This window comes from Cryptomeria japonica, chromosome 4, assembly GCF_030272615.1.
Source record: "Cryptomeria japonica chromosome 4, Sugi_1.0, whole genome shotgun sequence".
NCBI lineage: Eukaryota > Viridiplantae > Streptophyta > Pinopsida > Cupressales > Cupressaceae > Cryptomeria > Cryptomeria japonica.
The window spans coordinates 138,596,293-138,668,381 of NC_081408.1; the positions used below are offsets into that span (position 1 = coordinate 138,596,293).

The following is a 72,089-nucleotide window of genomic DNA, read 5'->3' on the forward strand; positions in this document are numbered from 1 at the left end:
TTGTCTACAGATTTGTAGCTCTCTTGCCCTTAGAGGTCGAGTTGCCATCTCTTCGAATTTCACTGAAGGGCTTGATACTAGATGAGGATTATTGTGTTTCTAGGTTGCAAGAATTAGAGTTGTTGGATGAGCAGCGATAGAAGGCTTTCAATCATCTAAAGGCCTTATCAACAACGTATGTCTAAGAGCTATAATCACAAAGTCAAGCCTCGTGTTTTTCAAGTTGGTGATCTTGTGCTCAAGGAGAACTCTCGAAATTAACAAGATCGAGAAAAGAAGGGGAAATTTGAGCCCAACTGACTAGGTCCCTATGTCTATGTTATTGTGGTTGCTTATAGATCAGGGACCTATCAATTATCCAATCAACAATACGCATCTTCGTAAATTTTATACTTGAACTTTTCAAAATCCCTAATACAAAGAAGAAGGAAAAAAAAAAACAAGAAAAAGAAAAAGAAAGAACTAAAACAATTTAAAATATCAAAAAATAAAAAATAATAATAATAAATCATATAATCAGAAAAAATGTAATAAAAACAAGTAGTGAAAACTTGATGATGACAGACTACTTGTATTATTTAAATTTGATTTTTGAACAAACTGGGTGACATTCACAAACAATGAACTGTGATTGCTGGGTAAAGTTTAAGTAATCACCTTTGCATTGAACGGGAATGCTGCTTGATGTTTAAATTGGCACAAGAAGTCTCAAGCCCCACGCACGTTGAATTGAATTAATCACAAATATTTCCTCTGAAAATTTGCTTCAAGTCTGGGATACATAAGGAATATTTCTTATTTCTCGTTTCCCATGTTACTTTGCCCGGAACATCTGCGACCACATGAATATCATTTAGCTCTAAAAATGTTTTAGTTTATAATACCTGGGGTAAGACCTTAAGATCTTTGGTTTGAGAATGTCAGAACAAGTGCATTCTTTGAAGCAGAAAAAGAATCAAACCTGACAATTGGACATCTTCAAACATAAAGATGAAGTCAAAGCACCAAATCTGAAACAGACCAGGATCTGAAACAAAACCTCTAGAAATTTAAGCAGCTTATTGGAAAGATTTCAGTAAAATAAAGTTAATATTCTGTAAATTATTCTGAATTCATAAATATAATATAAATCATATTAAATTTGCTGTGCAGCTTTGCATGTTGTGTAATGACATAATTAGCAGTCAAGATTATAAGAGTCATTAATGAAGCACCGAGATTTTAATCATATGGCCCTACACCTTGAACACGTTTATTCTAGTTCCAAAACAACAATACGAATTGACTTATCCCCTGTTCACCCCTAATAACTTGTATAATTATTTTTTTTAATGGAAATTAGATATCATGTCCTCGTCAACAAAAGAAAGCCCCCCCACACAAACAAAAATAAATAAGTAATTGGGGATATCAGAAGATCGTTTCCAAAGTTAAACTGGGGTGACATTTTTACATGTTGACAGTTGAAAGGGTGTCATTCTACATGTTGGCTCGCTGCAAAAGTTATTAAGCTGGGACTACACCTTGAACACGTTGGCTCGCTGCAAAAGTTATTAAGATTTTAATCATATGGCCTTACACCTTGAACACGTTTATTCTAGCTCCAAAACAACAATACGAATTGACTTATCCCCTGTTCACCCCTAATAACTTGTATAATTATTTTTTTTAATGGAAATTAGATATCATGTCCTCGTCAACAAAAGAAAGCCCCCCCACACAAACAAAAATAAATAAGTAATTGGGGATATCAGAAGATCGTTTCCAAAGTTAAACTGGGGTGACATTTTTACATGTTGACAGTTGAAAGGGTGGCATTCTACATGTTGGCTCGCTGCAAAAGTTATTAAGCTGGGACTAATAAAGAGAATGTATTGATTACTTGCAAGGAATGTGAAGTCTCTTGAAGCTTCTGCTCTGAGAAATCAAGGGAATCCAAAATAAAATTTGTAATGATAGTGCCTAACAATCACTTGGGATTCACATGAGATGAATATCACCAAAGGTCAATTAAAAGATGTTCAGATTCTGTTGATGAAAAGTTCAGTATATGGTTCCTGAAATATAAGATCAATTAATAAACTCAATATACATAAATCCATTTCATATTATTAAGAAAAATAGCTCCAGCATAATTCAGTATGTAGTACTTGCAAGAGACAATATCACCAAAGGTCAATTAAAAGATGTTCAAATTCTGTTGACGAAAATTTTAGCATATGGTTTTTGAAATATAAGATTAATCAATAACTTCATCAGATTTTGTCAAAAGACATTTAGTGTAATGTCAAAGTTCATGATGTAGACAACACCAAAAAACTTCATCAGACTCAGTATGGACTCTGATATAGCAGCCTTAACAGTATTAAGATGATTTAAGTCCATCTGATTAAAATTCTACTTGCTCCAAAAAGTCCTGCGAAAGACTAGTACTGCATCTGATGGAATCCCCGGATCTTTTCACTCTGTAGGCTTGAAAATTGGTAGGGCTTGTGAGAAGCTAGGAGGCAGTGAGAAGCTAGGAGGCAGAGGATTGATCCCGTTGTATCAAGCCTCTTGGAATTGGGTCAATCGCAATTATTTCTACTGAAATTACGGTCTATAATTCTTTCAAACTGAAATAAACAAGGAACATTTCTTTCTAAAAGTATTAAATTATTCTACTTCCCATGTTACCGAATTCCGCCTGCTGGAAACAAAACCAATAAAAATTTAAGCTGTTTTTGAGAGAGATTGCAAGGAAATAAAGTTAAATAAAGTTAATAGTCTGTAAAAAAAAAAATTGATCAGTAAAGGCAGAGTCAGATTTATATTAATTATGCATAATTACAATAGTAGTCTGTAAATTATTGCTAAGTAATAGATAAAAGATGTAATTACATGAATTTTGCCATTAATGGGAGAATTAGCATTTGAGATCGGAACAGCCATTATTGCAGCTTCAAGTGTAGTGTAATGAAAGAGTTTGCATTTGAGATCGCAAAAGCCATTAAGATGCCAACCATATGTTGTTCCACCTTATTCCCGATTAACTGCTAAGAACTTACACAAAAAAATTTAAATATTTTTTTTTATGGGAATTCGATTTCACAAACAATAACAAGGTATGAAATAAAATCCTTCATGCAATTTCCCCCTCAACCAAAGAATGCCCCAAAAAATATTGGAAAATTAAAAAGCTATCTGTTTCCAAGTTAAAATTTGGACAGCATCTGTTTTTGAAGTTAAAACTTCGACATAAACATTAAACATACATTACAAACTATTTCATGTAGTTATCCCCCTCAACCAAAGAATGTCCCCAAATAAACTATGGGTACTGAAAGATTATTTTTAAAATAAAAATTACCACAACAATATATACCTAGATATCTTTCCTACAGTTCCCCTTCAACCAAATAATTTTATTCCCCTTCAACGAAAGAATGCCCCCACTATACTTTGACATAGACATTACAAGCTAAAACTTCGACATATTAAAAATTACAAGACCAAAATATACCTTACACTCTTACATACAGTTTCACCCTCAACCAAAGATGACCCAAATAAATTGCTGATACAGGGAGACTGTTTCTAAAGATATAACATTACAAATTTACATGGTTGATTTAGCATAAGTGAAAACTGCAGTATGCTATATATACAGGGACGGATAAAGAGACCATAGTGATTTACTTACAAGGTTGTGAACCTGCTTGGAACTTCTGCTTTGTGAAATTGATAAGCCAATCCAAAGTAAATTGCGGTTCCACGATTTCAACTCTAAGATAAGGAATAAATGATGCCTTAACTTGCAACCAAAGGTCAATCATCAAGCCAATCCAAAGTAAATTGCGGTTCCACGATTTCAACTCTAAGATCAGGGATAAAAGAGGCCTTAACTTGCAACCACAGGTGCCCAATCTTTTCATCACAGATGACAAGTTTCAGAGAGCTTAGTTCACAAACACTTCTAGGCAACCTCCTCAAGCGAGAACACTCTTTCATATCAAAAATTTTCAATTGCTTGAGTTGACCTATTTCCTCTGGAAGCTCTTTCAAGCCCTCACACAGTGAAATGTCTAGAAATTCCAGCTGCCCAAGTTTTCCAATTGATGCCGGAAGCTCTTTCACGCCTGGTAATGCTGATAGCCTTAGCATTCTTAGAGAGCTCAGGTTTCCGAGATCACATGGTAACTTTTCAACCAGATGGCAGTTAGTAATAGACCATACCTGAGCAGAGGGCATACAACAGATTTCTGCGGGCCATTCCTCCAAATCACTGCAGTGGTCGAGGTTAAATTCTTCTAGATTGGTGTTGCTGAATGTGGAAACATTTCCAAACCCTTGACAAAGGCATAGAGATAGTTTGTTTAGTTTTTGTATTGCTTTAATCTGCTCTAAAACAGTGGGTGCATCTAACTTCTCCAAGCGAACACTCCTGAGCTGAGTGAGTGAAGATAACGCATCTAAACCTTCTACTGTGGCCCTCTTCGAGTTCAAATTACACAACATTACAAATTTCAGTTTTTTCATTGTTTTGACAAATGGTGGTAGAAAGTACTTGCTCGCAGAGAAGTGTAACACCAGAACCTCTGCCTCTGGAAAATCCATCTTGTACCATTGGTTCTCCTCCATAGAGCCTGCATAAGATCAATCACACATACAATTGAATTAGAACATTTTTAGCGGCCAGGGATACTAGGCAGTTCCCTTAAAGAATGAATATCAAAGTTACTGCTGTTACAATAGTATCATTATTCATGATGAAGAAACAACAAAGGCTAAAACATTTTAATATTCAATATAGCCTGTACACTTTGCCACTAATAAGTGTGAATATTTTTGGTGGAATAACCTACCCGTGTGAATAGAAACAACTTGAGCATTAAATGGTCTATTATGAAGCATCTCCCCCCACTCCCCTGGCAAGCTCAGCTCTTTCCTGGGCATGAATAATCTCTTCCTATGGACTATACTGTCCTGGTTTCCCAAATATATGGCCAAATCTCGCATTACATCGTGCTGTGAAAAGAACAGCTCAGAGGCATTTCCATAAGAGATTGTTGCTTGGCTTCTGATAATAAACACACAACATCAGCTCAATGTTTTAGGAAAGAAAATGATAGGAAGAAATTTAATATATATAAGAAGGATAGACCAATACCCTGGGCTGCTGACTAAATTCAAGAGACTTTTCCTTGCAAATTCCACCAACATCATAAAGGCATCTTGCCACTCCAGCTTGCGAACATAAACCCAAATGTCCAGCAGTGCATTAGCACAGGTTTTCTTGTTCTCTGGAAATAAGGCCAAATCTAAGAAGCATTCCCTCCCAACATCATCCAAGAAATTAATACTGGTTTCCAAGCATCTAAAAAGCCCTTCTTCGTGATCACTGGATATGGATTCCCCTAGGGATAACTTATTCTTTGCATTCAACCAGGTCAAATAAGGTTCCCCATTCAAAGAGCTCCCAATCACCTTCAGAGCAAGGGGTAAGCCCTTACATTCAGCTTGCACCTGCCATTCAAAATATTGAAATTTTTATTAACGTCCAAAGAAAGCTCTGTGGAAAATAAAAATATTATACAATTTCAGCCATATCTTTGTGATTTAACTGCTTTCGACTGCAGAATCATTTAAATGACTTCTTTCGAATACTAGTCTACTAGAACATTCAATAACTGCAGGTTATTAAAGCAAAAAATACTAATAAGTATGTAATTCGTTTTACTTTTGTTGTTGGCATTATTTGATTCGATAAGAAACTTTGGGCTTATTCACTTTCTTTATTTTAGTTAAGAAAAGACTATACCTCCATGACTAGATTTGCATGTGCGTTACTTGGAATTGATGTCTGTCCAAAAGCCGAGAAGCAGAACAGCGACAGAGCATCCTCGTGGCCCAGCAATGGTAACTGATACAGTCGAGTAGAGGAGTTTTGTGGGACGATAGAACTGTCTCTGGTTGTGATAACAGTCTTGTACCCTGGCGCTTCAATTAGTAATTCCTCCAAATGAGCCCTGGACCAGACGTCATCCAATATCATCAGGATTCGCTTAGATTGACTAAAAAGCTGCTGATTCAGCTGGATGCGTGCATCTTCTACATTCTGAAACTCGGGCTTCTTCCTTCCAACAATCTTCTCCCACATCGTCTCTATAATTACCTTAAGATTTGGGGACTGCGAAACAGTGATGAAATGTACATTCTCAAAATAATCTGATGTCCACAGAAAAGACCAATTGTTGTTTACACTGTAAAAGAATTGTTCCATCCTAGAAAAGAGTATCAAGAAGAAAAATGTATGAATTTTAACACCAGAAATTGTAGGCTCAAATTTCTGATGGGATGGGAAATGGCTATGTAGGCTATAGAATGGTTCTGATTATAAAAAAAAATCCTCGTCTATTAAATAAATTAAAAATCACACAACAATTCAATTTACTTGATAAATAACAGAAAAATGTCTAATCAAAACCATTCTATTACTGCAAATATCAATGGTATGGACCTAAAGAAAATGTGGTTTCCCCATAAAAGATTAAAACATTAATTAAGAAATTTTACCTTTGATATGTGGATCATTACAAATAGCCAAGGCCAAAGTCGTTTTACCACCACCCCCCATACAATGCACCCCAACGACAGACACCTCGCTTTGTAATAGAAGCTCCTTCAAATCCCCAACAGGCTTCTCCAATCCCGCATAGAACCGAGATTTCACAGGAACATTACTAAGATAAGAGCATTTGTTAGCCTCTTCCATTTCAGTACTTTGACACAGATTACCTAAACTCATTTGCTGTTGAATCATGGTATTCACTGTACGACTTAAATCTGGAGGCTTTAATTCCTTGTATAGATCTTTCAAGACTGCCATAAGATTTCTAGCATCTGACTCAACGTGTGCTGGGATAGAATTCATGATCCCATCGATCTCCTCTTCTAGCTTGAGTATCTGTGAAGCATAGCTACACCTACGAAATACATTGAAAGCGCTAATGCTCTCACAAAATTTCACCAGCTCTGCGGCCCTAATAAGTGTGCTTACAAACTGGTGAATGGGAGGGTTTTGCTGATCCTTGGGCAGTTGCAGGTCAGATACACAAAGTTGTTGGATAGCTGGGATAAGGGATTTTATTAGCAGGGCATCGTCTCTGGTACACAGAACCTTGCTATTGAAACTCTCCATTCTCTGTATTGCTAATATAAAAACTCAGTTAAAAGATTTCACAAAATATATAAGAACTTGGTAACTCGAGGAATTTACACAAAAATATATAAGAACTCAGTAGAACTTGTAGATATGTATTGCTGTCTCTTGTTGAGAAGCTACGAGGCATACAGAGTGTCACTTAGTGCGAAGGTAACGGCAAATCGACAACGGTATTATCCTCGTTCAAAGGCTACCTGCCGCGGAAATAGCCGTTGGTTTTGTACTTAAATTGTGTCAATGAGAACTTGACTAGTGTTTGACTTATGTTAAGCGGATAAGAGAAGAAATAGTTTAATGTTTCTTTATGAGATATTGTGTGTCAAATTTGTATCGAGAAGTGAGCAGCACAACACCAGGATTCTTGCTAATGAAAAGACTATTTGTGGCTACATGTATGAAATGAAATGAAAGATTTTATTGATGTTCATAAGATTAAATAGTTCATTCCTTAATTTATCTTCAATGTTTTTTTCCATGTCAGATCTCTTACTAATAAGAATGTATATTTCTTAATATTTATTAATTAATTGATAATCAAAATACAGTCAAATGAACATTTGGAAGTTGCATAGACATTATCACGTTTTAATGTACTCAAAGATGGAGTAATTGCTTTGTGATGCCAAAAAGATCACATTGAATAATATCCACAAATTAATCGAACATTCTAAACAATGTAGGGGAATCGGGACAAACCTCATCCCATTATTTCTTAAAACATGGAATTTGCCTGAGAATTTTCTTGAAGACTTTGTAACTTCCAAAACTATCTTTTATGTTTGAAAACTGCATCTAGAAAATATCACATTGAATAATATTCACATATTACTCGAACATTTTGAGCAAAGTTGAGGAACTAGAACATGCTAAAAAAGAATTGAATAGTGACCCTCATGATAAAAGAATCCAAAATTATATTGTTGTTATAGAAAAGCACCTATGAAAAAATTGATCATTATAAAGGGCGAGGTGCTAAAATCAAAGCCAGACTTTAATAGATCAAGAAATGAAATAAGGGTTCTAAGTTTTTTTTAATTACCTCAATTACAAACACAAAAAAGAGCAAATTTATGCTATTTTGATTAAAATGGATATCACATAGATAATTCAAAAATCATCAATTTGTTTTATCTATTCTATGAAAAAATGTTTGACGACAATTTTTAGCCAGATATTTAGCAAGCTCTAGAAGATACTATCCAAGATTGTATTCCTAACAAGATTGATCCAGGTTATAGTGTTTTCATGGATCATCTTCTCTCCTTGGAAGAAATTGAGTGTGCTCTCTTCTTTATGAAACCAAATAAAATTATTGGTTTTGATGGTCTTCCAGTTGAATTTTATCAAATCATGTGGAACCATATAAAAGATTATTTTTATATGTTCTATTTAGAAGCTCTCCAAAAGGGTTCATTGGGTTCTAATTTCAATAAAGGCATCATTAAACTTCTACCTAAGGGGGGAAATGAGGATATTATTACTATTTGGAGACCAATTACCTTGTTAAACACATCATATAAAATAATTGCTAAGGCTTTAGCTATTAGAATCAAACCTATTGTTCAAGGTATTGTGAGAACCAAGCATATAGGTTTTATTAAAGGCAAATATATACTTGACAATTTAATGTTAGAAAAAAATGGAATGGCACAACAATCGGGCCAAGATGCCTTGGTAGTTAGGATAGATTTTGATAAGGCCTATGATAGAATTCATTGGAATTTCATCCTTAAAATATTGCAGTGGCTGGGGTTTGGGTCCTAAAATCAATAAAGTTATGTCTTTTGGCTTTGATTTGCAATGCTCTATAAGACAAGGATGTCCATTATCTCATTTTTTATGTGCTTACAATTGATGCATTGGGATATCTTTTCCAAAAAACATATCAGATGAAGTTGATCAAAGAAATTTCTATTCCTTAGAACAAGGTGGTAATTAATTCCCTCTAAGTTGATGACAATTGTTTTTGTAAAACTCTAAGGAAGAATTGAATTGATACTCTAGATATTTTAAATTTGTATTTCTCTATTTCTAGCTCTCAAGTTGCTCATAACAAACTTGAATTTCTTATGATTCAAAGTGGCACTATCCCATAATGGATTTCTAAAGAGTGGAGGCAAATTAAATATGGAGATATTACTAGATACCTTGGTATCCCTTTTGAGTTGGGAGTCTCACTATCTGATATGTGAGTTTGGTTTCTAAATTGACTTAAGGAGAAGCTATTTGATTTAAGCAATAAATTCTTATCCTTAGCTAGCAAGATTCAAGTTGTCAACATATCCTCATTGCTACTCATGTGTATTATTCATCATGTTGGATGCCTTCCAAACAAGGTTATGAGGAGTTGAACAAAGTAATTCATAAATTAATAATGATCTAAGTAGGATGGCAATGTTGGGCTCATTACTTCTTTGTGGTCATATTGCATTCAATCTAAACATTAAGGTAGCTTGGGGCTCATAGATCCTAAAACGCAAGGGATTTGTCTTGCTACAAAATGGATTGCGAGAGCTGCTAATAGAGATTAACCAGGGAAAATTTTAGTTCACCAATGAATCATGGAAGCTTCAGTCAAGAAAAATGGCAAGATGTTAATTGGTTTGACAAAATGCTCATGTTCCCCTTTTTTAAATTTAGAGCTTCATTCCCTCTTCAATCTATATGGAATGCATGACAAAAAGTTTGTAGATATTTTGAGTGGAATAGTTCTTCTCTACAACATGGTTTTAGTTTTTCGTCAGCATCAATGTGATGGAATAAACTTATCAATTATCATAATCAATCGTTGGTTGTATGCTTTCCAAGGCATTATTATTGCTTGTTCAAAAAAGGGCTTAGGCAATCACGAGGGTGTCATTGGTTGGGCAATATTATATCACATGCATTCATATTGGGGGGTTTAATATCCCACAAATGAAGGTACAATGTATTGCCTATCAGTGAAATTTGGGGGTTTTTAATTCGAGCTATGAAAAAATGTAATATTTGGTGAAAATAAGGGGGCTTTTAATTCAAGTTGTGTATTGGAAGGGGGTAGAACAAAAAGGATTCTAGGGCAATATTTTTTAAAAATAGGGGGATTCTTTAGTATGCCATGAATGCGTGTGATATAACCCAGGTTCACTAAGTGAAGCCCCCATGTAGGCAATTCAAAGATATTTGGGACTTTAATCTTTTTGACTAGGCTTCCTTGTCACATATCAAAGGTCATTATGGGTTGAGTAATAACTATAAATTGTTTTTAATTTTTATTCAATCTTTAATTTCTTTTGATCTTTCTATGAAGTTATGTACACCAAGGGATTGCTTTGTTTTTAAGGATTGGAAATGGCTTTCAGTTAGCCATTTCAATCATTTTCCTTTAAAAACAATTTATATCCATATTCTTCCTAGTTGGCCCCTTACTCCCCATCTAAACCAAAAATGGAAATGTAGATTTAATTCCAAGTTTGCACTAAATTGAGTTCTCAAATTTGGAATTTTAAAGCTGATTTTGATGATCAAATATTGGCTTGAAAAATATCACATTGCAAACTTACTATGGGGATAGATTCAAATGTATTATGGTGCAACCAACTAAATGTCTATTTCACCATCATGTTGAAAGTTTGAAACATATTTTTTGGGATGTTTTTCAAGTTAAAAAGTAATGGTTTTCTATCTTAAAAGACTTCTCTGCAATCTTCAATCATCATTTAGATTTGCAAGAAGATATTTTTGGATTTGGTCGATAAAATGATGGGGTTATTGATTCTATTGAGCAAGTAATAAAAAAAACTTTATAAAAACAAATGTACTGCTATGTTTTCTATTAATTATTATCATATAACTAGTTCTCTTAGGTTTTACTTTGACATATTTTTGCAGGTGACTTTTCTTTTCTCATAGATTCAATCCTTATGTAAGAGGAATGTAAAGACAATGGATCTGCTCCGGCGATTAAAGATCAAGTTATGAAATTTCAGCTAGAAAATCTAGACTCGATCGTTATAAATGTATTTTGCAGAACATTTAACTCTATCTCTTTCTTGGAGACTTGTGGCTGAGATTTTAGATATTCGATCATTCCTTTTAGCTACCATTGGTGGCTTTCTATTGTATTTTTTTTGCTTTGTTCAATAAAAAAAAAGTCAAGGAATCAAAGAAAACTTGATCCCATTATTTCTTCCAACATGGGAATTACCTAAGAATTTTTTTGGAAACTTTGCAACTCCAAAAAAAATTATGGTTGAAAACTACACCTATGCACTTTTCCCTCCTTTTCCATCCTTATTTTGATTTGATAATCATGGCTACAGTTGTATTAGTGTCAAAACCACACAAATCAGACACATTACAGTAAACCACAGTCATTAATTTATATAAAAAATCCTAATAACTAACTTTTAATAAAACTGCATATGTTGTTCACCTATAAGTAGAGTCAAAATTGGAGGAGAACGCAATTACTCAATCGGACAGGTCATTATATAAAGCACAATGTTTTCCGCTCACTAAAGCTACGGTCATATGGAGAGGGGATTCCTTAAAAATAAAGTTTAGGCTACTAAGCTTTTTAAGGATATTTTAATGTTAGTGGCCCTATGACTTTTGTAGTACAGATCAGCTTAAAAGTTGAATCTCCTAAATTTAAGGAAGTCAATGGTCCCATGAAGCATATAAAGAGATAAAAATAAGTAAATAAATTCTATTTTTTCTCTAAATTTTTTTTGGGTAGAATTTATTTCATTTTCATGGGAAATCAAACAAGCAAATGATTGACAAGTGGCATACGAGGTGTTGAAATGGTTAAAAGGACCGGAATACTGAGAGGGGGGGTGAATCAATGTTCTAACAACAATTAAAACTTTCCAATGATATTAACATTAGCAATTAATCTCGTCAACATGAATCAACAAAAGCAAAATACATGAACAACATAAGGTCACAAAATGAACACTCAATTTTTATACGTGGAAAACCCAAATGGGAAAAACCATGGAGAGGGTTAAGTCTCAAGATAATATAACTAGTTATATGATGTTTACAAAAGGGTGGCTCACTGTCGGATGGCTCATTGCCTGAATACAAAAATGGCTCACTGTCGACATACAAATGTGGCTAACTGTTAGAATGCTAGCTACAATAGAAATAAGTGAAATGAAGAAAATTACATCTCCAAATGCATGAGGTCGGTTCCAAGATATACTCAGATAACAAAATAATAACTTACAGCAAAACCGGTAAGGGATCTCTGCATCAGCTCTTTCAACCTGTATAGGAAACTACTTGTCACAAATATGGTAAAGGATTACTACAACATTATCTTCAATCTACCAATAAAATTGCCTGCAATAGATCCAGTAAAGGATTACTACAACACTGTAGCTGCACTATATCAATCCAACTTCTTACAGTAGATCCAATTAGGATTGTAGACACATAAATCTATCCACTTAATTAAATGAATACTTAGTATTTATTTGATTATTTAACCATCGATCAATAATTAATTAATATTTAATTAATTCATCTTAACCCTCTTCTCATATTAATTAAATAAATTATTCAATTTATTTGATTTAATTCACTTAACCAAATTCAGACCATTAATTAAATAAATAAATCATATATGTTTAATTAAATCATCTCTCACATTTAAATAAATTAATATTTATTTAAATCCCCCAAAATCCCATTTATTTAAAATCCTATTTATCCTCACCCACTTGAAACCTTTAATGGCTTCCCTTAAAGTCTTCAAACTAAATGGCTTCCTTTTAGAGTCTTCTCAAGCCTTTAATGGTTTCCCTTAAAGTCTTCAAACTTAATGGCTTCTTTCTAGAGACTTCTTAAGCCTTTAAAGGTTTCCCTTAAAGTCTTCAAGCATTTAATGCTTTATCTTCCTTTTTCTCATGTAAATAAATTAAGATTTATTTAAATAAAATCCAAAATTCACATTCACATTTAAATAAATTAATATTTATTTAAATATCTATCCAAATGCAAATTACACCATTTAATTGAAATAAATGATTTTATTTTAATTGAAAATCCCAAAATTCCTCCCACTTGCATTCTCTTACAAAATCCACCTGCATGCCTAAATCCCTTCTAGATTTTTTTAACTCCTTCTAATTAGCCTAATCCTATCATAATCATTGTCACATTCCTAAATAAAAGGAAGTCACTTCTCAAAAACCTCCAAAGTCTTCAATAACCATTAAAGGTTTTATGTCTTCAAATGGTTAACCTCTAAAGTCTTCCAAACCATTAGAGGCTCTTACATAACCATTTATGGTTAACTCACCTTTTACCTTTGGTTAGAGACTTTCCTCTAACTTAACTATCCTTTTGACTCATGGGTCTCTTCAAAGCATTTATTTCTTTGACTAAGGTAACCATTTAACATTTGCACATTCATTTATCCCTTGGATAAAAGGAATATCCATTAACCTAACCCTAACCCAACCCCCTAGGGTAACCATCATGTCCCCTCAAGCATTTAATGCTCCTTATCTCTCCTCTCAAGCCTCCTCATGGTTACACTTGTCAACATGGGATTGGGTTGAAAGTCTCACATAGATTGAATATCTTTCAATCCTAACCCTTGTTAAAATTGCTCAATCTTAACCCTTCATTTCCCCATTTCTTCTATAAATAGAACCCTTATCCTCAAGCAAAGAAGGAAGCATTAGAGTATTGTTTCTATACTGGTATTAGCATAGAGCTTTTTCATAGCATCACTACCTACACTTGCATAACATTTGTTTATCACATCCAACCATCTTGAATCTCCATATGGCATCCTTGGCTAGTACTAAAAGTTGAGAGCTACACTCATTTGGGACTTGGAGAGGGGAGAAACAAGGGAGAACCATCAAAAGGCATCATGGAAGCATCTTAAGGAGGCTCTTCTCCTTTCTTTTGTTTTGTTAAACTTCTTTCATGCTTTTTGAAATCTCTTTTGATATGTTTGGAATGGTTTTTAGTTCTTTATTTTGGTTTTATGGTTGAAACTAACTTATTAACATTGAACTTTTTTGTTGCCTTGTCCCCATTTCCATGACATCATTTGGTGAACCCGACGTGAATCCAACACTTTTGTAACTTCAAAGACATTTGTTTAGGCTTGTGAGCCCACCATGTGCACTAACTATTTTTGAATGTTTTAGTTGCAGTTTTTCTAATATTTGTTTTGTACAAGTTTTGGAAGGAGTTAGTTTAAAATATTCTAAATTCTTTGGTTTAAAACGTCATCTTTCTTGTTTTTCACAAAGGGATAAAAATAGCTTCACATTTTCTATTTGGTGCAACTAAAACAAACTCAACTTTTTCATTTGGTGCATAAAAAAAGAACTTCATCTTTCTTGTTTTTCACAAAGGGATAAAATGAACTTCACATTTTCTATTTGGTGCAACTAAAACAAACTCAACTTTTTCATTTGGTGCATAACAAAGAACTTCATCTTTCTTGTTTTCCACAAATGGATAAAAAGACCTTCACATTTTCTATTTGGTGCAACTAAAACAAACTCAAATTTTCATTTGGTGCATAAAAAGAACCTCACATTTACCTTTTTTGCTACAAAGGCTACACAACTTTATTTTTGTTGACCCTTTCCAAACATTTGTCAAGTGTCAAACATTTTGATATCTTGGTTAAAAATAACACCATGATTGTTGGAGCAACATCTCCAAATAGTTAGATCACATTGCAATGAAAATCAGTTAAAAAGAACAAGTGTTTTTTGTGATTGGCACACTTGTGCAAAGTTTGTCGAGTGGTCCTCCTTCTAACACACACTATCCTCTCCCTTGGCTTTCGTGGTCCTAGGTGCAAGAGAAAAGTGTTAGTAACACTCAAAATTTTATCTTTTTAAGAGAGGCCTACCAAGAGACACACCACTCTTGGGAACGACCTCGCACGGTAAATCCTTCGAGCCGCTATAGAAATCAAGTGTGAGTAAAAGTTGTCGCCTTGGGTATAGTTGTTCCTACAGTGTAACTTGCCGAAAGGACAAATGGGCCCCACCACAAGTTACAAGGCTCTTAAGTGAGTCACTGCAAAATGAACTTATGTCCAAAAACATCAAAAATTACTAGACACCTTTTTATGTAGAAACCCACCCGTTCTATTGATTGAGAATATTTGTGATAAATTCAATGCAAGAGCATAGATGGTTTTGCTCCCAAGATACTCACCATAGATATTTCCTTGAGTAGAAACATAGATTTTTGAAAGGCTACTTGTAGCTTGATAAAATTGGTGACTCCCCCATCATAGGGATCATCTATTTGTTATGCTCGTGCAAGACTTAGTATATCACATCCTTAACTGCCACGATGGGATTCATAAGGTATGTAGTACCAAAGTTGAAGAAATATCAAGATGTGGGCTGAAATTATTGCAACTGGCCATTTGACCTTAGGGATAAATTGTGTTTGAAGTGTCTTCGTTTTGTGTCAAGACCAGTGATAAACTGAGCCAACTTCAGGCTTTTTGGAAAAACATACTCAAAAACATTTCGAAAAGGGGTCAAAAAGTCCAAAGATTGGGTTGATTTAGACCCACACTTATTTGTGCCTTTTGAGGCAACATTCTTGTGTTTGTGTGCTTGCTTTATTTTCTTGTCAAAGAAAATCAAAACCAATTCAAAAACAAGTATTCATCCAACACAAAATTTTCAACACCAACATTTGGCAAAAATCAAAACAAAGTGCAGAAAACAAAGTATCAAACTATAGGACCATCCTTCACATTTTGAAAAGGAAGAATCTTCATCAACATATCAATTTGAAGAAAAGACCATTGAGCTCAAAGGCTTTCATCAAAAGAAGGAAATTTTTCTATCTCAATAGACAAATTTTTGTCTCACACAGAGCCTTCTTGCGTCATATGCGTCTATATCTTCAAGAAAAATCCAACGAGTTTGATCAAGAATCTTTGAACAACAAAGCTTTTACTCAATATAGAGCTTTGAGTTATCATATAAACAAGGGAGGCAAAATCAACCCTGCCTTCTTTCCAGACATTTGCATCACATATAACATAGCTCGGGAAGGACCACCAACCCCCGAAAGAGAAGAGGAAGAATTTGTCCCATTTGTAACACAAAGTTTTTATTGAAGTTAACATTTCATCCATTCTCACATTCATACATCACCAATCCATTCCAACTCTCAAAACATAAAGAGGTCTTTGTCCTAAAGTTCTTTTAGTAATTGCTTGAATCAAAACAACACATCACTTTTTAGAGTGTCTCTACATCTAGGATAAACTCATCCTAAGAGGCATTTCTATATAGGTTAAAACTAGTCTATGAGTGCATCGTCTCATTACTAGATAGCTTGGTCTATAACACATCTCAGATCTTGCTATACCTTATCATGTCAAAACATTGTCAACAAACACAACAAGCAATTCATAGAAGGACTTTGGTAACATCAAACCTTTAAGTGCTAGAGATCCATATGCAAAACACTTCACCAAACATTTATCTCTCATTTCATCATCAACTCATCATCATTTTCATCAAATTTCAACAAAAAAACTTTCAAACAAAATGGCTCAAACCAGATCAAGGACTAGGCAACAAGAATTCGAAGAGGAAGAAGAGGAAAATCTCATTGAATTCCAAGAAACCCTTGGAGGAAACGTCAATGATGAAAATCCTCATACTCCCACTCCTGAAGCAATCGAAAGAGCACAACACAACCCCCTTTTCAATTGAATTTTCAATGAGATCCTCAGGAACAATGCTGATGCTCACTATTTAAGACTTGCCCAAGAGGGAGTCAAACTACCCTCTTATTTTGATAAGGCACAATTACGGCAAGCATCAGAACACCAAAGTCGTAATGAGGATGGAAGAGGTCGAGATCACATCTGATACAACCTTCATCAATGACATCCTCCACCTCCTCCTCCTCCAAATGACATTGACATGTTGAGGCAACAAGTCGAGGATCTTTCCCAACAACTCCATAGTGGTGTGAAAACAACCCAATTTTCACTTAATGATATTTGTCCCTATCCCTTTGATAGGAATCTACATATGCCACCTTTTCCACAAGGGTTTGAAACACCTAAGTTCAAAAAATATCAGGGAAAAGGAGACCCTCGCAATCATGTTAGGGAATTTCATTCCGCTTGCCTAGAAGTGGCCTATGAAGACACATACCTAATGCGTCTCTTTCCTCAGAGTTTGGCAGGGACAACCACGCAATGGTTTTCCCGACTAACAGGCGGCATTAGGATGTTCGAAGAATTGGCCCAAAAATTCATTGCACATTATTCCCATAACATAGAGTGTGATGTCACCATGGCAGACCTGTGTAACACCAAGCAAAAACCAGGGGAGCTATTTTTAGCTTTCTTGCAATGATGACGACAAATGTCTAGCAGACGTTCCCTTCAACTACCTGAAAGAGAGCTAGTGGAAATATTTATTTCCAACTTGAACGAAGAAATGGAATTTCATTTAGACATGAAAGGAATAGAGTCATTTAATGACATGATCACACAGGGTTTAAAATGTGAATGGGCCCTCATCAAAAAGTGGCTTATCAAAATATACAATGAACCAAAAGATGCCCCTCGCCCGCTCTTCAATAGTGATAAACCTAACTTTTGGAATAAAAACAAAAACATCATCAATGACGGGGTTGTAGATGCAAGGACTATCAAGAGTGCACAACCTATGGTCTGATTTGTGGGGAAAAACCCCCCTTCTAAGAACATGGTTCCTCCCCCACCAAATCAAGGACACAATGTACCGCAAGAAGAACCAAGGCAAAGACAGCAGAATTATAAACCAAAATGTACATACACTCCCTTAGGGGAACCTATTGAAATAGTGTTACATCAATTGGTCTCCTCAAATCTAGTGACCTTACCAAAGACATCTAATTACGAACCTCAGGTCAAACCTCCATGGTGGAGAGATAATGAACATTGTGAATTCCATCAAGGGAAAGGGCATAAAACAAGTAATTGTCATAGATTGAAAGATATTGTTCAGGATCTTATTGACCGAGGAGAGATTGAAATTGAAGGACACGACTCAAAAACCTTAAACAATGATCATCTCATGTTCAAGAATTCGCTTCCATCAAAGGGGTCCTTCCACTTCAGGACGAAACACAGATACCCATGATTATACGTGATCCGCTTATAATTACATTGTGAATCACCTATATGATGCCAATGAACAAATTGAAACCATTACCATCAAAGATACAAGCTCTACCTGCAATGTTGTTACACGTCGTGGCAAGATCACCATTAAAGAAGCTCCACAAAGCACAACCTCCATCCCGAAATAGTATAACCTTTTGGAACAGTTAGATAAGACACCTGCACTTATATCCATCTCAGAGATTTTGCGCCTATCCTCATCTCATAAAATAATCTTGGATCAAGCTCTCCAAGAGGCATCAGTCCCTGCCAATCTAAATACAGATCAATTTCAAGATATGGTTGGTAGTCTGAGGTCATCACCTTGTCTCACTTTCTCTGAAAGTGACAATACATCTTTCCAACAACCTCATAATGCCTCACTCCATATTGAAGGATTTATCAACCAACACAGAATCAAGCGAGTCTTGATCGATAATGGAGCAAGCCTAAATATCTATACATTACAACTGGTCACAGCATTAGGATATGGAGTTGAATCAATGGATCCCTGCAAAAAGATAACCATAAAGGCCTATGATGATGCAAAGCGTTCATCCAAAGGAGCAGTTGTGTTACCAATCCGAGTGGGCCCAGTGGTGAAGCACATCATATGTCAAGTTCTAGACCCTCCTCTACCGTATAATTTGTTGTTAGGAAGACCTTGGATACATGCCATGCAAGTCGTTCTCTCCACCTACCACCAGTGTATCAAGTTTCCTCATAACGGTGTAGAAATTACAATCCTGGGTGATGCAAATCCATTTGCATATTGTCACAATATCAACCATCAACCAGAGATTACCATTCCCAACAACAGAGAAGCTATCCCATCCACATCGTATGTTAGTCCAGCCTCTCTTTCCATTTCAAACACCACTATACCCAAGCAAGAGAAGCTAAAAATGAAAATGGTAGAGGAAGGTCCTAGAGAGTACAATCTCAGCCAACTCTTTTATGTGGGGCAACTACCCACTTCTCCTAGAACTCATGGTAAACCTCAAAGGTTACTTCAAACACCACGGGTCAAGCCACCATGCACTTTGGTGCCTTTTATCCTTGGAAAGAGTCAAGAAGAAGAGACTAGAGATTAGGACTTAGCAGAATGGATCTATAAAGATCCTATCACCACAAAAATCCCACAAGCTAAGCTTCCCACAGATCAATATGGAAAAGGCCTTCTCATTATGCAAAGAATGGGCTATGATGGTTAGAGTGCTTTGGGACCTTGCAAGCAAGGATGGCATGAGCCGCTGTAGTCAGAATTAAAGCCTAAAGATAACACGAGATTAGGCTTTCAAAAGGAGATTCTTCCTAAGCTCAGATTCAAAGGGAAACCCAACAAACCTCTATATCAGCCTAAAATTCTAAAGCGGTCACCCTTGATTATATCAACAACACCCAACACCATACCAACTGCCCCACTGATGCTAAAAATCCCAGCACTATCATCCACAACACCAATCATCCCACTAATCAAACTAGCAACCCCATCAGCAGCAACAACCACATCAATAGCACCATTAGCAGTATCGGAACCCCCAGCAGTATCGACAACACCAACAATTCCATCAGAAACAGCAGAGTCAACAATGCCGATACTCCCTATATCAGATTTATTGATCCCAATAATCCTTCCTACAACACCAATCATTTCATCTGCCAAGGTACATCAGCCGATCACACCTACAGTGTTTAACTCAAAGGATATCTCGGTATGGTATAGTAATCGGATACTGGAAAGTGACTTAGAGACCGACTCACATGAGTGGGAATTTAATTCAGTACATCTCAATACTTCAGATGAGGAAGACGCATCACCCCCTCCACCTCACAAAGAAATCCCTGTTTATGGAGAAGCGCAAATTAAAACCTCTTGGGTTCCTGAACTGGAAACATCTTCCACAAACCCTACATCACATCCTACGCTCGATTCTGACAAGGAAAGTACCATCAATGACCTTCACCACAACGTCTTAACCTCACTAACACCTCTTATGAACTTAACCTGATCGATGAGGTAATGCCTATTAAACATCATGAACTCATCGAATGGAACCAATCTAATCCCCCATGCCTTGACCACTTCCAAAACGATGAGGCGATCATTGAGTTTTTGGAATTACGGGATAACATACCAAGCGGGGATCACAAAGTTGGATTCACCATTGAACTTAATAGCGCAACCTACTTCGGGGCTGATGTCAAACCTTTCAGCTGCAAAAATATAACAATAAAAAGTGAAAACCACATTGTGGCACTGTTTGATCCCAAAAAAGTAAAAAGAAAGAGTGTATCCAATGGTGAAACCTCTCAGAGGCACCTGAGGATGAAAGGTTTGACATCCTCCCCTCTAGTACACAGCAGGAACGATCAACAATCCTTATTGAAGAGACAAAAGAATACAACATGGGGACTCCTGAAACTCCTCACCACATACATCTGGCATCTCTTTTAACTTCAGAGGAACAACCTAAATTTATCAAATTTTTCCAAAAATGTTAGATCAACTTTGCATGGTCATATGCAGACATGCCTGGGCTTAATCCTAATTTAGTCATGCATCACCTCACCATAGCAGAAGGAGTTAAGCTTGTCAAGTAGAAGCTTCGCACGATGCACCCCCAGATTGTGGTACTAGTCAAAGTAGAACTTAAGAAACTCCTGGATGTTGGTTTTATTTGACCAATTGATTATGCAGATTGGATCTCCAACATTGTACTTGTCGGCAAACCAAATGGGGGCATCCATATCTGTATTGACTTCAGAGATCTAAACAAGGCATGTCCTAAGGATGACTTCCCCCTACCAAATATTGACATGATCATGGACCTAACAGCAAGACACATCATTCTTTCTCTTATGGATGGCTTTTCAGGGTATAATCAGATAAAGATCGCACCAGAGGATCAACATAAGACAACCTTCACATGTCCATGGGGAACATATTGTTGGAATGTAATGCCTTTTGGTCTAAGGAATGCAAGGGCGACCTATCAAAGAGCAATAACCACCATATTTCATGATATGATGCATACCATAATGGAAGATTATGCTGATGACTTATTGGCAAAATCATTAACAAGAGAAAGTCATCTAGTAATATTAGAGAAAATATTTGACAAACTGGAACAATATCTTGTTTGACTCAACCCAAAGAAATGTGTCTTTGGAGTAACCTCAGGGAAGCTTCTAGGATACATTGTCTCAAGCAAAGGCATTGAGGTTGACCCAGCAAAAGTCAAAGCAATCCTGGACATGCCACCTCCAAGGAACATCAATCAGCTAAGGACATTACAAGGGCAGCTACAATCCATCTGAAGATTCATTGCACAACTAGCAGATAAGTGTCATCCCTTTACACACCTGTTACACAAAAACATCCGCTTTCAATGGGATACCAGATGCTAGCAAGCATTCAAGATGCTTAAAGACTATCCCATGAATACACCATTGTTGATCCCACCGGATCCGAGTAAGCCTTTATTACTCAATATCTCATCAACAAATACAGCATTAGGAGTGTTATTGGCTCAACACAACGCAGAAGGGAAAGAGTGTGTTGTATACTATATCTCTCACACATTGTTCGGCTATGAACTCAATTACACACCTATTGAGCGAGCTTGCCTAGCAGTCATCTTGGCAGCCACTAAATTGAGGCACTATCTGTTAACACATAAAGTACAACTCATTGCAAAGATTGATCCACTAAAGTACTTACTCAGCAAAGCAACATTGACTGGCCACTTGGCCAAATGGGTGATGATTCTACGTGAATTTTACATCGAGTATGTGGACCGTAAGGCTATCAAGGGTCAAGTTATTGCAAATCAGTTGGCCGATGCACCCCTCATAGGAGATCATCCTCTCATTTCCAATTTTCCAAATGAAGAGATATTCATGATAACAACAACACAACCATGGAAATTATACTTTGATGGTTCATACATTAGGCATGGCTCGGGGGCAGGCATTCTGTTTATCACACCTCAAGGTGATAGCATCTCGAAGTCTTATAGGCTCACATTTCCATGCACGAACAACATAGCAGAATATGAGGCCTTGATCACAGAACTCAGACTAGCCATACAATGGAAATTGAAAGAGCTACAAATATATGGCGACTCCCAACTGGTCATCCGACAAGTAACCGATGAATATTAGACCAAGGATGATAAGCTTATGTCATACAAGCAAATAGTGGACAGTTTAAAAGCATCATTTACTACTATCACCTTTGAGAAGATACCCAGAGATTAGAATCGAGCTGCTAACGCTATGGCTACCATTGCATCTCTCCTAGATCTTCCTCAGAATTCAACACGTTACGAGTTCTTCATAGAACAACTTTGGATTCCCGCTTATGATATCCCCGAATCCGAGATGATATGTCACCTTGTCGGTTCTGAATTCCCATGGTACAGTGAGTTCTACACCTATCTCCATGATCACACACTTCCTCCTAACCAATCAAATAACCAACGTAAAACCTCCATTCGCCAAACCGCTCGATATACCATTATTACTGAAACCCTATACCGATGTAGTCTTGATGGTACTCTCCTTCGATGTTTGGAACAGGATGAGATAATAAAGGCCTTGGAAGAGGTACATGAAGTAATTTGTGGAACTCATGCAAGCGGTCCTTCACTAGCCAAGAAGATCATACGCGTTGGATATTATTGGCCATCAATGGAAAAAGACTCATACTACTTTGTCAGAAAATGCAAGAAGTTCCAAGTTCACGGAGACCTGATACATGCACCAGCACAGGAATTGCAACCAATCACAACACCATGGCCCTTTTGTCAATGGGGACTTGACCTTGTGGGTAAAATTCATCCATCTTCATCCAACGGCCATAAATTTATTATTACCGCTACTAAATATTTCACAAAATGGATCGAAGTTGTTCCACTTACCCAATTCATCGACAAGCAGATCACCTCATTCATTCTAAATTACATCATCCACCAGTATGGTGTACCCATGTCCATCATCACAGATAATGGTCTTCCTTTCAAAAATCAGGATGTCCATGAGCTCCGTGAGAAGTTTCATATCCAACATCACTTTTCCACTCCCTATTACCCACAAGGAAATGGTCAGGCTGAAGCATCAAACGAAAACATACTAAGAATCCTCAAGAAGATAGTCAATGATGTCAGTCATGATTGGCACGTTCAATTAAATGCAGCACTGTGGGCATATCGAACTAGCATTTGAACCCCTACAGGCGCAACTCCCTACTCACTAGTCTATGGAGAAAAAGCTATCTTACCTATTGAGGTTGAGATACCATCTCTACGGGTCTCCTTGCATAATCTTATAGATGATGAAGCATACAGAGTATCACGTCCTCAAGACTTGGAACTACTTGATGAGAAACGACAAGTTGCATACAATCACCTCAAAGCCTATCAGTGGTGCATGAGTAGAAGCTATAATCATCGAGTTAGACCTTATACATTTGAGGTAGGTGATCTTGTTCTTTGAGAGAATCCTCATAACTAACCAAACAAAGAACATTAGGGAAAGTTTGAATCAAACTGGCTGGGTCCATATGTTATCATTGTTGTATTTGGGTCCAGGGCATATCAATTGGCTACTTCAGAAGGAGAACCGCTAGTAGATCCAATCAACAACATGCACCTCAAACGGTTTTATACATAAGCTGTATAGAGAATCAGGCTCCCATACATACTAGAAAAACACCAAAAAAACATTCACATAAATGTCCTAAAGAAAATACAAAAAAAAAAAATCAAAATAGTAAAGAAAATTCATGCATCCAAATGGTGAACAACCACTCTGGTGGCACCTTGGGTAAGTGCGATGGTGAAACCTGGCAAACAGGCGCTACTCATAAAAGCTATGGCTCCATTGTCTTTCAGACTTGTTGTGATCACATTCATAGCATCCACTCATCCATCATTCAAACCATGGCTTGTTATTGATCTACAATCAAGGATAGTACTTCAGGCGTCTTGCATCCCTCTTTTTCATAGTCATGTCTAAAACTGGGGGCAATGCCCTTAACCTATTGATGGAAGTGGATTCTACATTACTTGTGATTCATTGAGTTCTTCATTCAAAACTATCTCACAAAAACACCAAAAAACATTCAAAATTGTCTCACAAAATCCAAAACATTCAAAACACTCACAAAATCCAAAACCATGATAAAACATCAAAAATTAATCAAAAACATGGCAACGTATATAAAATCCCTTGTACATACACATCCAAGCAGATAACAAACAAATATTTTTTAAATACTCAAACATCGACCAAACAATCAACATTGACACACAATTGTCTTAACACGGATGCATCCTTCCTTACCAAAACAAAGACATGATAACATGTTCTTTGACAAGATTTTTTTTTTTAAGCTATCACGTACTTGGTCGGTTTGTTAGTTATTTATTCATTTATATCAGGTTCCTACGCTACTCTAGGATATCCACAAATGATTAGAGTAGCCAGGATGGTTCCTAAGTATCGTTTTGTTTGTTGTCTGTGAATTATTCCAATGAAGTTTTGGGGCATGTACTAATGGTGTCTATGTGGGAACTTCACTAAGCTATGTGATCTTATGCAAAATACAGTCATAGATCACTATGTCTTCCTAACTACAACGTATACCTCCACCATATGAGCATGCACCATTATGGAGGGTCCATATTCTTTATTCTTTATTTATGCTACTTGTTTGCAGGTACAATGCTCCATCCTTGGTTCCTACTGCCTCGTCTAAGATTGATACTACCATGCTCAATGATGAAAAATAAAAGCACTATGGATCATCATTCCATCTCATTTGTATATATTGCATTCTGTTGCATTCCATCCATCCATACATTCATAATAGATGCATATCATGCATACATAGTAATGACAATGGATACTCTATTTTCCTCTTCTTCCATAGGAATGAGTCATAGGTCCTCCATTTCTTCTATCTAACATCGAAACCCCCCTCACCCTCCCCATCTTGATAATCAGCATCACATACCCTACATCATTTCCCATCAACCCAATCAAGCAAATTACCCTATCTGCATAGGTACATCGACCCCCACACCCTAGACTATCAACAAATACTCTGATCAAGTATCTTAAGGTCTCAACAGGTAATCGATCATGGTAATCCTAGACTACATCAGGCATTTATCATAATGACCTAGTCTCAACGGGGCTACTATGATTCACCACAACCATCCATCACAACGCACACACTATCAATTGATCAACCAATCAAACATAATCCAAATGGACAATTACATCAATTGTCTAAGTCTCAACGAGTATTTTTCTTTATATACCTTGACTTCATCGGGCAATTACATCAATTGTCTAAGTCACAACAGGTCCCTTTGACTCACTTACTCAGACTTTATCCTGTCTAAGCGAATAACTGGCATCAACTACCACGCTTTGACTTGACCGGGGCAATTTAACCAATTGCACCAAATTGTCCAACCATTTTGATCAATTATATAGCATCAATCAAAAGAACAACACCACATTTGCACTGTATCTCTTGCATAACCTGCAGGTACTCATTGGCTTGCCATTTCTCCATATTCACTTTGTTTTCTTCCATTCTTTCACTGTTATTGTTAATTTCTTCTATTCTACCTCCCCTCCACTTCTTGTTCTTTTTCGAGAGATCGCCCGATTTTTCAAAAAAATTCGGCCCATCTCTCAAGGGGGCATACCACCCTCTAAATTAACATTTATGGGGCATATTTCTTCACACCTATTTTTATTTCTTTGAAATGACGTGATAAAACCGCACTGTCTCAAAGAGGGGCAAATGTAGACACATAAATCTATCCACTTAATTAAATATCTCAACTCATCATGCCCCCCAACTTTAAGAACTTGTTGATCCTCCAACAAGAGGAAATTTTTTTATTCTTGCACTAACTCTTAGGTCACCAATGGTTCCTTGACCCGTTCCTCCTGAAGCTAAATTCAAGTAAAATCCTTTCATCTTTTCCAACCTGGACCATTTGGCTTCTTCTGTAACTGCTTCATAGGGCTTATCCATAGTCTTACATCCCAATAGTGGCCATGTAAGAATAGAAGGTTGAAAGATCAACGGTAACCAGTTATTGGTCTTCTCTCTGCCCAGTTGTATATTTTTGGGGGCTCTTTGCATAGCTGCCTGGAAATTTGGCAGTGAATGAGGCTCTCCCTACTTCAATTCTTCTGGCAAGTTATTCCAGTGCCGAGTTAAACCATCTATTGCAGCTACACTATCAATCTGAACTAAATGCTCATATGCCTGGTATATTTCTTCCCTTTTCTCTTAGAAGATGGTGATTCTCTTTGAAGAGAAGTGGAGGGTTGCTCCACATTTTCCTCAACCATCTCTTCTTCCATAATAACCACAACTCCTTCAACAACAAGCAATTCATTCTCTGTAGAAACTACGGGAGAAGAGGGTTCTTCAATATTTTCTTTTTCAACTGGTGGATCATCTGCAATAGGAGCATCTTCAATCCTAAACTACAATATGTCCTCAAATACCCCCCATTCCATCTATGAAACGTCTCTAAGAGAACGTTCTACAAGCAATTTAATCAAACCATGATGGTCGACATAATGATTTTCATTCTTTCGTGGTATAGAAAATTAGGGACATTCACCCTCCGGCCATGTCGTAGATGACTAAGTAATTTAAAATATGGTGAATGTAGATTTGAATACACCCCTTCACAAGTAATGTATTTCATTACATATAAATCCACCTGGGGCCACTCTACTGGTAAGGAAACCCTCTTGGTTCCTTGCTTGTCCACCGTTAGAGGTCCATCTGTAGGAAGTGTAAACTCTGCTCTGGCGCTCCTGGCATCTTTTGTTTCTGGAAACAATTCTCCTTCCTGCGGCAACCTTGTAACTTCAGCTATCTGCTACTCCGTACCAATGACCCTTAATCCTTTAACAGTGGCTTCTCCTTCATTGAAGGAGTGCATAAACTCTGCAGCAATTTCTTCATTATAATCCCTAATTTTCAAAAAGTAATCAATCTAGCCATGTTGTCTAAAATAATGCTCACAAAGAGCATACTGTAGCAACGCATCATGGAATGTTGGTTCATGGTGGATTGGATATCCACCCATTTCTTAATCTGTTAGTATAGCACACTCTGCAGCTGAGAAACAAAGAACCAAAATATCCTACAGACTGAAAATTGAAAATTCCATACATATCTCCAAATTTGGCAGCAGAACTTATTACTTCCTTGTGTGAAAGAATATATTGTTAAAAGCAATGATGGCAAGCAATCAATTCAAGGTATCGAAGAGGACGAATAATTACCAATTTTGGAAACTGAACCATAAAACACCCCCCCCAACTTAACTTAGCACATGTCCACACAAGCTGACAAGATGTAGGGGAGTGTATGCGGATTTAGGAAAATAATAATCATTATGAAATCATAAATGCGTAATTAAAATAAAATACAATATGTACATACCTACAGTCGTACGAAAAAGAAAACAAAACAAAATGAAATGACAGATAAGAAAATGAAATGGGATGACGTGGATGGAAATTTTATTTATGGAGATGAATATTTCCATAAGACATGGAAATATTTTTGTGAAATGACGTGAGAAGAATTATGAAGTGGCAAGCATGTTCATTGCAGTGGCTGCAGGAACCTTGTTAGTGTAGGTTTTTTTATTTTCCTTATGTTAGGGGGTATTTATTTTTCCTACACATATATTATTAAGCTTGCTTAGGTTATTAGGTGTGGTTAATATGAGGACACGTGGCGGAATACATTAGCTACATGTGTAACTCTCCACCTCACATGGGTAGTTGAGTTACACACCCTCTTTTGGCTTGTTGTGCCACCTCTCATAACCACTATTTTGTCATTTCCTAAGTGGGTTATGGGGTAGTTGGGTTTCTCACCCTCTTTTGGCCTTATGTGCCACCTCTTATAACTCCTTTTTTGTTTTCATGTAAGGAGGTTATGCCACATATTTTGACATTTACCAAGTAGGTAAAAACCTCCCACCTTTTATGGGGTAGTAGGTAAAACCTCCCACTTTTTATGGAGGTGGGAGTTAATGCACCTCTTGGTTGTATATGCTATTATTTTTCTATATAATAAGCAATATACTCTCACCTTCACTAGTTAAGTGATAGCTCGGTGAGAGTCTTCTCTAAATTCTCTTCTTTATCTCTATTTTTCTCTCATATCAGATTTATCTTCATTCAGCTATTTTTGATCTTCGATCATCCGTTGCTTGGAGTTGCATGTGATCTATGACCGACATCAGATCTTGGCTCAATTCTTGCTTCTCACAGAATTTAACATGGTATCAGAGCCGTGTTGTCTGGTATAGCTCATTGCTTTTCTGATTTATTTGAGAGATTTGAGATTGTTAGATAGCTAATATTTTTCTTAAAAACTAAGTATGTTCTTCTCCTGCATTTTCGTGTGATCTGGAGAATCAAAACAGTTTAAAGGAAAATAAGCTTCTAGTTAAATCTGGTTTTATATATGTGTTCTTTGAGATCTCGGTGATTGCAGCATTTTTGGTAATATTGGAGGCTTCTTTAGCATTTCCAGAGTGTCCAGAAGGCTTGTGAAAATCATAAGTGACTTTTATTTTACCAAATTCAGAGTTTGGAGAACACAGTAAAAAAAAATCAGAGTGAAATATTTTACCAAAGTTGTTTTCATTTTGGCCCTAGTGTTCTAACCTCTGTTCATTTTCAGAAAAAAAAATTTCTGGGTTTTGTTTCCAGCATCGAAAAACTTTTGGGTTTTGGAGGGTTTTTCTAGAAAATTAATAATTTTTGCAGAAATCGAGTTTCAACAAGGCTTAAGTCATTTTTCTATCAGGGAAATTCAGCAACCTTTCTTAAAAGTTGCATAACTTTTGCCTCGGGTGTCAGTTTTTTGCAAATGAGTACTTGACGGAAAGCTGGAAATGAGCACTCTTCATAATTGCAAGTCTTATTGAAATATTCTACCTTTCTTTGTTAGATATTGCAGGTTGAATCAGCTGCATATTTTTTTTTCCCTTCTATAGATCATATCTTTCTTCTCACAACTCTATTTTACAAAAATGAATAGTTGTTGGAAAGGTATTAAGATACATTGAGCAGCAATAAGGCTAATTTTTTTCAGATTTTGTGTTAAATTTATATGTATTTAAACTTTCTATTTTGGCCATTAAAGCCTTAGAAAGCATTGTAATCTGATAAAAGCCTTGTAAATGCACTAATTATAAAGTGTCAACCTTGTAATATTTGGGGGTGGTGATTTCAAAGACTAGTGAAAAGGGGGGGTGTCTCTTGTGTCTTCTTTCTTGCACTCTTCTTGACTCTTTGCAATCTTCTTTTCTGCTATCATGGATGCATCTACAGTTCCACTTTTAACACCATATAATTACTTTGAATGGAAATCTAAGATGGTAATATATCTGAAAAAACATGGATATCATCGTGTTACTATGGGACTTGAAACTGAACCTCAAGATGCTGCAGAAAAGATTAAATGGTTTAATAAATGTGATGAAGCTTTTGGTACATTGTGCATGTCAGTCTCTCCTGACCTTCTTTTTCACATTGAATCTGCTACTACACCAAATGCAGTATGGACTACTTTGGGAAACCTCTTTCGTAAGCAGGATGAACTAAGAGGTCATCAATTGGAGAATGAACTCATAGGGTTGAATCCAACCAATTTTGATACTATACAAGACTTCTTCACTAAACTTAAGTCTATAAGATTGCAGTTGGAATAGTGTGGAACTAAGAAAGATGATAAGCAACTGATCTTGAGTATTCTTTCTAAGCTTGGTCCTAACTATTCAGTGTTTGTTTCTACATTCTATGCTACCAAATGTGCCCTAGGTACCACATTCAAAATGCCTTCTTTAGATGATTTTGCTGCAGAACTCACTAGGGAGCAAGACAAATTGGTTCAAATGGGTACAATAAAGCCCTCTAAGTCACATGCCTTAGTTGTAAATCAAGGCACAAAAGAACATAAAGGGTCTAGTAAGCAAGATAAGAAACAAAAGAACCAAGGAGAGAAGAAGAAAGATCAGAAATCTGCTACTTCAAAAGTAGACAATGAGACCTCTTCATCAAAAGGTGAACAACCTAAGAAGGAGAAGGTCAAGTGTTCTTATTGTAAGAGGCCTAGTCATGATGAACATAAGTGTTTAAAGAAACAAATTGATCACCTTTCAAATCTTCTTGAAAAGAATAATATCAAGGTTCCTGATTCAGTCAAACAGAGTTCATCAGAAGGATCTTCTAAGGACATAGATAAGAGTAAGGGGAAAGGAAAGGGTAAGGCCCTAGTTGCTATTGCTTCACAACCAAATTCTTGGATAATTGACTCAGGTGCTTCACACCACATGGCTTCTTCAGAAGATGATTTCACATCTTTAGAGCCATGTTCTATGCCTTCCATCCTAATGGGTGATGACACTCCTGTTGAAGTGCATGGGAGAGGGTCTGTTGATGTGGGTGAAGGAACATTTCAAGATGTCCTTTGTGTTCCATCTTTATCAACTAATCTCCTATCTGTTTATCAGATCACTCACACTGGTTCTAGCAAGCGAGTTGAGTTCACATCAGATGCAGTGGTAATCAGCGAAATGCATAATGGGTCTACTGTTGCTGTAGGAAAAGCAGATCATCATTCTAGATTATATCAGTTTTCTCACTTTGTTCCTGACTCTCCTTCGACAGTTTTACTCACTCATGCAGATGAGGTGAGTTGTTTGTGGCATCAACGGTTTGGCCACTTGAACTACCATTACTTGCAACAACTCAGTCAACAAGAAATGGTTTCAGGGTTGCCTTCTATTCGATTTTCTGATGGAGTTTGCCAGGGGTGCATTCTAGGTAAGCATCCAGAGGAGAAGTATGATAAAGGTAAAGCTTGGAGAGCTACACAACTATTGGAGTTGGTACATAGTGACTTGGCAGGACCATTTCCACAACCATCTTTCAGCAAGGCTAGATATGTCTTGACATTTATTGATGACTTTTCCAGATATACATGGGTTTACTTTCTCAAACAAAAGTCTGAAGTCTTTGAAAATTTTCTAGATTTCAAAGCTTTTGTAGAGAAACAATCTGGGAAGTTCATCAAGATTCTACGTACAGATAATGGGGGTGAATATGTTAATAATCAGTTTGAACAGTTTTGTGCTTCAGAAGGTATCAACATGCAACACACAGTTCCATACAGTCCTCAACAAAATGGTGTAGTAGAACGAAAAAATAGATCCTTGAAGGAGATGGCTAATTGTATGATTCACTCCAAGTCTTTAGCACCTCAGTATTGGGCAGAGGCCATCAACTGTGCGTGTTACATCCAGAACCAAGTTCCTCATAAAGCTGTGAAGGGGGTAACTCCCTTTCAAGCTTGGACTAGTCGAAAACCCACAGTTAAACACTTTAGAGTGTTTGGTTCTCTTGCATGGGCCCACATTCCAGCTGAAAAACGCAAGGCTATGGATCCGCAGAGTAAGCCTTGCATATTTGTTGGATATCCAGATGATGTCAAAGGGTATAGGCTTCTCCATCCCACTACTCATGAGTTGTTCATTGAGAGGAGTGTTCGTTTTGAGGAGAGTTCTTCTAGTTCTTCTCATACCACTTCTCCATCCACTATCACATTGGAGAGATTGCATTATGATGACAGTTCTTCAATGGATCTTACCACTCCTAATCTTGATGAGGAGTCTTCTTCCTCTACTTCAGATGGTGACAGTGATGATGAGGATTCACATTCCTCTCATAGTCATCATTCAGAGGTTGATGATTCTCCCCCAGACTCTCCAGCCTCAGTGCCTCTTTGGGCTTGACAAACATTTGAGTCAGCAGGAGATTGGCTTGGTGATCCATTAGATACTAGAAGAACAAGGTCACAATTTCAGCAAGCTCCACATCTCTTCATTGCTTCAGCTTCTGATCCACAGTCCTTTCGAGAAGCTTCAGGTGTTCCTGAGTGGGATGCTGCAATGCAAGAAGAGTTCAATTCCTTGGAAAGGAATCACACATGGGATTTAGTTCCTCTTCCTAAGGGAAGGAAACTTGTTCGATGCAAGTGGATCTATTGAACAAAATTTGCAGTGGATGGGTCGGTTGATAAGTATAAGGCTCGCTTGGTAGCAAAAGGTTTTTCCCAAGTTCCAGGGGTTGATTACTCTGAGACTTTTGCTCCAGTTGCTAAGATGAATTCCATCCGACTTGTTCTTGCTATAGCTGCAGCCTATCATTGGGAAGTTCATCAGATGGATGTGAAGAGTGCATTTCTTCATGGTGACCTTCAGGAGGAAATCTACATGGAGCAACCACAGGGGTTTGTTCAGGATCCTTCACTTGTGTGTCGACTTCGAAAGTCTCTCTGTGGCCTCAAACAGGCTCCTCGAGCTTGGTATGCCAAGATGGACTCATTCCTTCTGACAATTGGTTTCACTCGGTGCCATTCTGATGCGAACGTATACATTCTACAATAGGATGAAACTCTCACATTTCTGATTCTTTATGTTGATGACTTGTTACTCACAGGGAGTCACTCATCCACCATCAAAGCAGTGAAAATTGCTCTACATGATAGATTTTTGATGTCAGACTTGGGTCTTCTGCATTACTTCTTGGGAATTGAGATCACTCAATCATCTTCAAGAATCTTCCTTAGACAACCCAAGTATGCACTTGATATGCTCTCTAGATTTCACATGGCTGATTGTAAGCCTGTACCTACTCCATTTTTGTCAGGAGTCAAACTTGAGGCTAAGTGCTCTTCACCCTTGGTTGATGGCACTTTATATCGACAGCTTGTTGGAAGCCTCATTTATTTGACTCATACGAGACCCGACATTTCTTATGCTGTGGGCATGGTCTCTAGATTCATGCAGGAGCCACATGAGTTGCATTGGAAAGCAGCTAAGCGGATCCTCCACTACATTCAGGGTACTCACAATTATGGAATTCAGTATGTAGCAGGTGTGGATATTGACTTGGTAGGATATACGGATTCAGATTGGGCAGGTGATTCTCAGGATCTCAAGTCTACTTCTGGGTATTGCTTCTCACTTGGTTCAGGTCCAGTTTGTTGGTCGAGCAAGAAGCAATCTGCAATTGCTCTTTCATCGACAGAGGCCGAGTATCAAGGGGCAATCAATGCCACCACTGAGGCTATTTGGCTTCAGAATATTCTCACTGAGTTTGGTATTCCAGTTAGAAAGCCTACCATCATCTTTTGTGATAATCAGAGTGCTATACAGATCTCAAGAAATCCAGTTCATCATCAGAGGATGAAACACATTGAGATACATATGCACTATATTCGGGAGCTCATTGAGGAAGGAATCATTGATCTTAAGTATTGTTCTACATCGGAGCAAACTGTGGACATCTTCACCAAACCTTTCACTGAAAGCAAGTTCCTTCATTTGCGATATTTGCTTGGGATGCAAAAGGTGTCTACTTCAGGGGGGGCTTCTTAGTCCTTCATTCTTTCTCTCTCTCTATTTAAGGGGGGTCTATTCCTCTTATGGGGGGCTTCTTCTTTTGGGGGGGATATTTATGTACATGGGTACCTAACATGGCCTCATTTGCCGGGACCCATCTTTTTACCCACCTAAGCTACGCTTAAGGGGGGTGTTAGTGTAGGTTTTTTTATTTTCCTTATGTTAGGGGGTATTTATTTTTCCTACACATATATTATTAAGCTTGCTTAGGTTATTAGGTGTGGTTAATATGAGGACACGTGGCGGAATACATTAGCTACATGTGTAACTCTCCACCTCACATGGGTAGTTGAGTTACACACCCTCTTTTGGCTTGTTGTGTCACCTCTCATAACCACTATTTTGTCATTTCCTAAGTGGGTTATGGGGTAGTTGGGTTTCTCACCCTCTTTTGGCCTTATGTGCCACCTCTTATAACTCCTTTTTTGTTTTCATGTAAGGAGGTTATGCCACATATTTTGACATTTACCAAGTAGGTAAAAACCTCCCACCTTTTATGGGGTAGTAGGTAAAACCTCCCACTTTTTATGGAGGTGGGAGTTAATGCACCTCTTGGTTGTATATGCTATTATTTTTCTATATAATAAGCAATATACTCTCACCTTCACTAGTTAAGTGATAGCTCGGTGAGAGTCTTCTCTAAATTCTCTTCTTTATCTCTATTTTTCTCTCATATCAGATTTATCTTCATTCAACTATTTTTGATCTTCGATCATCCGTTGCTTGGAGTTGCATGTGATCTATGACCGACATCAGATCCTGGCTCAATTCTTGCTTCTCATAGAATTTAACAAACCTTACCTCCATTACTTTGCTCAATTGCAGTAGGAACCTGATTAGTTGTTGCAAGAACTTGATCAGTTGCTACAGGAATTTGTGTTTCATCCTTTTGAGCAAATTGTTGCAGGAACTCCTCTTTAGTGGTTAGCTTATGATAAAGACACAATCGGTGACCATTCACCAAAAACTTAAACTGAACTGGGTCAATTGTGGTCAAACGAATAGCTCCATTATTGAAAACTTCTTCTATCTCATATGGACCTAACCATATGGTTTGCAACTTTCCCATAGTATCTTTATAACTGGAGTCATACAATATTGCCCAGTCACCGACTCTGAACTTTTTCTCTTTGATATATTTATCATGCCATTTTGATCTCTGATTTTGGATCAATTCTGTCTGTTGGACGACCATTTTCCTCCATTCATCCAAAACATTCAATTGTTGAATACGTTCCTTTTGTGCTTTAGAAATGTCATATTTAATTGCAAAGCTGTTCTCAGAGTTTTATGCTCAAATTCAATAGGCATCATTGCTGATTTTCCATAAACCATTTCAAAAGGTGTAAAACTAATTGGTGTTTTCCAAGTTGTTTTGTATGCCCAAATTGCTTCTAAAAGCCTATGAGACCAGTCTTTTTTATAAACAGATATTGTTTTGGTAAGAATATCCTCAAGCTCCCTATTTGTAACCTCTACCTGTCCATTAGCTTGTGGATGATATGGAGTAGATTTTTTGTGCCTTATATTGTATTCATTGACTGGGGTTGCAATCAATGTTGAAGTAAATTGTGGGCCTTGGTCTGATACAATTTCTCTTGGTACTCCATATCTTGTAAATATTTCCTCATAAAGAAACTCAACCACCTTACTATCTCTTGCATGTGTCATGGCATGAGCTTCCACCCATTTTGTTACATAATCTGCACATACGAAAATATAGGATTTGCCATTAGAAGGCGGATCAATTGGGCCAACAAAATCTAATCCCCATTTATCAAATGGTGCAACTAATATTTGTGGATATAATGGCATCTCATCAGATTTAGTAGGTCTTCCCATGCATTGGCATCTGTCACATTTTCTTGTATATTATGTTGCATCCTTGTATAATGTGGGCCAATAATATCTTGTATTTAGTATTTTGAGTGTTGTTCTTTTGGCAGCAAAATGTCCTCCACATGGCTCATCATGACATGCATGTAGGATATCATATGTTTCATCTTCTCTTACACATCTTCTCATGTGGTCAGGTCCAGTATAAAACAAACAATCAACAATCCATGAGAAGTTAAAGCTTTTTTATACTAACAACCTTCTTTCCTTAGGAGAGAAATGAAGTGGCATTTTAGCAGCAGCTAAATAGTTGGCAATATCAACATACCAGGGAGTGTAAGCTTGTACAAGGAATAAATGTTCATCTGGAAAAGCATCATCTATAGTTGTAGAATCTTCCTGTAACTGAAGTCTTGAAAGATAATCTACAACCACATTGGACTTCCCTAGTTTATCAACAACTATGATATCAAATTCTTGCATCAACAATAACCAGCGAGCTAATCTACCAGTAATTGAAGACTTATTCATGAGATATTTGATTGCGGTATGATCAGTATGCACAAATATGGGATATCTTGTGATATAGTGCCTGAATTTGTTGAGTGCATATGTAACGGCTAACATTTCCTTTTCAATGACTGTGTAATTCAACTCAAACCACTGTAAGTTCTTGCTAATATAATATATTGCACTTTCCAAGTTATCAATCTTTTGTCCTAATACTGCTCCTATTGCATAATCAGATGCATCCGTATGAATTTGAAATGGTAAAGACCAATTTGGACCTTTAAGAACTAGTGCTAGGGTCAAAGCATGCTTAAGCTTCATTGCATGAAGAGGTCCATTTAAATTCCATATCCTTGGTAAGCAGTGAATATAAGGGACTTGCAATTTTGCTGAAATCTTTGATAAACCTTCTATAGTATCTAGCATGTCCAAGGAAACTTCTTACATCTTTTTGCTTCACAGGCATATTGATATGCTAAATGACTTCAATCTTTACTGGGTCAACCTATATTCCTTTTATAGAGATATGAGGACCAAGGACTATTCCTTCCTGCATCATGATGAAGCATTTCTCACTGTTTAATGACAAACTATAGTCCTCACATAGCTACAAAACTTTTTTCAAGTTCCCCAATGCTTGTTCAAATTCAGAATCATAAGTTGTAAAGTCATCCATATATATTTTCATGATGTCTTGAGAAATATTTGAAAAGATACTGATCATTGCTCTTTGAAAAGTGGTTGTAGCATTACACAATCCAAAAGGAAGAATAGAATATGCATATGTGCCCCAAGGACAAGTAAATGTTGTTTTTTCTTGGTCCTTTGGGGCTATCTGAATCTGATTGTAACCACTGAATCCATCAAGAAATGAAAACTATTTTTTACCAGCCAAAGAATCCAATACCTGATCCACAAATGGTAATGGAAAATGATTTTTTCTTATTGCTAAGTTCAAGGCTCTATAATCAACACATACCCTCCATTTTCCTCCTTTCTTAGGAACTATTACCAAAGGTGATACCCATTGGCTATCAGAGATATGATAGATAAACCCAACCTTTAACAACTTCTGCAATTCTTCTTTAACTATTTATTTTAATGCAGGATTGATTCTTCTTTATGGCTGTCTGAGTGGGCAACATTCTTCTTTTATATAGATATGGTGGGTGCAAACTATTGTATCTATTCCATGCATATCCTTGTAATCCCATGCAAAGGCATTTTTACGACATTTTAGCAAGTCCACAAGGGCCCCCTTTTGAGTATCTACAAGATCACTATTGATATTCAAACATTTATTCAAATCAACTTCTATTTTGATAGTAAGATCAATCTAGGACATATCAAAAAAATGAGAAGTACAGACTTCCTGTGGCAACAGAGTATGCAATGCATCAGTGGTTGCAAGAAAGTCTAAATCTGCAATATTTGGTACCAACTCCTGCAATTGTTGTTCTTGTGTCAACTCATTTCTCATTATTTTATAAAGAATTGAGTCTTCATCATGTAATTACATGAATGACCCTCAATTAATCATCATAAGGTGATTAATAGAGTCCACTTCCTCATATTCTTCTCCCAAAATAGGCCAAATGGTTTGTTGTTGATCAAACTGGGGTTGTGCAGGAGAATACAAAGCTAATATTTTTGTAGAGTTCCCATCTGAAATAGTCATATCCCCTGATCTACATCCAATATATGCATCAGTCGTGGCAAGCCAAGGTCTTCCCAAAATCACCAGATATCCTCCCAGTGTTGCCTTTAGAGACAGAATCATAAAGTCTGCAGGGTATTCCCAGGAATCCAAAATAATCACCACATCTTCAATCATATCATTAGGTCGCACTATAGAGCTATCAGCAAGTTGTAGAACTGTGGGTGTAGGTCTTAGACTATTGATTTCAAGTTGTTGCATTACTTCTCTTGTCATCACATTAATGGCTACCCCTAAATCAATTAAAATATTTCTTATCTGGTTGCCATTAATGACTATACTTACAACAGGACTACCTGGATCAAAATATTTTGGAATTGTAACCTTGCCTTACATAATATCTGTCAGTTGACCCATAACATGCACTGTTTACGAATCCTTCTTCTTCCTGCAAGGTTTTTTTAGACATGCTTCTCTCAGTGGCTTACTATATATAGGAACATCTTTTATTTCTTGCAACAATAGAATTTTAACACAGACATGTTTTAGTTGATCTATGATATCAAAACCTTGCTCTTATTCTGTGAGAACTTCCTTTTCTTGCAATCTCTAGGGAAGTGGCACTAATATATGATTCTGAGGTATTGTATCTGTTGGATTAGAGATTTCTTGTTCTTCTTGTGCCTCAGTGATAATTGGAGGAGATGAATTAGGCAGAGTTGTCCTAGATCGGAGGTGAATATCACTTATAGATAGAGAATAGGTTGGGTATTGATTAAAATCAGTTGAATAAGCTTGTTGTTGTTGCTGAAATTTAATATTAGGATTTGGCATTGGCTGAGTGGACAATTGCGTTGGTTTAGGTGGGACAACAGTGGCTACAGGGGGATGCATTATTGCAGGTAGTTGTGGCTACTGAATAGGCTGTTGATAACCAGAAGATTGGGTAGTCCATGGCCAACTCCCCCTCCATTGAGGAGTAGGTTGCCAATTCCCTTGAAACTGGCTTCCTTGGCCCTGAGGTTGATACCAATTCCCTTGTGGTTGCTGCCACTGTGGCATTTGATTAGAAAAATGCTGCCCTTGGCCTTGAGAACCATACCAGTTTTGATAATTACCAAAATTTTGAGCATATGGTGATTGCCATTGGTTATTTGGTACATAAGAATTTCCATTATAACCAGAAAAAGAAAGTGGATCTGGAGGCATACCTTGTCTTTGGAAATTTGGCCTTCTTTGAGCAACATAGAAAAATTTCTCATCCTCACCTTGTATTGGCTTGAAGTCAAGAATCTTAACATTTGCAACCATTTTACATCTGCAATCCTTTTTTCGTTGTCTACAATGAGGGCAAAATTCTGCAAGAAATGCATTAGCTTTTTCATGCTTCTTCTTAGATGAAAGTGTATCCAACTGAGTAGCCATATTATTTATAATGTCCTCCTTAAAGTCCTTCAATAAATGGCTAAGTTCCATTCTAGAAACTCTAGTACCAGATGTTGATGAAGGTGCTCCTAGCTTGAAACGCCTGTTCTTTTTAGAAGCAGATCTGGAATACTTCTTACAAATTTGTCCTATTTCAGTCCACGTGGACTGTGTAATATCACCTCCTCCCATAAGATCCAAAGAATTAGTGCATTCATCACCGATTCCCCTCAAAAATATCAACTTGAGGGAATCTTCATTTAGAGTACTATGCTTGGACTTTTTGACACTAAACAGAAACCTCTCCAGATAATCTTCAAGACTCTCATCTTCTTTCTGTGTCATTCTAAAGATATCATCCCCATCACGATCAGTGCCTCTACAATACTCTTTATATTTTGCAAGAAACAATCATTTCATCTCATCCCATGTATTGATTGTACTACTACCCAATCTCATAAACCATCTTAAATACGATTCCTTCAAGGTGGCAGGAAATATTTTGAGTCTATGTGCATCTGTAGTATAATCAAAACTCCTACAGAGAACATCAAACTCAAACAGAAATGTGTCTGGATCCTCTATCACTAATCCATAGAATTTAGGGAGGGAAGACGCTGAAATGTTCTTAAGATTAGCATTATCATGCTGATCAGATATGGGGAACTCAAACGTTGGGTCCAAAGGTGGCGGTGGTGGATTATTTCCACCAGGAGGTGGGTTTCCTTGCATTGGACTTGTGGGGGGAGTTACTATATGAAATTCTTTTGCTTGAGGTCCAAAGAGGAGCTGAAGACTACCTTCTGGAAATTCAGATTCAGGATGGTTCAAATTCTTTAGGATTTGATAAAGTTCAGCAAAAGGATTTATATCTGGGGAATTATTTTCTACATGATTAGGATGAATGGGTAGAAATCTACCTAGAACATCTCTTCTTCGCCTATGCATGCAGATTCATGATTTTTTTCCGAACAATCAGGTACGCAAAAAAAAAAAAATTAACTAAAAACTGAAAAGACAATAGCCATAACAGGTTCTTAGTTTGACACCATCCCCAACAACGACGCCAAAAATGTTCAACCCAACAATAAGAATAATAACTCTAGTTGAAGTCCCAACCCGAAGTTTGGACATTCATTTGGTAAAGTCACTATTTCCATAACTAGTGTTCATTTGATTGTCAACCCAGGGACATAATACTTGAAATGGGTCTGCACTATATATGCACTAAGTTCCTGCAACAGCTATTCTGCATTACTACAACAACTAACATTATGCGGAAAAGGTAAGCAAGAATTGAAACTATTGAAAGGTTGCAAGAAAACTTCTACATAAATTCATAAAAGCAATACTAGATAAGTTCAATGCTGATAAACAAAAATTACTTTGTTTTGGTTTGGCTGCAAGAACAATCAATGCAAGAACGTCTATTGCAGCTAAGGAAAGAAAACTACTCTTAACAAATGCACAGGAACACTCATCAAGTGGGCCCCCTTGGGTGAGTGATTCTAGGCTTCCCAAAAACAACTCTAAATTCTCAGAATAACATATTTTTATTCATCGTTCTTCGGAAGTCAATACATGATTCAATATGAAAAGAAACTCAAAAATACTTATGAAAAATCCTCTGCTCTGCTTTTTCTCTTCTCTTTCTATCTAACCTCAGAGAAGATAAAGAGCTTATTATTAAAAAGAAATCATCTACTGCAGACAACACAAATCACGTTGAAAAGAAGAGGTGGATAATTGACCGAGAAAGGAGATAGCTGGAGTTATGCTACAGGAAATGTGGATCTAAACTGAACCACAGTCATAACATATTGTGGTGGTATTTACAACTTCAATGTCCACCTAAGTTAGACATCGATAGTATCGCTTGATTGCTCCTCTTATGTCGTTCCTTACGTTTCTTAGCTTTTCTGTTGTCCGATCTTTAGTCATCTTCTTGAGTATCTTTTCCTTCAACTGGTGTGATAGGCGAACATCCACTGCAGCATCATTTATTCCCTGCACTACAAAAGAAATAACATATAAGAACATACATACATATTTTATTTAATCAGGACATCTATTAATTTCACACATGATATTGCCCTAAACAATCCGCATGGCAACAGGAATAAATCACATGGCTGCAGGAATAAATGGCATGGCTGCAGGAATAAACTAGCAAAGACAAAACATGCTTTTAATAGGTTCAGGCTAACATATGAAATACATATAGTAAACTTTCGATACATCATTACTACTATGTAAGTCAAAATATGACAAAATCTCAAGAGTTCCTAAGGATAGAAATATCACAATATCTAAACTCATCAGGTCCAACCGAATATCGGATTCTAAAAGATCGCGCAACGCGTGGGTTAAAAATAACTCATAGGCTATCATAGTCCATTTATATTGTCTCAGAAAATCGGATATCCGATTTTTATACTTAAATTATTTTAAAATAACATTATATTATATAATATATAATATAATATAATAATATATTATATAATATGTATTATATAATATATAATATAATATTATATATTATATAATATATAATTATATAATATATTATTATATTATATATTATATAATATGTAATATATAATATATTATTATATTACATTATATATTATATAATTTATTTTTTAATTTAAAATTACCTATAAAAATCAATTATCGGATATCCGATTTTATCTGATATCTGATTTGCTTAGGTGTTTACCATGCCAAGGTGTACTGACACCCAGGCCAAGCAAAAAGTCAACACGGATTTTCGCATTTTTAGGCGAGTGGAGAAGGCTATTTTTTTCACATCGTCACTTTTTGGCCCCCCATGATCCTACACTAACCCTAAATGTAATCTTTTGTGACCGACCTGGATATGTTTCAAACATATAAATATTGTTATATGTGATCCTTAGGAGGCAGTTAGAGGTTTATGAGTTCCTAATTACGGGATTGATAATTCGAAGGTCTCTTAGAGATCTGGATGGGTTGTAATCTGGCTTGTTAACCTGCATGTAACTGGTTGGTTATCAGATGATCTATGATGAATATATGATGATGTGAATATCTGATACTATAATCTTTCAATGTATTACTATTGCTTTCGTTGTGTTCCTCTTGCTGCATGATCTGGTTTGTTCTCCTTGAGGACCCATCGAACCATGGCTGCACCAAGTGGTATCAGAGATGGTTGTGAACCTTGAGGCATTCCTTTGGGTGGACAAATTGTTGATAGGAGGCAGGTTGCGTGCGTGTTCGATAGATCATCGAGTGTGAGGCAATCAGAAGCAATAGTCTAATCACCAAGCTGAGGCATTTCACCAGAGCAAAGGAAGAGATGTCACCTAGAAGGATGAACCCCTGGAGGGTGGAGCAAATAATGGAGGAATTCTGAAATGAGATGTGGAATGAGATCAGAAGTGCATTAGCTAGTTTCCAGAGGAATCCAGAATTTGAGGATGAGTATGAAGAGGCTGGAGAAGAGCTTGAGGTCGAGGAAGCTGAAAGACCAGAAGATGAAATCTAGAGGAAAGATTTCTGAGAGCAGTGGCGCAAGTAAGTAAAGTTCATAAAGTGGAGGTTCCTAATTTTTCTGGGACACTAAATCTGGAAGATCTGATTAATTGGATCAAAGAGTTGGAGGACTCGAAGAGAGTCCAGTTGGAACATACTAAGTTGAAAGGGCATGCGACCTTATGGTGGAAAGAATTGCAAAGAGATAGAGTGGAGAATGGTGAAATGAAGATCACCCGGTGGAGACAGATGGTAGTGGGATTGAAGGCCAAGTTCATTCCAGGAGACTATGAGTTGGAATTGTTCAAGAAGTTGCAAAACCTGAAGCAGAAAAACATGAGTGTGAAAGAGTATACTGAGGAATTCTACAAGGTGATGATCAGATATGGACATAGAGAGATGGATAGAGAAAAGGTGGTGAGGTACATAAATGGACTTGCATTTAACATACAAGATGAGATGAGTATGTTGAGGATTTCCATGGTTGAGGAAGCTTACTAGTATTCTTTGAAGTTTAAGAAGAAGGTGAGAAGAAGATAGTAGAATAACCCTAGAGAGAAGTAGAGATACAAAGCACAGATGAGTGGCAATACAGAGAAGCAGAATGTTGAAGACGAATCAAAACCTAAGTGGAGTAAAGAACCAGATCAGAAAACACAGAGGAAAGGGAGTGGTAGTAGCAACAGAGAATTTTCAGGAAGATGTTTCAAGTATGGAGAAACTGGACATAGATTTTATGAATGTGAGAAGGGAATGGTAAGAAGTTGTGTGGCAAATGAGGATCGGGAAGTTGGAGTTACTGGAACTGAATGTGCACTGGAGCAAGGGGAATCTCTTATGTTCAAAAGAGTCATTATGGAGCATAGCAATGAAGATACCAGACCTACTCGGCGAAGGAGTCTTTTCTGGACTATGTGCAAATCAAGTAGTAAGTGTTGCAAGGTTATTGTGGATAGTGGAAGTACTGATAAGTTGGTATCTGAGGAGATGGTAGTGAACCTTGGATTGAAGAGGCTTAAGCATCCTTGTTCTTACAAGATGAGTTGGTTACAAGATGATTAGAAGTTGGAAGTAAAAGAGCCATGTTTGGTGAGTTTTAATATTTTGCCTTTTAAGGATGAGGTCTTGTGTGATGTTTTATCTATGAGTGCTTGTCATGTTTTGTTGGGAAGACCTTGGTAGTTTGATAGAAGAGTTATTTACGACTATAGAAGAAACCAAGTCACTATTGAGAAGGATGGGTAGAAGTTCACATTGGCTTCTTTAAAAGAGAAAGAGAAGGAAGTGAGGAATCTGAGTCTTGAGAGAAGTTCAGTGCTAAGAAACCAATTGTGGAGTTTATACTGGGAGGTGGCATGAATTTGCAGAAGGATCTGGTAGATAAGTCTGATAGATAGAAGAAACCAGATGGCAATAAGGTTGTGATATTGAGCTAGATGAAGTCTTGTGACAGAAATAAATCAAATTTACAAAAGAAAGAGAGAATTAGTCAAGGATAGTGTGTAGGTCTGAAGCAAGGGAAGAGAAATAAAGAGAGTTAAGAGTTAGAGAATCCGGTTGAGGTTCCATAGGAGCTAAGGAAGAGGTTTGCAAATAAGGAAGATGTTTGGATCAGAAATGAGCATGGGATCTATATCCCGAGTCCTTTTCGATGTTCATGAGCTGCCTCTCATGGAACATCTCTTTCTACCTGGGGTGTCTGATGCAGGAGCATCCCCAATCTATGAGAAATCTTGCATCAACCAAAAATATTCCCTTTCAATTTTGTTTTGTTCAAGTTTTGTGTTTTAGTTTACGTGATCTTTCGATAGCTGGTTGCTTTTTGTTGCGGATTAGATTTTTGGTTTCGAGGAATGATCTTATGCTTAAATCCCAATCCTCAATCCATTTGGATTCATTTCCGGTGAGATTTTGCTTCTAGTTTGGCTATTTTGGTTCCCAGGGCAGTTTTTTATCTTAACGACTAATTGTTGATTTCTTCTCGTGCAGAGCAAATTCTTGGTGTGTGGATCTATTTGGGGTCTTGATCGATGTTCTTGAGCCCTTGGCCGACCTCCCTATTGATCTGTGCTACTTGGTTGTTCTTTTCCAAAGGAATTTCCTTTCATTCTTGGGATCAGCCTATTTACACGTTTCATTTTCCCGTTTTAGTAAATGTAATCTTTTGTGGCTAGCCCAGATATGTTCTGAGGATGTAAATATTGTTATATGTGATCCTTAGGAGGTAGTTAGAGGTTTATGAGTTCCTAGTTACGAGATTTATAATTCAGAGGTCTCCTAGAGATCTAGATGGGTTGTAATCTGGCTTGTTAGCCTGCATGTAACTGGTTGATTACTGGATGATCTATGATGAATATATGATAATGCAAATATCTGACTCTATAATCTTTCAATGTATTACTGTTGCTTCAGTTGTGTTCCTCTTTCTGCATGATCCAGTTTGTTCTCCTTGAGGACCCATCGGATCATGGCTGCACCAATGTGAATAACTGATTCTGTAATCTTTCAATGTATTACGGTTGCTTCCATTATGTTCCTCTTGCTGCATGGTCTAGTTTGTTCTCCTTGAGGACCTACCGGACCATGGCTACATCAAGTGGTATCAGGGCAATCCAAGCAATGCAATCCTCCAAACTCCCACCAGGAGGGGGAAGAAGAGGAGAAGGTACCACCGCAAGGAGACCAACAATTGATGAAAGGAGAGCAAAAAGAGAGGGAGAGAGGTGGCCAACTAAAGCTGAAGAGGGAGAAATAGCTAAAGGAGCAGTAGGAGGAGATTAACCAAAAGAAGAGATCACAAAAAGAACCATAGGAGAGACAACAAGTTCCCCAATAGGGCACTCCTCGAAATCTTGGGAAGAGGCATCCATAGAAGGGGCCAAATCCTCAACTATCAAGTGTTCCTCATAATCATTCTTCCACCAAGTAGGAGGCCTTTTCCGACGACCCAAAGAGAAAGCCAAAGACGAATGCCCAGTACCAAAGCAACAGTGACATCGAAAAGGAATACCCTCATAATCCACAAGTTGATACCAAGGCCATTCCCTCATTTAATTATTGTTGTTTCTCCTTTTGATAAGATATTCAATTCCTACTTGTAATTCTCATATCCATCTATCACTTGCAATTGGTATCATGTTTATTGGGAGTAGATGGTCATTGGAGAAGATCAAGAGATAGTTGAAGTTTGAAATCTCGTGAGAAAATATGTGGGACAGAAAGAAAGTAATCACCAATCAATAAATAATGTCAATTTGAAAAATAGAGATCTTAGTATTTGTAAAGGAGTTTGCAATTGACCAAAAAACAAAATTGTTGATGCCACAAATCAAGTATTTTTCATAGAAGAGGTTGTTGTTGGTAAGGTAAGCGACAAAATTTAAAAGGAAGATCGATGTTGTTTGTTGAAGTCAAATCGTGGCTAAGAAAGCCACCAAGGAAAACCAGTATCAAAGAGAAGAAACAGGAAGAAGGTTTGAAAGAAAATCGTGATGTCAATGTTTAGGAGAGAAAAGGACTTGATGAAAAATATAAGCCGCAATCTTTTGTAAATTTGTCAATAAAAACAAAAGAGTCGGGAGATCACAATCCATAATATTTTATCATTTCATGAAAAAAAATCGTTATACAAGGTGATATTTACCTTCAAACCTTGTTTGATTAATATCATCTTTGATAAATGAATATTTATACTTTTACAATCTTTTGAAGACCCTGTTATCCTTTCCTAATTTGACTCATAACTCCATCCACAATCTATTCGCATGCATTTTATCATATATTCATTTTTCCACTTTCTTTTCAAACACATGACAAGGATGATCTAGATTCCAACACATTTTTTTTCATTGTCCTTCCTTCTTACAATGGGAATATTGCATTCATTGCATCCCTTTAATTATTTTTTGGACCAATAACATCATTTGTATTTCTCTTATTGTTCACATATCCAAAGCTTTTCATACTTTGACCTAACAATTAACTCAATGTGCTATCTAATTCCTTTATCAAAATTTCCTAATCCTCTTCCTTCATAACCCTTTTCTCATGATTTTAAACCAACACTCTTTAAAATATCTTTTTTTATCTTCATCATAACTAACAGTAGCCAATTTAAACACATTACAATCTTCATCCTTACACTTTTCATTAAAAATAACTTCAATTGGATCACACAAACCAATTGATTGATTCAAATAACAACACAAATCTTCTATGTCACATGAAACATCACAAACTAATGAAATTGATTTTAAACTCACATTCGCCTTTTTGGCATGTGTTAAGCAATTGATCTAACTAACTATTTTATTATTTTACATTAATATTTCATTCTTCTATAAACTATCTTCAATTTTTCTTGTCATTCTTCCTTCTTTAATTTGGCCTCATTAAACAATTTCAATTTTTAATTCTATTTCCTTTCTTGCTTTAACTGGACTGGATAAAGCTTCATTGGCAATCTCAATACTCTTTTCAATTTCCAACTTCAACTCTGCCCTAATCTCTCTCAACCCGTGATTTATTCTTCACTCCTTGTTGACTATGCTGCAAACAATGGCATTTTATGCTGCAAACAATGGCATTTTATGCTGCAAACAACAGCTTCAACACAACTATCCCTTTGCAGACTGGGCACGTTTAACTTCATGACAATTTATTTTCTTCCAGCAAATCTTTGGCTTTCTATGACTCTTTCTACTTAAGGCAACGACTTAAGTCTGCAACTTCAGCTTTGAACACTGCTTGCAACTGCATAAAACTTGTCTCCAAACAATGCTCCCTTTGATCTCCATTCTATTATTGTGCAACGTAGCAATCTTCTTCTTATGCCCATGATCCTCTACTCCTAGTGAGCATGATCGATGTGGCTCTGATACCACATGTAGAAACAGGGGACTGAAGAACAGGGTAAAAACAGAACAAAGCAAAACAGTGCTTAACGAAAGACAAACTTTCATTCAACAGTTTCAAAATTACATTGACAATTTTTAACTTCGGCTTCTTCAAAGATACCATTACATTTTTTTGTTCTTACATCCCCTTACGGATCCTTACTTTGACTGCCAGATACAGACTCAAATTTTAACAGCTCTGTAGCTGGAAGCATTCATACAATAACAGACCTGTGCCATATATATCAAACTATAACATTTGCTGAAGAAAATAACATACATAAAATATTATATTTTACATCACCTACAAAACGTGAGAAGCATGCTGATGTGATGTTGGACAGGTTGGAGTAATTCAACTGAATCTAACAAGTATCACTTCCTTCAATGCTCGATGAGATATAATTTCTAATTTGACAAGAGGACGGGCTAAAGGAGTGGATGAAAGTTCATTCGTATCAATAAAAAATCTGTCCAAAATCTTCTTTGGTTGCTTGTCTTTAATGCAGATAGATATGCTTGCAGACTGGATGATACGGAGCTGATTGTATGGTTGGGTAGTTGGGATTACTTTCTCCAACAATTAGCAATTGAAATTAGAAGAGCCATTAATGAAGCACCGAGGTTTTAACGGCCTAAGCTATTCTGGCTCTAAAACAGACCTTTTGTACAGTGTGATAGCGACATGTTAGTCAATCGCAGTCATTTATTGCAAAATTGATGGTGTAAAACGTGCGACTAACATGCATGTTAGTCAATTCGTACTGTCGTTTTGAAGCCAGGATAGATGCATCCGGTTTTAACCATATGACAGTTGAAAGGATGACATTTCTACATGTTGGCTCGCTGCAAAAGTTATTAAGCTGAGATGAAACTGTAATATCCTTTGTATGTAGGAACCAACAAAGAGAATGTATTGATTACTTGCAAGGAATGTGAAGTCTCTTGAGACTTCTGCCCTGAGAAGTCAATCAAGGGCATCCAAAATAAAATTTGGAATGATAGTGCCTAACCATCACTTGGGATTCACATGAGATGAATAAGGGTCAAAGGTTTATGTGGCAATATACATAAATCCATTTCAGATTATTAAGAAAGATAGCTCTAGCATAATTCAATAAGTATGTAGTACTTTCGAGAAAATATCACTAAAGGTTGGTCAATTAAAAGATGTTCATATTCTGTTGGAAAAAATTTTAATACATAGTTTTTGAAATACAAAACTAATTAATAATTTCATCAAACTATGTCGAAGGACATTTAATATAATGGCAAGGCAAAATTCATGTGGTAGACATCTGGATGGTGTCGAGATTGAATCTTTTACAATACAAAACAATTTTATCATACTCACTTTTATAGACTCACTTTGTAGGCATATGATAGAATCCTCGTAGCTTTTCACTTTATAGACTTAAAAAATTGGTAAGAAAAAAATAATGCTCATATGACATTTTAAAAAAATCAAATTTACAAAAAAATCTGACACATTTGAAATTAGTGCCTCTAAGAAACTCGGAAGCAGAGGATTGATCCCATTGTACCAAGCCTCATGGAATTTCTTTTGTAAAAATGTAACTCTTTCCCTTTTGAAAACAAAATAACTATAGAGCTTTTTAGGAAGAAGGTCCCAAAATGAAGTCAATTTCAACACTTCAAACACTCTAAAAATTACGAAATTTGTGATGTTAAAAGTCTCAAGGCAGTCACGCTCTCATTGAATTGTGATTGTTGCGAACAATATTTTTCAAAGAGATGAAGGGGAACAAACGGAGTATGTAATAAAGTCGAACAAATTAATCACAAGTGAAGTCTCCAAGCAGTCACGCTCACATGGAAATAAAGATTGGGATGTCTCAAGACAACCACACACATCGAATTGGGTCAATTGCAAGGATTTCTACTAAAATTACGGCCTGTAATTCTTTCTCACTGAAATAAACAAGGAACATTTATTTCTAAAAGTATTAAATTATTCTACTTCCCATGTTGCAAATATTGTTAAGTAATAAATAGATCTATTTGATGAAAAATAAAAGATGTAATTACCATGAATTTCGCCATTAATGAGAGAATTACCATTTGAGATCACAAAAGTCATTAATGCAGCACTGCGATGCCAACTATCTGTTGTTCCACCTTATCCCCCTTTTAACTCCTAAGAACTTACACCAAAAAGAAAAAAGAAAAATATTTTTTAAATGGGAATTCAACTTCACGTGCACAAGGCAATTTTCCCCTCAGCCAAAGAATGCCAAAACATTTTGGGGAAATTAAAAGGTAATATTTCCAAGTTAAAATTTGAACAGCATCTGTTTCTGAAGTTAAAACTTCCACATAAACATAAACATTAAATTATATGGACAATATATACATTACAAACTATTTCATGTAGTTTTCCCCTCAATATACTTTGACATAGACATTACAAATTACATCTGAAACTACAACTTCGAATATTAAAAATTACAAGACCAAAATAAATTACATCTGAACCTACAACTTCGAATATTAAAAATTACAAGACCAAAATATACCTTACACTCTTTCATACAGTTTCACCCTCAACCAAAGATGACCCAAATAAATTACTGATACAGGGAGACTGTTTCAAAAGATATAACATTACAAATTTACATGGTTGATTTAGCATAAGTGAAAACTGCAGTATGCTCTATATACAGGGACGGATAAAGAGACCATAGTGAAGCTGCTTGGAGCTTCTGCTTTGTGAAATCCATCATCAAGCCAATCCAAAATAAATTGCGGTTCCACGATTTCAACTCTAAGATAAGGAATAAATTGATTCCTTAACTTGCAACCATAAGTCAATCATCAAGCCAATCCAAAGTAAATTGCGGTTCCACGATTTCAACTCTAAGATCAGGGATAAAAGAGGCCTTAACTTGCAACCACAGGTGCCCAATCTTTTCATCACAGATGACATATTTCAGAGAGCTTAGTTCACAAACACTTCTAGGCAACCTCCTCAAACGAGAACACTCTCTCATGTCAAACTCTTTCAATTGCTTGAGTTGACCTATTTCCTCTGGAAGTTCTTTCAAGCCCTCACACACTGAAATGTCTAGAAATTCCAACTGCCCAAGTTTTCCAATTGATGCCGGAAACTCTTTCAGCGCTGGTAATGCTGATAGTCTCAACATTCTTAGAGAGCTCAGGTTTCCGAGATCGCATGGTAACTTTTCAACCAGATGGCAGTTAGTAATAGACCATACCTGAGCAGAGGGCATACAACAGATTTCTGCGGGCCATTCCTCCAAATCACTGCAGTGGTCGAGGTTAAATTCTTGTAGGTTGGTGTTGCTGAATGTGGAAATATTTCCAAACCCTTGACAAAGGCATAGAGATAGTTTGTCTAGTTTTTGTATTGCTTTAATCTGTTCTAAAACAGTGGGTGCCTCTAACTTCTCCAAGCGAACACTCCTGAGCTGAGTGAGTGAAGATAACGCATCTAAACCTTCTACTGTGGCCCTCTTCGAGTTCAAATTACACAACATTACAAATTTCAGTTTTTTCATTGTTTTGACAAATGGTGGTAGAAAGTACTTGCTCGCAGAGAAGTGTAACACCAGAACCTCTGCCTCTGGAAAATCCATCTTATACCATTGACTCTCCACCATAGAGCCTGCATAAGATCAATCACACATGCAATTGAATTAGAACATTTTTAGCGGCCAAGAATACTAGAAGTTCACTTAAAGAATGAATATCAAAGTTACTGCTGTTACAATCGTATCATTATTCATGATGAAGAAACAACAAAGGCTAGAACATTTTAATATTCGATATAGCCTGTACACTTTGCCACTAAAAAGTGTGAATATTTTTGGCGGAATAACCAACCTGTGTGAATAGAAACAACTTGAGCATTAAATGGTCTATCATTAAGCATCTCCCCCCACTCCCCTGGCAAGCTCAGCTCTTTCCTGGGCATGAATAATCTCTTCCTATGGACTATACTGTCCTGGTTTCCCAAATATATGGCCAAATCTCGCATTACATCGTGCTGCGAAAAGTACAGCTCAGAGGCATTTCCATAAGAGATTGTTGCTTGACTTCTGATAATAAACACACAACATCAGCTCAATGTTTTAGGAAAGAAAATGATAGGAAGAAATTTAATATATATAAGAAGGATAGACCAATACCCTGGGCTGCTGACTAAATTCAAGAGACTTTTCCTTGCAAATTCCACCAACATCATAAAGGCATCTTGCCACTCCAGCTTCCGAACATAAACCCAAATGTCCAGCAGTGCATTAGCACAGGTTTTCTTGTTCTCTGGAAATAAGGCCAAATCTAAGAAGCATTCCCTCCCAACATCATCCAAGAAATTAATACTGGTTTCCAAGCATCTAAAAAGCCCTTCTTCGTGATCACTGGATATGGATTCCCCTAGGGATAACTTATTCTTTGCATTTGACCAGGTCACATAAGGTTCCCCATTCAGAGAGCTCCCAATCACCTTCAGAGCAAGGGGTAATCCCTTACATTCAGCTTGCACCTGCCATTCAAAATATTGAAATTTTTATTAATGTCCAAAGAAAGCTCTGTGGAAGATAAAAATATTGTACACTTTCAGCCATGTTTTTGTGATTTAACTGCTTTCGACTGCAGAATCATTTAAATGACTTCTTTCGAATACTAGTCTGCTAGAACAATCAATAACTGCAGGTTATTAAAGCAAAAATACTAATAAGCATGTAATTCGTTTTACTTTTGTTGTTGGCATTATTTGATTCGATAAGAAACTTTGGGCTTATTCAATTTCTTTATTTTAGTTAAGAAAAGACTATACCTCCATGACTAGATTTGCATGTGCGTTACTTGGAATTGATGTCTGTCCAAAAGCCGAGAAGCAGAACAGCGACAGAGCATCCTCGTGGCCCAGCAATGGTAACTGATACAGTCGAGTAGAGGAGTTTTGTGGGACGATAGAACTGTCTCTGGTTGTGATAACAGTCTTGTACCCTGGCGCTTCAATTAGTAATTCCTCCAAATGAGCCCTGGACCAGACGTCATCCAATATCATCAGGATTCGCTTAGATTGACTAAAAAGCTGCTGATTCAGCTGGATGCGTGCATCTTCTACATTCTGAAACTCGGGCTTCTTCCTTCCAACAATCTTCTCCCACATCGTCTCTATAATTACCTTAAGATTTGGGGACTGCGAAACAGTGATGAAATGTACATTCTCAAAATAATCTGATGTCCACAGAAAAGACCAATTATTTTTTACACTGTAAAAGAATTGTTCCATCCTAGAACAGAGTATCAAGAAGAAAAATGTATGAATTTTAACACCAGAAATTGTAGGCTCAAATTTCTGATGGGATGGGAAATGGCTATGTAAGCTATAGAATGGTTCTGATTAAAAAAAATTTCCTCATCTATTTTACAGAAAAATGTCTAATCAAAACCATTCTATTACTGCAAATTCCAATGGTATGGACCTAAAGAAAATGCGGTTTCCCCATAAAAGATTAAAACATTAATTAAGAAATCTTACCTTTGATATGGGGATCATTACAAATAGCCAAGGCCAAAGTCGTTTTACCACCACCCCCCATACAATGCACCCCAACGACAGACACCTCGCTTTGGAATAGAAGCTCCTTCAAATCCCCAACAGGCTTCTCCAATCCTGCATAGAACCGAGATTTCACAGGAACATTACTAAGATAAGAGCATTTGTTAGCCTCTTCCATTTCAGTGCTTCGACACAGGTTACCTAAACTCATTTGCTGTTGAATCATGGTATTCAGTGTACGACTTAAATCTGGAGGCTTTAATTCCTTGTATAGATCTTTCAAGGCTGCCATAAGATTTCTAGCATCTGACTCAACGTGTGCTGGGATAGAATTCATGATCCCATCGATCTCCTCTTCTAGCTTGAGTATCTGTGAAGCATAGCTACACCTACGAAATACATTGAAAGCGCTAATGCTCTCACAAAATTTCACCAGCTCTGCGGCCCTAATAAGTGTGCTTACAAACTGGTGAATGGGAGGGTTTTGCTGATCCTTGGGCAGTTGCAGGTCAGATACACAAAGTTGTTGGACAGCTGGGATAAGGGATTTTAGCAGGGCATCGGCTCTGGTACACAGAACCTTGCTATTGAAACTCTCCATTCTCTGTATTGCTAATATAAAAATCCAGTTAAAGATTTCACAAAATATATAAGAACTTGGTAACTCGGGGAATTGACACAAAAATATATAACAATTCAGTAGCTCTCGAAATTTCAAACTTGTAGATATGTATTGCTGTCTCTTGTTGAGAAGCTATGCGGCATACAGAGTGTCACTTAGTGCGAAGGTAACGGCAAATCGACAACGGTAAATCGACAACGGTATTATGCTCGTTCAACGGCTACCTGCCGCGGAAATAGCCGTTGGTTTTGTACTTAAATTGTGTCAATGAGAACTTGACTAGTGTTTGACTTATGTTAAGCGGATAAGAGAAGAAATAGTTTAATGTTTCTTTATGAGATATTGTGTGTCAAATTTGTATCGAGAAGTAAGCAGCACAACACCACGATTCTTCATAATGAAAAGATTATTTGTGGCTACATGTATGAAACTAGTCAAATAGGCGTCTTGATAAGGATATCTCTCGGTGTATTTTATATAGATTAAATTAAAATTTAAGGTATATATGCTAGTGGCAATTGTGTGACGCAACATGGGAATCATAAAATAAATCAATATATAATTATATAGTATCTTTTTATTAAAATAAATTATATTATAATATTATTAAATTATTACATAGAGATATATGAAATTATATATATGTATTTAAACTATTTTTATAATATATATGTGTTGCAAGATCAAAGCAAATACTAAAATCTAAGATTATTAAAGTTTATTTAATGATAATATAACACTTTATTTAATCAAGATTATTATGGCTATGGTTAGCGTTAGGGTTAAGGTTAATGTTATAGTCAAGGTTACGGTTCACATCATGGTTCGGGTTAGGTTTATGATTAGGGTTAGGGATTATGATTAGGGTTATGATAATGGTTAGGATTACCATCAATGTTAGGTTTCGGTTTGTGTTTAGGATTATGGTAAGGGTTAGGGTTTATGCTTACAGTTACGATTATGGTTATGGTTAGGATTATGGTTATGGTTTATTATTACGATTAAATTTATCATTAGGGTTTAGTGTCAAGGTTACAATTATGTTTAGGGTTTATATAGTAAATATAGGGTTAAGGTAAGCATAATTACATTTACGATTAGGGTTAGAATTATAATTGAGGATATGGTTAGGATTAGGATTTGGTTTATGATTATATTTTGGATCAGGGTTAAGGTTATCACGATTAAGGTTTATATCATGGTTAGAGTTATGAATAGGGTTAGGGTTTGGTTAGGGTGTATATCATGGTTAGGGTTAGCATCAAGGTTAGGGTTTGATTATGGTTAGGGTTAGGGTTTACAGTTGCAGTTTAGGTTAAGGTTTAGTGTTAAAGTTAAGTTTATGGTTAGGGTTTAGTGTTAGGATTACAATTACATTTAGGGTTTACATCAAAGTTAGGGTTAGAATTAGGGTTATGGTTCAATAACATTAAGGTTAGGGTTAAATTAGTATTATTTAGATCAATTAGGATTAGGGTTTGGGCTAGATTAAGGTTAGGAATAGGTTTGGATTAAATTTTCATTTGGGTTAGGGTTAAGTTTAGGGCAAGATTATTGTTAGGGTTAATTTTTAGGATTATGGTTAGGTTAGCATTAGGATTAGGATTAGGGTTAGGGTTAGGATTATGATTAGGGTTAGGGTTAGGGTTTATAGTTAATTTTATTGTTTACATCATGGTTGGGGTCAAGGTTAGGTTTAGGATTATGGTTAGGATTAAGGTTAGGCTCACAGTTAGGATAATGGTTAAGGTTAGATTTTATATCATAGCTAGAGGGTTAAGTTTAGGGTTGGGTTCAGGTTAGGGTCATGATTAACATTATGGTTAGAGTAAGGTTTAGGATCAGGGTTAGGGTGAGGATTATGGTTAGGATTAGGGTTTTAAGATTAAGAATAAGGTTAAGGTTAGGGTTTAGGGTTAGGATTAGGATTATGAATAGGATTTACTCTTAGGATAAGGGACATGTAATGGGTTATGGTTAGGATTAGGTTTTAGGGTTAGGACTAAGGATTGTTGTTGAGGTTAGGGTTTAAAGTTATGGTTAGGTTAGGGTTAGGGTTAGGGTTTAGAGTTATGGTTAGGACTAAGGTTCAAGGTCAGGCTAGGATTATGCTTGGGTTAGGGTTTAGTGCTTAGGTTATAGTTAGGTTTAGGGTTAGGACTAAGGATTCTTGTTAGGGTTAGGGTTTAAGGTTATGGTTAGGTTAGTGTTAGGGTTAGGGTTAGGGTTAGGGTTTAGAGTTATGGTTAGGATTAGGATTAAGGGTCGAGCTAGGATTATGCTTGGGTTAGGGTTTAGTGCTTAGGTTATAGTTAGGTTTAGGGTTATAATTATAGTTATGGTTAGGATTAGGATATACATCATGTTTAGGATTAGGGTTTACATCATGGTTAGGATTATGGATAGGGTAAAGATGACATCATGGTTAGGGTTAGTTGTAAGGTTATTTTTAGGGAAATGGCTACCCAACCCTTAGGATGTAGCAAGATATTAATACCCTTCATATATTATTAATACATTCTAATAGATGTTTGATGCATCCTAAGGGTTGTATAGTCATTCACTATTTTTAGGGTTAGGGTTTAGGGTTATGATTAGGTTAGGTTAGATTTAGGGTTAGGATTATGATTAAGGTAATGGTTTAGAGTTATAATTAGGAGTACACTAAAGGTTATGGTTTATGTCATGGTTTTGTTTAGGGTTAGGGTTAAGGTTAGGATTATAGATAGGGTTATGGTTTACATCATTGTTAGGGTTAGCATTAGGATTAATGTTAGTGTTTACATCATGGTTAGGGTTAGGGTTTTGGTTAGGATTTACACCATGCTTAGGGTTATTGTTAGGATTATGAATAGGGTTAGGGCTTAGGATTATGGTTAGATTTAGGGTTAAAATCTATTGGTATTTTGGTATGGTTTTGTCATTGATGTCAACACCTACTAATACACCTACTTTGGAGATTCAGCAACATTCACCGGCAAGAAAGTAAACTGTGCAACAGTTACTGGTATAATTCACCTGTAGGATATATTGTTCACCGATACCTGGAATGATATGGAAGACACTTGGTAATGTCGAAGACATCGTGTGGACACTTTGTTTTGAAGAATTAATCATTGGTATGTTCATATTTGCATATTTGCTTTTACCGACAAATAGGTCCAGGTTATCTAGGGTTACACCAGTAGGTTTATCTTTTCCAGATCAACATGGCACGCTATGGAGATGATTTATTATTGATATAAATGCATTAAGCCGACATGTTCAATCAATTATTGCATCGGATATTATATTGTTTGTAAAATATTTTTATTGTAATATCTTGTAGAGCCGACCTACTAAAATTGGTCTTAGGGTATGGTATAAATGTATGATCTTATTTGTAAGATCAAGTGTGAAATGCGAAAAAGAATTAATTGAAGGTATATGTGAGATCAAGCAGGGATATACACGAAGACATCATTTGAAGGTGAAGTTAGGTTTTGGTAGAAGCATATCAACATTACACCAGTACTGAATTCAACATATGAAGATGCTATTTTGTGCAATACATTCTTATTGGATTTACCCATCCAACTATAGTCAGTGTGACTCCCTTTGTGTGATTGAGCAGTGAGCTCTAGGCTGCTGGCCTTTCTGCATGTGCAGACCCCATTTATGTACACTTACTATCTACAGTAGTATCATCTAATCGTGGGTAAGGTTTCCCACCGTGGTTTTTCCCCTTACAGGGTTTCCATGTACAAATATTGGTGTTATGTGTGTTGTGGATGACTTTATGTTTATGTTTCATGCATTAATCCTTACCGGTATAGCAATTTACTGTTAACACTATCTACCGACATACTTAACTGGTTTACCGATATTAAGCATTAAGTTGGTTAATAAGTTTTTGGTTTGAATTTATTAGACAACTGATTCAACCCCCCCCCCCCTCTTAGTTGTCTCTGGAACTAACAATTGGTATCAGAGCCTAGTCCTCTTTTGTAGAAGTTTAACAACTTGAGGAGATTCAATGTCTACTAACTATTTCAGGAAGGACAGTCCTAAACTTGATGGAACCAACTATGGGATATGGAAGATCAGAATGGAGACACATCTGAATTGCATTGGTAAAGACATCTGGGAAGTTACTAAGAATGGTTATACTATTGTTGTAGCTGGTCAGACTGCTCCAACTACCTTAGCTAAAGATGAAGAAAATGATTGCAAAGCAAGAGAATCACTTTTGAGCGCATTATCAGATCAACAAATCATGGGATTATCAGATAGGTCTACTGCTAAAGCTATTTGGGATCACTTGGAAACACTGAATGAAGCAGATTCCACAGTCAAAATTGCAAAACTTGAAAGCTTTCGAGTCAGGTATGAACATCTGAAAATGGAAGAAGATGAAAGGATTTCTGCTTTTATGGAAAGAGTAAATGAAATTGTTTTGGGTATCAAATGTTGTGGAGGAACTTTGAGTGAGGATGAAATTGTTTCAAAAATATTAAGAGGTTTGCCACCGGCATATAAAATGAAGGTTACTGCTATTAATGAATTGAGAACAATGCCTAATACATCAATAACTAGGGATACATTGATTGGAAAACTTTCAGCTTTTGAAATTGAGGAATTTGGTCCTGTTGCTACTATAAAAACTGATTTGGCCTTTAAAGCATCAACATCATCTGCTCCATCATTTGACAAATCAGACTAGAGAGCCTTTTATGCAAGAGAACTTGAAGAATCCAGAAAGGAGAATGAAGAGCTTGAAGAACTTGAAGCACTATTTGCAAGGAAAATGCCAAAAGGTCCGATTGGAAGTAAGTATGAAGGTAAAGCACCCTTTAAATGTTTTAACTGCAATAAGATTGGTCATATGGCTTCAAGATGCCCTGACAGACATGCTAGACTAAGAGAAGAAGCTAGAAGAACATACAATCCTAATCCTGAATATTAGAGATACAGATTTAAGAAGAACAAAGATAAATCTTGTTACATTGTTGATGAAGGTGTGACTAATGATTCTGATGAGAATCCAACACACAACAGATGGGTTTTTGTTGCTATAACAGAAGATCAACTGGCACCTACTGCTCAACCGGTAGAACAAGCCCTAGCAGCTAAAGTTGAAGCAAAGGATGAATGGATTATTGACTCAAGATGCTCACATCATATGACTGAAGATAAAGGTAAATTCTTGAACTTTCAAGAATACAATGGAGGTTTAGTAAGATTTGGAGATGACAAAGCCTGTTCAATCAAAGGTAAAGATTCAAGATCTCTTGATGGTAAACATAACACTGACAATGTCTACTATGTTGAAGGATTAAAGCATAATCTTTTAAGTGTTGGTCAATTAGTTGAGAAGGGATTTCAATTACAATTTAAAAATGGAAAATGTAAAATCATGAATAGAACTGGTTTGGAAATTGCAACCAGTAATCAGACTAGAGACAACATCTTTCATTTGAATAACAGTGAAAAGGCATGCTTAATTGCACATATAGATGAAAGTTGGTTATGGCATAAGAGACTATGTCATGTAAACTTTGATTGCATGGTAAAAATCAGCACTTCTAAGGCAGTTAGAGATCTAACTAAAATTCTGAAACCTCATAATACAATTTGTAAGGAATGTCAATTTGGAAAACAAGTTAGAGCTAGTTTCAAAAGTATTCTAGAAAAATCCAATAATGCTCTTGATTTAATTCACATTGATTTATGTGGTCCAGCTAGAACTAAAAGCTTACAAGGTGATAGATATTTCATGTTAATTATTGATGATTATTCTAGAATGTGTTGGCTTACTTTTCTCAGAGGGAAATCAAAAGCACTTGGAAAGTTCAAACTATTCAAAGCAATGGTTGAAAATGAAACCGGTAAGAAAATCAAATGTTTAAGATCAGATCAAGGAGGAGAATTCACATCTAAGGACTTTAATACATTCTGTGAACTGAATGAAATCAAAAGACAGTTATCAGCACCTTGGACACCACAGTAGAATGGAGTTGTTGAAAGGAAAAACAGAACTATCTTGGATGCAGATAGAAGTATGTTATCTGAAGCAAATCTACCACATGTGTATTGGAGAGAGGCAGTTAGCACTGTTATCTATACATTCAACAAAGTTCACATCAAAGGTGAAACCGATAAGACCCCTCATGAACTATGGTTTGGTAATACTCCTACTCTTAAGCATTTCAGAATTTTTGGAAGTAAATGTTATATTAGAAGAGATGAGTATATTGGCAATTTTGATCCTAGAAGTGATGAAGGAATATTTCTTGGTTATTCATCTAAGAGCAAGGCATATAGATGTTTTAATAAAAGATTGCAGAAAATTGTTGAGAGTACAAATGTAAAGATTGATGAACAATTCAGAGGAACTTCAAGGTATATAGACTCTAAACCGGCAACAGAAATTGTCACAAATGAACCTATACTGAATCCACCGATACAAAATGAAGATCCAGTTGCCCCGGTATCATCAGAAGATTCCATAGTAATTGAAGAACAACAACAAACTAAGACACCCCAGTATGTAAGATTGAATCATTCTGAAAATCAAATAATTGGAAACAAATTTAAAGGAGTTATGATAAAAGGAAGATTGGCAAATGAAGAGGTATGTCATATTTCTCAAATTGAACCATCATCTATCAATGAGGCATGTAAAGATAAATTTTGGATTAAAGCTATGGAAGAAGAATTAGGACAAATTGAAAAAAATAATACTTGGACATTAGTTCCCCGGCCTAAATATAAAAATGTAATTGGAACTAAATGGGTATTTAGAAACAAACTTAATGAAGATGGTAAGGTTGTCAGAAATAAAGCAAGACTAGTGTGTAAGGGATATTCTCAGAAAGAAGGAGTTGATTACAATGAAACCTTTGCACCGGTAGCCAGAATTGAGGCAGTTAGATTATTCTTGGCTTTTGCAGCTCACAAGGACTACAAAGTTTATCAAATAGATATTAAATGTGCATTTTTGAATGGAGATCTTGAAGAAGTATATATTGAACAACTTGATGGATTTTCTTTGACAGATGACAATGATATGGTTTGCAGGTTAAGAAAAGCTTGGTATGGATTGAAACAAGCCCCAAGAGCTTGGTATGCAAGGTTGGATAAGTATCTTTTGAAGATTGGTTTTACTAAAGGAAATGCAGATAGCAATTTATATTACAAAGTAACTAATGATGACATCCTGATTATTGAAGTATTTGTTGATGATATAATCTTTGGAGGAGAATATGGATTATGTAACGAATTTTCTCTTGAAATGTAGCAAGAATTTGAAATGTCTATGATTGGAGAAATTAAATTCTTTTTAGGTTTGCAGATTTCTCAGACTGATAGAGGTATATTTTTGAGTCAATCCAAGTACTTGAAAGAATTACTAAAGAAATTTGGGATGAAGAATTCTAAACCGATAAGTACACCTATGACTATAAATGACAAATTATCTCAAAGGGATGAATCTACACCTGTTAATCCAACTAGATACAAATCTATGATAGGAGGTTTGCTGTATTTGACACAAACCAGGCCTGATATTATGAATGCAGTATGTATTGTTTCTACATTTCAGACTAATCCTAGGGAAAATCATGAATCAGCAATCAAAAGGATTTTCCAGTACTTACAAGGTGTAGTCACACAAATCTGTCCATTTTAATTAAATAAATATTTTGTATTTATTTGATTAAAAATCCACTAGCCATCAGTTAATTAAATTAATATTTAATTAATTCATCTCCAAACATTCTTCTATTAATTAAATAAATTATTCAATTTATTTTAATTCATTCATTAAATCAAATTCCAATCAATTAAATAAATAAAATCTATTTATTTAATTAAATCCCCCTATTCCTCTTTTAAATAAATTAAATAAAACATTTATTTAAATCATTTATTCCCCCCCAACTTGCATTTTCCTACAAATGCAACTTGCACACATTTATTGAAATAAATGAATTTTTATTTTAATAAAATCCTATTTTTCCTCACCCACCAAATCTACTTGCAAAATCTAATCCCCTTCTAGATTCTTCTAACCCCTTCCTAATTAGCCTAATCCATCCCCTAATTAGTGTCACATTCCTAAATAAAATGGAGTCACTTCTCAAAGACTCCAAAGTCTTTGAAAAGCATTTAATGCTTTGTGTGTTCAACAAATTAACCCCCAAAGTCTTCCAAGACCACTAATGGCTCTTACATGACCATTTATGGCTCTTACATAACCATTTATGGTTATTTCAAACTTGTCTCCCCAAACATTTATTGTTTTGACCATATTCATCCATTTCACATTTGCACAAGAGTTTATCCATTGGATAAAAGCTTTATTCTTTGAATAAAGAGTTTATTCATTCAACCAACCTTGACTTTAACTCCCAAGGTCATATCAAGCATTTAATGCTTATTCCCTCTCCTCTCAACCTATCTCACATTGACACTTGTCATCCTGGGATTGGGTTGAAAGCCCTCACATGGATTTGAAATCATTCAATCCTGACCCTTGTTGAGATTGCTCAATCTCAACCATCCATTGCTCCATTTTTCCTATCAATAGAGCCCATTTCTTCATAATCCAGATCCTGAAAAACTTGTATGCATTTAAGCTATAGGCATTTTAAGAGAGCATTTTAGTATAACCAACTAATATCTTGTCATTTTGGTTAAAATAAATCATTTTAGAATCAATAGCATAGTATTAGCTTTTCATTCCACATTTAGAGCACAATACTACAATCTCAATCCTCCATAAGCATCCATAGTGCAAAAAGCTACTGAGAGCTACACTATTTTGGAACTTGGAGAGGAGAGGAACAAGGGAGAAGAAACTAAGAGCATGTTAGGAGGTATTCAGAGATGCCTCATCATGTTTGCTTTGATAGTTAAATATGCTTTCAGGTTTTTAGTGTCTCTCTTGATATGCCTTTTTACATTAGCTTTTGATTGACTAACACTAACGATTTTCTAGTTTCTTGTGTTGTTTTTCATTGACTAACCTTGTCCATTTAGGAGGGCATCATTTGGTGAACCCAACATGAATCGAAACACCAAAAATATCCCTTTTTTTTAGCAAACTAACATGTCTGACTGTTGAAAGTGTCACATAGGTTGCACTTTGGTGCTATTGAACACGTTCTAGCACTACCGACGTTTATGCTTTTAGCGCTATTGTTCTTACAATAGTGCTATTGTCAAAATTTCAGCGCTTTTGGCACTGTTTTAGCGCTTTTGTCGTTCTTCTAGCGCTATTGATAAACTTTCAGTGCTTTTGCCCCTTTGTTTTGCCCATTCTTTCAACGCTTTTGTGTTAAATAGTGCCTCTGTTCAAACACAGATTAGCGCTATTGTAACAAAATGTCATAAAAATCGCCTTGTAACCAAAAACGTGGAAATTTTAGGCTTGTGGAAGCCCCCCCTTGGACGTAGATTTTACTAACGATTTTTTTTGTTTATGTAGGTTAAAATTCACCATTAAAAATTACAAATTTTCCTTTGGTGCTTTTAAAAAAAAAACTTGAACAAACAAAATTTCATTGCTTTCTAGTTAGGATCACTTATCTTTTTGGTGCTTAAAATAAACAAAAAAATTTGATTTCCTTGCATCAAACTAAAAGATTTACAATCCACACTTCAAATTTTGGTGCACATAAAATCCACAATCCATTTGTTTTGATTTTTTAAGCAAATTTTACTTCAAGCAAACGTGTTTTTTTATTAAGTTGACCAAGATTTCAAAATTCTAGATTACAAAAAACACATTGCCTTTGAAGTTAAAAAGAACACCATGGTTGTTGGAGCAACATCTCCAAGTAGTTAGATCACATTGCAATGGTGGATTAAAAAGAACAAGTGTCTTTCGTGTTTGGCACACTTGTGCAAAGAGGTCAGTCGAGTGGTCCTACCTCTAACACACACTATCCTCTCCCTTGGCTCTCGTGGTCCTAGGTGCAAGAGAAAAGTGTTAGTAACACTCAAATTTTATCTTTTTAAGAGAGGCCTACCAAGGGATCGATACTCTTGGGAACGACCTCGAGCAGTAAATCCTTCGAGCCGCTATAGAAATCAGGTGAGAGCGAAAGCTGTAACCTTGGGTATAGATGTTCCTACAGTGTAACTGGCCGAAAGGACAAATGGGCCCCACCACCAGTTACAAGGCTCTTAAGTGAGTCACTGCAGAATGAACTTATGTCCAAAAATATCAAACATAACTAAACACCTTTAAGTAGTAGCCCACCCGTTCTATTGATTGAGGATATTTGAGATATAATTTAGTGCAAGAGCATAGATGGTTTTACTCCCAAGATACTCACCATACATATTTCCTTGAGTAGAAACATAACTTTTTGAAAAGTCACTTGTGGCTTGATAAAAGTGGTGACTCCCCCATCATAGGGATCATCTATTTGTTATGCTCATGCAAGACTTAGTATATCACATCTTTACCTGCCACAGTGGGATTCATAAGGTATGTAGTACCAAAGTCGAAGAAATATCAAGATGTGGGCTAAATTTATCACAACTGGCCATTTGACCTTAGGGATAAAAAGTGTTTGAAGTGTGTTCATTTTAAAGACCAAGTGCAAATTGAGCTGACTTTAGGCTTTGGAAATACACCTTAAAATACATCTAAAAGGAAGGGTCATATACAAGTCCAAGGATTGGGTTGATCTAGACCCATACTCATTTGTGCCTTTGGAGGCAGCATTCTTGTGTTTGTGTGCTTGCTTTGTTTTCTTGTCAAAGAAAAATCAGAAAATCACTTTCAAAAACCAAGTATTCATCCAACCAAACACATCAAAAACAAAGTGCAAACAACAAAGAGTCAAATTTTATGACCATTCTTCGCATCTTGCGAAAGAACAAGCGTCATTAGAATATCAACTTGAAAAGAAGACCATTAAGCTCAAAGGCTTTGATCAAAAGGAGGAAATTCTTCTATATAAATAGACAAATCTTTGTCTCACATAGAGTCTTTTTGCATCACATGCGTCTCTACCTTCAAGGCAAAACAAACGAATTTGATTCCGAATCATTGAACCGCAGAGCTTTTATGCAATATAGAGCTCTGAGTTATCACAAAAACCAAGGAGGTAAGATTAATCCCAACTTCTTCCCAAACGTCTGTATCACATACAACATAGCTCGAGAAATACCACCAACACTTGAAAGAGAAGAAATAGAGTTTGTCCCATTTGTGACACAAAGTTTTTATTGAAAGTTGAAAACATTTTCATCCATCATCTTATTCATACATCATCACTACATCATCAATCCATTCCAACTCTCAAAACATAAAGAGGTTCTTGTCCCAAAGTTCTCTTTTAGATATTGCTTGAATCAAACGCATCACATCACTTTTTAGATTGTTTCTACATCTAGGATAAGCTCATCCTAAGAGACACATCTACGCAGGTTAAAACTAGTTCATGAGTGAATCCTCTCATTAGTAGGTAGTTCAATCTGTAACACATCTCAGATTGCTCTACACCTTATCACATCCAAATTTATCAAACAAGCAAGCAATTAAAAGAAGGAATTTTGGTTACATCTACCTTAAAAGTGCTAGAGATCCACGTGAAAAACAAATCACCAACCATCAACCTTTCATTTCATCAAACAACTCATCATCATCTTCAATCAACTTCAACAAAAGCTTGTAAAACAAAATGGCTCAAACCCGATCACAATCAAGGCAACGAGAAATAGAAATAGAAGAAGAAGAGGAAAATCTCAATGAATTTCAAGAATTGAAAGCACTTGGAGGAAATGCGAATGACGAAAACCCAAGTACTCCTACTCCTGCAACAATAGAAAGGGCCCAGCATAACCCTCTCTTTAACAGACTGTTTGACGAAATACTCAGGAGCAATGCAGATGTTCACTTCTTAAGACTCGCTCAAGAAGGAGCAAAACTCCCCTCTGACTTTGATCTTGCCCAATTAAGACAAGCATCAGAAAGACAAAGTCACCATGAAGAGGAAAGAGGTAGAGATCCCATCAGATATAACATTCCTCGAGGTAACCCACCACCTTCTCCTCCAAATGAAATGGAGATGTTGTGGCAACAAGTCGAAGATCTCGCCAAACAACTTCATAGTGGTGTCAAAACTAACCAATTCTCACTCAATGACATCTATCCCTATCCTTTTGATAGGAATCTTTACATGCCACCATTTCCACATAGGTTCGAAACACCCAAATTTGAAAAATATAGAGGAAAGGGGGATCCCCGTGATCATGTCAGAGAATTTCATTCCACTTGTCTTGAGGTGGCATATGAAGACACCTACCTAATGTGCCTTTTTCCCCAAAGCTTGGGAGGAACAACCACATCATGGTTTTCCTGACTACCAGGTGGCATTAGAACATTTGAGGAACTCATCCAAAAGTTCCTCGCTCATTACTCTCATAACATTGAATGCGACATCACCATGGCTGATTTGTGCAACACTAAACAAAAACCAGGTGAACTATTCTCAGTATTCCTGCAATGATGGCGCCAAATGTCTAGCAGACGTTCTCTTCAGTTACGTGAACGAGAACTAGTGGAAATATACATTTCCAACTTAAACGAAGAAATGGAATTTCACCTAGATGTCAAAGACACTGACTCTTTTAATGATATGATCACCAAGGGTTTGAAGTGCTAACGGGCACTCATCAAGAAAGGACTCATCAAGAAAAGATGGTCCTTGCCTGCGCTTCAATAGTGATAAACCAAGCTTCTAGAATAAAAACAAGAATATCGTCAACGATGGGGTTGTGGATGCCAGGACCATACAAAATGCACAACCTGTGGTTCGGTTTGTAGGACAAAATCCTCCACCTCAGAATAACACAAATGTTCCTTCCAATCAAGGTCACATCACTTCTCACGATGAACCAAGACCTCGTCAGCAAAAACAAAAATGCACATACACTCCCTTAGGGGAACCCATTGAAACTGTCTTGCGACAACTCATTTCTCAAAATTTGGTCACTCTACCTAAACTATCAAACTATGAGCCTCAGGTCAAACCGGCATGGTGGAGAGATACTAAACACTGTGAATTCAACCAAGAAAGAGGACACAAGACAAGTAATTGTCACCGATTAAAAGATCTCATTCAGGATCTTATTGATCGAGGAGAAAATGAAATTGAAGGACATGACCCAAAAACAACCAATAATGATCATCTGATGTTCAAAAATCCACTTCCATCACAAGATCAAAGGGGTCCTTCCACTTCCAGGCGAGGCACTGATACCATTGATTATACACAGGCTGCGTATAATTACACTGTAAATCATTTGTATGATGCCAGTGAACAAGTTGCAACTATAACCTTAAAAAATCCCAACTCAAATTGCAATGTTGTTACATGTTGTGGCAAAAGTCACCATAAAGGTAGCTCCACAACGCACCACCTCCATCCCAAACCAGTACAATCTTGTGGAACAATTAGACAAAACGCCTACGCTTATATCCATTTTAGAGCTTTTACGCCTATCGCCATCTCATAAAACTATCTTGGATCAAGCATTCCAAAAGGTGTCAATCCCTGCAAACCTGAATATAGACCAATTTCAAGCCATGGTTGGTAGTCTAAAGTCATCACCTTGTCTCACTTTTTTCGAAAGTGACAACCCTTCTTTCCAGCAACCTCATAACGCTTCACTACACATTGAAGGCTTCATCAACCAACACAGGATCAAGAGAGTCTTGATAGATAATGGAGCAGGCTTGAACATTTGTACACTACAGTTGGTCACAACATTGGGATATGTGATAGAATCAGTGGATCCTCATAAGAAGATCACAATCAAAGCCTATGATGATGCAGAGCATTCATCCAAAGGAGCTGTGGTACTACCAATCCGGGTGGGCCCGGTAGTAAAGCACATCATCTATCAAGTTCTGGACCTTCATCTGCCATACAATCTATTGTTAGGAAGACCCTAGATACATTCCATGCAAGCCATTCCATCTACCTACCATCAATGTATCAAGTTCCCACATAACGGTGTAGAGATCACAATCTTGGGTGATGTAAATCCCTTTGCATATTGCCATAATATCAACCATCAACCAGAGATTACCGTTCCTAATAATAGAGAAGCCATTTCCTCCACATCATATATAAGTCCCGCCTCTCTTGCCAGTTCAAACACCACTATACCGAAGCAAGAAAAGCTTAAGATGAAATTAGCAGAGGAAGGTCCTGGAGAATACAACTTGAGTCAACTCTTTTGTGTGGGACAAATGCCCATTTCTCCTAGAACACATGGTAAACCACAGCAGTTACTCTAGCAAAAACTGATCACGCCAGCATGTGCTTTGACGCCTTTCATCCTTGGAAAGAGTCAAGAAGAAGAAACCCAAGATGAGGACCTAGCAGAATGGATCTACAAAGATCCCATCACCACTGATATCTCGCCAGTTAAACTTCCTACGAATCAGTATGGCAAAGGTCTCCTCATTATGCAACGAATGGGGTATGATGGTCAGAGTGCTTTGGGATATTGCAAACAAGGACGACATGAACCTCTGCTACTAGAATTCAAACCCAAAGGTAATACAGGCCTAGGTTTTGAAAAAGAGATCTTTCCTAACCTCAAATTCAAAGGAAAAACCAGCAAACCATTATGTCAGCCTACAACAAAAAGAACACCTTTTATCATTAAAGCAGCATCAAAAACCATCGCAACTGCCCCACCGAGGCTCACCAACCCAATGCAACCATCTACAATACCAATCATCCCACCAAGCGAACCAGTAATCGCATCCATAGCAACAATCCCATCAATAGTACTATTAGCCGCAGCAACTATATCAGAACACGCAGCAGCATCTATGGCACCAGCAGTTCTAGCAGAAGTAACCGAGTCAACACTACTGGTACTCCCCATATCAGATTCCTTGATCCCCATCATCCTTCCTATAGCACCAATCACTACAAAGGTACATCAACCAATCACACCTGCACTGTTTAACTCCAAAGACATCCCAGTATGGTATAGTAATCAGATGCTAGAAAGTGACTCAGAGACCGACTCACATGAATGGGAATTTGATTTTGTATAGCTTAATACTTCAGATGAGGAAGACACATCACCACCTCCGCCACACAAAGACATCCCTATTTACGGAGAAGCACAGATAAAGACCACTTGGGTTCCTGAACTGGAAACATCTTCCACAGGCCCTACATCTCATCCTATGCCTGATTCTGACAGGGAGAGTACCATTAACGACCTTCACCATAATGTCTTAACCCTCACTGATACATCTAACGCACTTAACCTAATCGATGAAGTAATGCCCATTATTCACCCTGAACTCATCGAATGGAACCAACCAAATCCCCCATGTCTTGACTTCTTCCAAAATGATGAGGCTATCATTGACTTTTTGGAATTAAGGGATAACCTACCAAGCGGGGATCACAAAGCTGGATTCGCCATTGAACTTAATAGCGCAGCATACTTCAGGCCAGATGCCAAACCTTTCAGCTACAAAAATATAACAATAAAACATGGATCTTCCAGTGAAAACCACACTGTGGCACTGTTTGATCCCGCAAAAGTAAAAAGAAAGAGCGTATCCGACAGTGAAAACCTCTCTGAGGCGCTTGAGGATGAAGGGTTTGACATTCCCCCTGCTAGTACACAATAGGAACGATCAACGATTCTCATCGAGGAAACCAAATAATACAATGTGGGGACTCCTGAAAATCCTCATATCGTACATCTGGCATCTCTTCTCACTTCAGAGGAACAGCCTAAGTTTATAGAGTTCTTCCAGAAGCGTCAGATCAACTTTGCATGGTCATATGCAGACATGCCTGGGCTTGATCCTGATTTAGTCATGCATCACCTCACCATAGCAGAAGGAGCCAAACCTGTCAAGCAGAAGCTTCGTAAGATGCATCCCTAGATTGCATTGCTAGTCAAAACAGAAACTCCTAGATGTTGGTTTCATTAGGCCAATTGATTATGCAGAATGGATCTCCAATATTGTGCCTGTCGGAAAACTAAAAGGGGGCATCCACATTTGTACTGACTTCAGAGATCTGAATAAGGCATGTCCTAAGGATGACTTCCCCCTACCAAATATCGACATCATAGTGGATCTGACAACAAGACATGCCATGCTTTAATTCATGGATGGCTTTTCACGATACAATCAAATAAAGATCGCACCAGAGGATCAACATAAGACAGCCTTCACATGTCCATGGGGCACATATTGCTGGAATGTAATGCCTTTTGGTCTAAAGAATGCAGGAGCAACCTATCAAAGAGAAATGACCACCATCTTCCATGACATGATGCATACCATGATGGAAGATTATGTAGATGACTTACTAGCAAAATCACTTACCAGAGAAGGACATCTCCACATCTTAGATAAAATCTTTGATAGACTGGAACAATACCGTGTTCAATTCAACCCAAAGAAATGTGTCTTTGGAGTGACCTCCGGGAAGCTTCTAGGATACATTGTCTCAAGCAAAGGTATTGAGGTCGACCCAGCAAAGGTAAAAGCAATCATGGACATGCCACTAGCAAAGAATATCAGTCAGCTAAGGGCATTATAAGGGCAACTTCAATCCATCCGAAGATTCATTGCACAATTGGCTGATAAGTGTCACCCATTCACACACCTGCTACACAAGAACATCCGCTTTCAATGGGATGCTCGATGCCAGCAAGCATTTCAGACGCTTAAAGACTATCTCATGAATCCACCATTGTTGATGCCATCAGATCCAAGTAGACCATTGTTACTATATATCTTAGCAACAAGTACAGCATTGGGTGTACTACTGGCACAACATAATGCAGAAGGAAAAGAATGTGTTGTTTACTACATCTCTCGTACACTGGTTGGCTATGAACTCAATTACACACCTATTGAGCGAGTTTGCCTAGCAGTAATCTTAGCAGCCACTAAACTAAGGCACTATCTGTTAACACACAAGGCACAACTCATTGCCAAGATTGATCCACTCAAGTATTTACTCAGCAAAGCAGCATTGACAGGCCGCTTGGCCAAATGGGTGATGATTCTAAGTGAATTTGACATCGAGTATGTGGATCAAAAATCTATCAAAGGTCAAGTTATTGCAGATCAATTGGCCGATGCACCTCTCATAGACGATCATCCTCTCATTTCCAATTTTCCAGATGAAGAGATATTCATGATCACAACAGCACAACCATGGAAACTATACTTTGATGGTTCATACACTAGGCACGGCTCGGGGGCAGGCATTCTGTTTATCACACCTCAAGGTGATAGCATCCTGAAGTCTTACAGGCTCACATTTCCATGCACCAACAACATAGCAGAGTATGAGGCCTTGATCATAGGACTCGGGCTAGCAGTACAATGGAAATTACAAGAACTACAAGTATATGGCAACTCACAACTAGTCATTTGACAAGCAACAAATGAATATCAAACCAAAGATGATAAACTCATGCCATATAAGCAAATGGTGGACACTTTAAAGACATCATTTACTACTATCACTTTTGAGCAGATACCAAGAGATCAGAATCAAGCTGCTGACGCTATGGCTACTATCGCATCTCTCCTAGATCTTCCACAGAATTCAACATGCTACGAGTTCTTGGTAGAACAGCTTTGGATTCCTACTTATGATATCCCCGAATCTGAAATGATATGTCGCCTTGTCGGTTCTGAATCCCCATGGTATGGTGAGTTCTACACCTATCTCCGTGATCACATCCTTCCTCCCAACCAATCGAATAACCAAAGTAAAACCTTCATTCGCCAAACTGCTCGATATACCATTATTGCTGACACCCTATACCGTCGCGGTCTTGATGGTACTCTCCTTCGATGTCTGGAACAAGGTGAGATAACAAAGGCTTTGGAAGAAGTCCATGAAGGAATTTGCGGGACTCACTCCAGTGGTCCATCACTAGCCAAGAAACTCCTGCGAGATGGATACTATTGGCCATCTATGGAAAAGGACTCCTATTACTTTGTCAGAAAATGCAAGAAATGTCAAGTTCATGGCGACCTGATACATGCACCAGCCCAGGAACTACAACCAATCACAACACCATGGCCTTTTTGTCAATGGGGCCTTGACCTTGTGGGTAAGATTCATCCATCTTCATCTAACGGCCATAAATTCATTATTACT

The 72,089-nt window shown here is 36.9% G+C and overlaps 2 protein-coding genes across 3 annotated transcripts; both read right to left on the reverse strand.

The window, feature by feature from the left end:
* Positions 1-3,389: 3,389 nt before the first annotated feature.
* On the reverse strand, positions 3,390-7,295 carry LOC131077494 (putative disease resistance protein At5g47280). The gene is made up of 5 exons (XM_058015003.2): positions 6,556-7,295; positions 5,801-6,207; positions 5,150-5,505; positions 4,845-5,059; positions 3,390-4,625 (listed from the first exon to the last, which is right to left on the reverse strand). Exons 1-5 carry the CDS (start codon positions 7,178-7,180, stop codon positions 3,808-3,810), a joined length of 2,421 nt encoding a protein of 806 aa, XP_057870986.2. The 5' UTR covers positions 7,181-7,295; the 3' UTR covers positions 3,390-3,807.
* Positions 7,296-50,175: 42,880 nt separating this feature from the next.
* LOC131077495 (putative disease resistance protein At5g47280) lies at positions 50,176-54,034 on the reverse strand. 2 transcript variants are annotated; one of them, XM_058015005.2, is made up of 6 exons: positions 53,496-54,034; positions 53,274-53,408; positions 52,563-52,969; positions 51,913-52,268; positions 51,608-51,822; positions 50,176-51,389 (listed from the first exon to the last, which is right to left on the reverse strand). In XM_058015005.2, exons 1-6 carry the CDS (start codon positions 53,893-53,895, stop codon positions 50,572-50,574), a joined length of 2,331 nt encoding a protein of 776 aa, XP_057870988.2. In that variant the 5' UTR covers positions 53,896-54,034; the 3' UTR covers positions 50,176-50,571. The 2 variants fall into 2 exon arrangements, with proteins under 2 accessions (XP_057870988.2, XP_057870987.2); XM_058015004.2 differs by having other exon boundaries at positions 53,274-54,034.
* Between the last annotated feature and the right edge of the window lie 18,055 nt (positions 54,035-72,089).

Excerpts from the sequence above, each read along its gene's own strand:
- LOC131077494 (XM_058015003.2), bottom strand. The coding sequence starts at position 7,180 with ATGGAGAGTTTCAATAGCAAGGTTCTGTGTACCAGAGACGATGCCCTG. Across the intron at positions 5,060-5,149 it reads AATTTAGTCAGCAGCCCAGG|AAGCCAAGCAACAATCTCTT; the intron begins GTATTGGTCTAT and ends GTTTATTATCAG. Across the intron at positions 4,626-4,844 it reads AGTTGTTTCTATTCACACGG|GCTCTATGGAGGAGAACCAA; the intron begins GTAGGTTATTCC and ends GATCTTATGCAG.
- LOC131077495 (XM_058015004.2), bottom strand. The coding sequence starts at position 53,895 with ATGGAGAGTTTCAATAGCAAGGTTCTGTGTACCAGAGCCGATGCCCTG. Across the intron at positions 52,269-52,562 it reads ATGCAAATCTAGTCATGGAG|GTGCAAGCTGAATGTAAGGG; the intron begins GTATAGTCTTTT and ends TTTGAATGGCAG. Across the intron at positions 51,390-51,607 it reads AGTTGTTTCTATTCACACAG|GCTCTATGGTGGAGAGTCAA; the intron begins GTTGGTTATTCC and ends GATCTTATGCAG.